The sequence below is a fragment of the Giraffa tippelskirchi genome, chromosome 3, assembly GCF_054371585.1.
Source record: "Giraffa tippelskirchi isolate mGirTip1 chromosome 3, T2T-mGirTip1v1.2.pri, whole genome shotgun sequence".
NCBI classification, from domain to species: Eukaryota; Metazoa; Chordata; class Mammalia; order Artiodactyla; family Giraffidae; genus Giraffa; species Giraffa tippelskirchi.
Window position 1 is genome coordinate 30,358,077 of NC_137277.1, and position 71,408 is coordinate 30,429,484.

At 48.4% G+C, this 71,408-nt stretch overlaps 1 protein-coding gene across 18 annotated transcripts; it reads left to right on the forward strand.

Moving 5' to 3' along the window:
• The first annotated feature begins 9,848 nt into the window (after window positions 1–9,848).
• Window positions 9,849–47,487, forward strand: CDRT4 (CMT1A duplicated region transcript 4). Of its 18 annotated transcripts, none has more exons than XR_014080533.1 (6): window positions 9,849–10,000; window positions 24,595–24,676; window positions 30,513–30,587; window positions 32,218–32,567; window positions 44,676–45,144; window positions 47,188–47,487. XR_014080533.1 is itself a non-coding variant. In XM_081583918.1 (5 exons), exons 2-5 carry the CDS (start codon window positions 24,607–24,609, stop codon window positions 44,709–44,711), a joined length of 531 nt encoding a protein of 176 aa, XP_081440044.1. In that variant the 5' UTR covers window positions 9,849–10,000; window positions 24,595–24,606; the 3' UTR covers window positions 44,712–45,202. The 18 variants fall into 18 exon arrangements, 13 of the variants coding, with proteins under 13 accessions (XP_081440044.1, XP_081440042.1, XP_081440043.1 ...); XR_014080532.1 differs by having other exon boundaries at window positions 44,676–44,866; XR_014080534.1 differs by having other exon boundaries at window positions 32,221–32,567; window positions 44,676–46,048.
• The last annotated feature ends 23,921 nt before the right edge of the window (window positions 47,488–71,408 follow it).

Consider the following 71,408-nt stretch of genomic DNA (forward strand, 5'->3'; position numbering starts at 1 on the left):
GTATGTTTCCTTGTGATGGGTTGGTGTGCATCTATAGGCTGTACAAACTGTAAGTCAGGGTAGGTCGTAAGCTCTGTGGGGGTAGACTGGGTCTGTTTTTGCTCATCATGCTGGAACACAGTGCTCAGAAAAAGCTGTTGATGAGCAAATACATAAATGAGTAAAGTGCCACTGACTGTTTGAAAGGTGGTGGATTTCCACTAAAGCTGTCGCCAGTGGCACCATTTTGCCATTGGCTTAAAGCAAACAAAGAGACTGTGTCCTTCTCTCTCAGGGAGCAGGACCTGCTTCAGTGGTTCAGAATTTCAGCAGGAGCTGCGTGTGGTGGGGCCATTATTTTAGAGTTCTGCTTTTTCTGAAAGCTCACTGACCCAGCTGCGAGTTCTCACTCCCTCCGTGATCTCATTAGGGAGGGAGTGTTTTGGATTTAAACACGTTTGGCTGTTGAAGAACCCTGATTGCAAAACAGGGTGACTTCACGCTCTTCTTTTTTCCCCTCAGAAGCACAGTTCTCTTCACACTGGGAAGGCCTGGCAAGGGTTCCCCGAAAGAACAGAAAAATAGTGTTTCAGAGGCATCCTGTTTTCACTCCGTAAAAGGACCGTTGTAACACGGCTTTTCATTGTGTGTGTGTGTGTTCGCATTTATCATGTTTCCATGTGTCTGTCACAGAATGTCACAGCACCAGGCATTGGGTTCTCCAGTTTGGGTGAAGTTAAGCATTTTCACTCACCTCTGACCTGCCTGTTTGTGGACAGACGTCCCCTCCCATTTAGCATGTGGGAACCCTATAACCCTGTCTCTGTGGACCTTCAGACATAGCCAGCATTCACTTGGCCGAGTCACTTGTCCTCATTTCCCTTCATTTATTCATTCAGCAAACACTCAGAGCCCACAGGATGGATGACTGGCTCCAAATTTGCCACAGTGATTTCCTTGGCCTTTGATGCCTTAGTCTCTCTCTTAGAGAGTGTAAGTTCCAGGAGGGCCAGGATCTTTGTCCACTTTGCTCACTTACATACCTTAAGGACCTAGAATAACGCCTTGCACTCAAGAAAGACTTGTTGACTGAATGGATGCATGTTACTGTGTGCTCCAGGGACCTCCGTGGTGTCCAGTGGTTAAGAATCCACCTTGCGATGCAGGGGCCATGGGTTCGATCCCAGGTTGTGGAACTAAGATCCCACATGCTGCAGGGCAACTAAGCCAACAGGCCAGAGCTAGAGAGAAGCCAGCACACTGCAATGAAGAGCCCAAGTGCTGCAACTAAGACCTGATGTAGCCAAAAATAAATTTAAAAAAATATGCTCTAGACACCTTCCTGTGTTTTACCTGTCTAGCACTCAGCATCTATGCCCCCCACCCACTGCCACTTGGGATGAGAACCCTAGTTTTCCATGAAGAAAAATCCGCTCACTTTCAGACTCTAGGGTGTGGAAAGAGAGTAATCTTTTTGTTGTTGTTGTTGGCTGAACCACATGTCATGTGGGATCTTAGTTTCCTAACCAGGGATTGAACCTATGCCTCTTGTGGATTCTTAAGCTCAGGGACTTAATAACTGGGCCACAAGAAAAGTCCCAAAGGAGAAGGCTAATCTTACCCCCAAGACTCAAGCTGCTAAGACTAGATCCCAGGTCTACTGTTGGATTTCCTGAGAGGAGAAGCTCTCCCCCCAGAGGACATGAAATGGGAAAGCTGTCGCTGTTGGGGCCACCATGTAGTGACCGCCTCCCTGGGAGTGGAGCCCAGACTGAGGATGGCAGAGGTTAGAGAAACTGAGAATCACTGAGTTCTGATGACATTGCTTTTTCTGCTTCTGCTAGTGTCCATCTGTATTAGTTTTCTAGAGTTGTCATAACAAAGTACCTCAAACTGGTTGGCTTAGAAATCCAGGCATTTTGGATTTGGGCCCACCCTAATGACCTAATTCTAGCTTGATTACCTCTGTAGAGACCGTATTTGCAAATGATGTCACATACACTGATACTAGGGCTTAGAACTTCAACATTTTCTAGGGGTTGGTGGGGGAGGGGACACGATTCAGCTCTTAGCTCATCTCTTGCAGCTGAGAGCTTTACACACTTAATGTTTCATGAGGCAAATCAAGTTCCATAAGGCAAATCAATAAACATATCAAGTTTGTCTTCCTACGAAAAACTACCACCTTCTGGTGTTGGTCCATCTCACGGAAGTTTGCAGTAAAGTAGCCAATGATCAGCAGTTATTTCCTTAACATCTTCTGCATGGACTTTGATGTGGGCACAAGGTCCACTGGAGGTCTGGAGAGCCACAGGCCACTTCCAGGTTCCTGGACTTATAAAAAGCAGAAATGAGAAAGCAAGTTTCTAGATTCATTGTGAGAGTGTTCATGTTTTTTTGGAAAAAGTAAAGATTTTATGCTCTGCATGGTACATCATCAGGGGGAATTACGAATTAAAACACGCACTTATTAGAATGGCCAAAATCCAGAACACCGACAACAACAGGGGCTGGAGAAGATGTGGAGCCAAGGGAACTCTCATTGGTTGCTGGTAGGGATGCAAAGTGGTGCAGCCTCTTTGGAAGACATTTGATAGTTTCTTACAGAATGGAACACTTTTGCTGTGTCATTGTTGTTCAGTTGCTAAGTTGTGTCTGATTCTTTGCGACCCCATGGACTACAGCACACCAGGCTTCCTTGTCCATCACCAACTGCCAGAGTTTGCTCAGACTCATGTCCATTGAGTCAGTGATGCCATCCAACCATCTCATCCTCCAGCAATTGTGCTCCTTGGTATTTATCTCAATGAACTTAGATCTTCATTCACACAAAAAGCTGCACATGGTCATTTACAGCACCTTTATTCATAATTGCCCAAACCTGGAAGCAACCAAGATGTCCTTCAGTAGATGGATGGGAAAACTGTGGTCCATCCAGACAATGGAATACTATTCAGTGCTAACAAGAAATGGTCTATCAAGTCGTGAAAGGATACAGAGGAACTTTAAGTGCCTATAACTAAGTGAAAGAAGCCAACATGAAAAGGCTTCATATTGTATGATTCCAACTATAGGACACTCTGGAAAAGGCAAAATTGTGGATACAATGAAAAGATCAGAGGTTTCCAAGGGCATGGGGAGTGAAGTGAATATATAGAGGATTTTTAGGGCAGTGAAAATATTCTGTGTGATACTATAATGATGGACACAGGTCCTCTATACATTTGTCCAAACCCATGGAATGTGCAGTGTCAAGAATGAACCTTAAAGGAAACTATGGACTTTGGGGATTCTGAAGTCTCAGTATGGATTCATCCTGGGCAAAGCATGTCTCACTCTGCAGGGTGATGCTGATTATAAGGAAGCTATGCATATATGGGGGCTGAGGGTGTATGGGAACTCTGTACCACCAGTGTGTTTAAATAGGAAATCATCCTAGAAAATAAAGTCCTTATACAGAGGGCCTCCAAGATGGTGCTAGTGGTAAAGAACCTGCCAGTGCAGGAGACTTAAGAGATGCAGGTTTGATCCCTGGGTGGGGAAGATTCCCTGGGGGAGGGCATGGCAACTCACTCCAGTATTCTTGCCCGGAGAATCCCATGGACAGAAGAACCTGGTGGGCTACAGTCCACAGGGTCGCAAAGAGGTGAATATGACTGAAGTGACAACACAAACACACACATACATACAGGGTGAAGTTGGTCAGAAAGAGAAAAACAAATATTGTACATTAATGCATATGTGTGGAATCTAGAAAAATGGTATAGATGATCATATTTGCAAAACAGAAATAAAGACACAGACGTAGGGAACCAACATATGAATACCAAGGGGGACAGTGGGGGTGGGATAAATTGGGAGACTGGGGTTGATGAATATACACTACTGTGTATAAAATAGTGAGAACCTACTGTATAGCACAGGGAACTCTACTCAGTGCTCTCTGGTGACCTAAACTGAGTGAAATCCAAAAAAGAGGGGGATATATGTATATGTATATGTATAGCTGATTCACTTCGCTTTATAGCAGAACCTAACATAGCAGTTTTAAGCAACTCCAATGAAATAAAAATGAAAAAATTTATTTAAAAAGGACCCACCTCCCAGAGTAATGCAAATAAAAGCAAAAATAAACAAATGGGACCTAATTAAACTTAAAAGTTTTTGCACAACGAAGGAAACTATAAGCAAGGTGAAAAGACAGCCTTCAGAATGGGAGAAAATAATAGCAAACAAAGCAACTGACGAAGAATTAATCTTAAAAATATACAAGCAGCTCCTGCAGCTCAATACCAGAGAAATAAACAACCCAATCAAAAAATGGGCCAAAGAACTGAACAGACATTTCTCCAAAGAAGACATACAGATGGCTAACAAACACATGAAAAGATGCTCAACATCACTCATTATCAGAGAAATGCAAATCAAAACCACAGTGAGGTAACATCTCACGCTGGTCAGAATGGCTGCTGTCAAAAAGTCTACAAACAATAAATGCTGGAGAGGGTGTGGAGAAAAGGGAACCCTCTTATGCTGTTGGTGGGAATGCAAACTAGTACACCCACTATGGAGAACAGTGTGGAGATTCCTTAAAAACCTGGAAATAGAACTGCCAAATGGCCCAGCAATCCCACTGCTGGGCATACACACCGAGGAAACCAGAATTGAAAGAGACATGTGTACCCCAATGTTCATCGCAGCACTGTTTACAATAGCCAGGACATGGAAGCAACCTATATGTCCATCGGCAGACAAATCGATAAGAAAGCTATGGTACACATACACAGTGGAATATTACTCAGCTGTTAAAAAGAATGCATTTGACTCAGTTCTAATGAGCTGGATGAAACTGGAGCCTATTATACAGAGTGAAGTAAGTCAGAAAGAAAAACATCAATACAGTATATTAATGCATATATATGAAATTTAGAAAGATGATAACTACGACCTTATATGCAAGACAGCAAAAGAGACAAAGATGTAAAGAACAGACTTTTGGACTCTGTGGGAGAAGGCAAAGGTGGGATGATTTGCGAGAATAGCATTGAAACATGTATATTACCATATGTGAAATAGATGACCAGTCCAAGTTCAATGTCTGAAACAGGGCACTCAATGCCTGTGCACTGGGACAACCTAGAGGGATGGGATGGGGGGTGAGAGAGGGGTTCAGAATGGGGGGACACATGTACACCCATGGCTGATTCATGTCAATGTATGGCAAAAACCACCACAATATTGTAATTAGCCTCCAATTAAAATAAATACATTAATTTAAAAAAATGGTAATGCTTTTCAATATACTTAAAGCCCAGTGCAATACAATTGTAGTATGTTAAATTAATTATAAGATTTCCAAAAAATGATCTCAGTCACCTAGTTGTATCCGACTCTTTGTGACTCCATGAATGTAGCCTGCCATGCTTTTCTGTCCATGGGATTTTCCAGGCAAGAATACTGGAGTGGGTTATCATTTCTTTCTCCAGGGTTCTAAGAAATAGTAGTTCAGTAATATACAGCAGGTGGTGTGCCAGGTACATCGCCAGCCCTTTATGGCTCAGATGCAACCTCAACTACAACATAGCTGCTACCCTCAAGAAGCCATTGACTATTTCTACCTTATAGCAAAGTGAGTCAGCCATATATACACATATGCCCCTTCTTTTTTGGATTTCTTTCCCATTTAGGTCACCACAGAGCATTGAGAAGAGTTTCCTGTGCAACATTATAAAGCAACCATACTCCAATAAAAGTTAATTAAAAAGATAAAGACAAAATTAACATCTCTGATAAATATTATTGTGTGGTAAACACTTTGATGATATTTACAATATTGTTTTCATGCCTTTATATTTTTTTGTTTATGTGTAATTTATCTTTATTTACATACTTCTGTAGTATTAGGAGGGAATTGCTCAGATCTAATATTCATGGCAAATAGATGGGGAAACAGTGGAAACAGTGGCTGACTTTATTTTTCTGGGCTCCAAAATCACTGCAGATGGTTATTGCAGCCATGAAATTAAAAGACGCTTACTCCTTGGAAGGAAAGTTATGTACAACCTAGACAGCGTGTTGAAAAGCAGAGACATTACTTTCTCAACAAAGGTCCGTCTAGTCAAGGCTATGATTTTTCCAGTGGTTATGTATGGATGTGAGAGTTGGACTATAAAGAAAGCTGAGCGCTGAAGAATTGATGCTTTTGAACTGTGGTATTGAAGACTCTTGAGAGTCCCTTGGACTGCAAGGAGATCCAACCAGTCTATCCTAAAGGAAATCAGTCCTGAATATTCATTGGAAGGACTGATGCTGAAGCAGAAACTCCAATTCTTTGGCCATCTGATGCGAAGAGCTGACTCATTTGAAAAGACCCTGATGCTGGGAAGGATTGAGGGCAGGAAGAGAAGGGGACGACAGAGGATGAGATGGTTGGATGGCAGCACCGACTCAATGGACATGGGTTTGGGTGGACTCTGGGAGTTGGTGATGGACAGGAAGGCCTGGCATGCTGCAGTTCACGGGGTCGCAGAGTCGGACATGACTGAGCGACTGAACTGAACTCTGCATATAAGTTAAATAAGCAGGGTCACAATATACAGCCTTGACATTCTCCTTTCCAGATTTGGAACCGGTCTGAAGTGAACTGAACTGAATATACCAATGCATATGTGTGTGTGTTAGTCGCTCAGTTGTGTCTGACTCTTTGTGACCCCATGGACTGTAGCTCTCCAGGCTCCTCTGTCCATGGAATTCTCCAGGCAAAAAATACTGGAGTGGGTTGCTATTTCCTTCTCCAAGACCAATGAATACATAATGGCCAAAAAAAAAAAGAGGAAGAAGCCATTGACCCACTGGGGGTAAACATGCATGTGAAGAAGTGATGCTGTTACCGTGAGACATGTATGCATGGCACGTCGGGAACCTCCAAGGGGGAATGAGGGGCTCTGCCTGGTGGGATGAGAGGCCTCATAGAGGTGAAGTGAGCCTTGAAGAATGAGCGGTTTTGCACGTAGAGAAGAGGGCTTTTTGGGTGGAGGGCCCAGCATGAACACACCTGATGGAGCTGGAAATGGGGAGCATTCTGGAGCCTCACTGGCTCAGCTCAAAGGGAAGAAAGCCCCCCAAAATTTCCACTTGGTTCCTACAGGGCAAGATTTTACTTTCATGCTCCCAACCCATCATGAGGCTTTTGAATCTCTCCTCCTGCTAGACTGTGGGGGGCTGTTGGATGGTGTGTGTCTGTAGTTGATGGGTCACTCAGGGTCCATAGCTGAGACCAGGTTGGCCAGAGTCCCTTGCTCTCAGAGCTGCAAGACTCCCACTGTGAACTTGGCTCCCTCCCCATCTCTCCTCCCGTCCCCTCCACCTGCACCCTCTGTAGCTCCAGAGTTTCAACTGAGAGCAGTGGGAGCTCCTATTAATCGTCACCAAAAGACTCTGCCCATAAAGTGGGAGACCCGGGTTTGATCCCTGGGTTGGGAAGATCTCCTGGTGAAGGGAATGGCTACCCACTCCAATATTCTTGCATGGAGAATTTCATGAACAGAAGCTACAGTCCATGGGGTCACAAAGAGTCGGATACGACTGAGTGGCTGCATACAATAAGAGGTGGAATTAGGTGAGTGGATCTCTTGTGAAATAAGTTATGTAAAGTGTTTCAAAGAGAAAAGAAATTCCTGTGGGCTGGCCTGGGTCTGGAGGACTGTATGCAACACTTTGTCTTGAGTTGAGAGTGAGGGCTGACTGGGTGAAATCCGTCTTGTGCTCCGACCTGATAGCGCGATTCCAAGCTGGGGACGGTGAGGTGCAGAGTAGCAGTCTACCCGGACCATGTAGGGTGCCGGGACTGGTCTGAAAGTGCTGTGTGTATGTGGCTTGGTGTCTAATGCACTCTCTGCTGTTTGCTATCTTCTTAATAACTTAGCGACTCTCACGATTTATTGGTGGGCCTTCCCCTTTCTCACACTGATGATCTCGAAAGGTAGGACACGAAGAAGAACATAACCAGGAAACACGTCTATCATCTACCTATCTGGGTGTCTGTCTAGGTGGCTTGCTAGCTAATCTATCATTGCCTGTTTTTTTATTAACTGTAACTTTCATTTTTTCTCCTTCTTATCTAATCTTTGGCATATACTTGGAAAGATAACTCAGAAGGTGGTTTTCTTTCTTTTTTTTTAAATAGCTTTATTGAGATATAATCCATATGCTATAGAATTCATCAATCTAAATTGTACAATTCCGTGGTTTTTTTTCAGTATAATTAGCAGAATTGTGAAACCATCTCCACAGTCAATTTTTGGGGGGCATTTTCATCACCCTAACAAGAAACCCCATAGTTTTTAGCTGTCATGTCCCCAACTTCTCCATCCTGCCCAGCCCCTGCCCAGGGCAACCCCACTTTACTTTCTGTCTTTATGGATTTATCTATTCTGGATGTTTCATATAAATGGAATCACCATATGCTATTTTTTATGACTATCATGTAGCCTTTAACCACGTATGTTCTGGAGTTGATTCTTCTTATAGACTGTGTGTCCATGGGCAACTCACTTACCATCTCTGTGCCTCACTGTGTTCACTTGTAAAATGGGGACTGAAGTAGTGAAACCTGCCTGTTAGTGCGTGGAGAAGATTTTGAACGGTGGATTGGGGAGGGCCTGGTGAGTTGAGGACGGTCCCTGGCATGGGGGTCATGTACCCAGAGCCGGCTCCTGACCCCTGGGTGTCCTAACTCATCATGCACTGGGTGAAGAGAGGGTGGGGCTGAGCACGTGCTGCAGGGGGGTCATGAGGGAGCCAGGGATGGGGCTGGACCCCCTCATGGGGGGCACTGGAAGCCTTGGGGCACCGGGAGGCCCAGGGCTTGCCCTGCACGTTCCCTTAGGGGTCCCTCTTGAGGTGACAGCAGTGGGTGGGTGAGCACAGAGGCACAGCATGCTGACTCTTGGGGAATTTTCTGCCCACAGAGGAGGGAAAAATGCACCTCTCTAGAGCCGGCAATCAGAGGCCAGGCAGGCCCAGTGGGAGGAAGAGAACTCGGGCTGTAGGTTTTCTCCATGGGGCTTGCAGCCTTGCCACGAACAACACAGACACGGCATGACTAGCATCATGGCCCCCTGTGTGCTGGCAGGTGGCAGGGCTGTGGTCACTCCCAAAAGGCTCCTTAGCTGGTTAGTTGGTCCTTAGCTCCTTAGTTGGTCCAAGGGCCTGGTCCCTGTCACCTGCAGCGCTAGGCCCGTGAAGGGCTCCAAAAGCCACCTTAAGCTGCAGAAGACTTTATGGGCTGCTTCTTTGGAAGTTCTTATGAATCTGTGCTCACCTGCCCACCCTCCACGCTGCAAACCAGCTGCTGCCCCAGGCCTTTGCACACAAGTGTCCACAGTCTCCCTAGACTCCCCAGGAGAAGGTGGAATGTTCTCAGAGCCCCCAAATGTCACACAAGTGTCCACAGTCTCTCTAGATCCCCCAGGAGAAAGGGCGGATTCTCCGAGCCCCCAAATGTCCGGAAATATGGACAGGTGAATTCCAGATCTACTGAATCAGAAACTCTGGGGTGGGATCTGGCAACCTGGGTCTCAATAGACCTTCCAGGTGACCACTGAATAGGGGTTTGTATTTGCCTCTCTGGGGCAGAGACCCCCCCTGCTACCTGGGCTAAGGCCCAGTACCCAGTGGGTGTTTATGACGGGGCCAGGGGTGGGGGGATCCTACACCAGGGTTTGAGGACAGCACCCTGCAGCTGGCTGAGCTCCGGGGGGATGAAGAGAAGAGGGCAGGAGCCTCTTCTGCTCGGGGTGGGGACCATACCACCTGCTGACATCACAATGCCATTTACTCTGGCCGCAGGCTTCTGGACTACCTGGGGCAGTGGAGAGAGGATGGCTGGCGGCCAGGAGTAGAGGACCAACGGGGGAAGTGGGGTCAAGGACACGGGGACGTTTGGGGGCAAAAATAAGCCCCAGAAGGGAGAATCACCAAGATCCTGAAGGTAGCATGGAGAACCACAGAAGCCTCTCAGGTAACTCGGGGGTAGGGTTCTGTCTCGCCTTGGAGCGCCAGGTGTGCCAGAGAGAACAGTCAGGGATGAATGTGTAGCAAGGCCAGCCCGTCACAGCAGCAGGAGCCCTTCTGCTGGACATCGGAACCTCGGTCTTCCTCCTTCCCTGCCATCCACCCCTGGACTCTAACCCTGCTGAGGTCTGGATTAACTTTGCAGGGACTTAGGCATGTCTTTTAAAAAGGTCAGGTGACTCCACAAGGCAGCCAGGGCAACAAGTCTATTTGAATGGCAAAGAAACCAAAACAAACACACGAAATACACCCGTTTCCTCCCCAGGAGTGGGGGACAGGGCTCCTATTGCGTTCCCTCTCCCCCCACCACCCAGGAGTTCAGCACCCAGGACATGCTACGCCGGGATTGGGGGAGGTCTTGACGGTTAAACACTTATAGGAACCTGGAGGGGAGAAGGTCGTGACAGCCAGAAAGACAGCAGGTTTTAGAAAAAGTGATGATGAATATTCCAGTTGCTTATTTAAGAATAATAAAGAACAGGAGGAAAAGAGGTGAGTACGTAAACACAGCAGTCCGTAAGTGTTCTGATCAGCGTGGACACAGTGTGGATGGGGGAGGGGAAGGGGGGGCTGGGCTCAAACCCAGAACCCCCATAGGCCACTGTCTGTGCCAGCAGCTGTGGTTTTGCATGTGCTGGAGGTGTGAGGAGCTGCTGTGGGAGAAGCAGGAAGGGAGGGGCCAGGATGGGGGGGCCAAAGTCCTGGGTTCAGTTCAGACTGCCCCGTGTCTGGGAGAGGGTCACTGGCCAGCCCACTTCACCCGCTGCATCTCAAGGTCACAGTCTTCCTTCAGGCCTCCAACCAGCACTTCCCTCCTGCCTTTTTGGCTGAGTTAGTTCAGGGGTGTCTTCTGAGTGCTCCCAGCTGGGACATGCGCAGGGTACAGGGATGCTTCCACCCCAGTAATGGATGGTCAGGCCCACACGGCCCGGGTAGGAATGCAGGGCAGCCATTCCGGCGTCTTCCCTTTGTCCTCCTGGTGCTGCCATGAGGGGTCTGGAGCCCTGGGATCCCTCCGCCTCCCCTAGTCAGAGCGGGGGCCTCGGTTGCTGTACTGGAATAGGTTAGTGTGTGTGTCTTTGTGTCTGTGTGGGCATGTGTGTATATGTGCTTGTGTGTGTGTTGGGGGCTTCCCAGGTGGCTCAGTGGTAAAGAATCCACCTGGCAATACAGGAGACTCAGGAGATGTGGGTTTGATCTCTGGGTTGGGAAAATTCCCTGGAAGAGGAAATGGCAACCCGCTCCAGTATTCTTGCCTGGAGAATTCCATGGACAGAGGAGCCTGGTGGACCATAGTCCACGGGGTTGCAAGAATCAAACATGACTGAGCATGCACACGTGCATGTGTGTATGTATTTGTGTCTGTGTGTGCATTTCTGTTGCCTCTATGTACTTGTGTGTGTCTGGTGGACTCCAGTCGCACATGGACATGACTGAGCATGCACACATGCATATGTGTATGTATTTGTGTCTGTGTGTGCATTTCTGTTACCTCTCTGTACTTGTGTGTGTCTGTATATGTCTGTGTTTCTGTGTGTGTGCCTGTGTGTACATGTTCATGTGCACTTGTGTATATCTGTGTTCCTATGTGTGTTTGTGTCTGTGCTTGTGTTTCTGTGTGCATCTGTGTATATGTGTGTGTGTGCACACAAGGGCCCAACCCCTGCACTTTTGAGCCCCTCCGTGGCCATGCCTCCTGTCCTTCCCCATCAGGCTGTCAGTGGGGCCATGGGGCTTGGTGGATGGGCGCCAGGCAGCTGGGCCTGGCGGAGTGAGGAAGGAGTAGCAGCCGGTACAGGCCACTCCCTGGGGAGTTTTGGCAGAAAAAGGAGGAAAATAGAAGTCAGGGAAGCTTGGGGTCAAGGGAAGAATTTTCTAGATGAGGGGAGACTTGGGAATGGTTGAAGCAAAGAGGGAGGGACATTTAGAAAATGCTGGTGATGGGGGTGAGGAGTGAGGCCAATGGGCGGGGCGGGTGGAGGGGGCTGAGCATGGACAGTGGACGTCAGCACTGCTGCAGTCTGTCCCGGGCCAGTTGCCATGCGCCCAGATTGCTCACACCCCCAGCATCCATGCTGTCGATGTCCCCAGTGAGCACTGACCTCAAAGGGCCCAGAGAGAAGATGCCAAACACTGTGCCCAGGCCAGGAGCTGGTCTCTGCCTTTAACAGGCTCAGCATCTCCTGGGACAAAGATGTATCAGCCTCCCAAGCCTGAGGGCTTGCCTGGCCCATGGGTCTTCACCCCTCTGCCACTCTTACCCTCACCCCTGCCCCACCCCCACCCCATCCTCTCTTCACTAGAGAAAAATGAGGCCAAGCGAGGTTGGTAATTTGCCCGAAATCACACAGCTGGCAAACAACAGAGCTAGGACAGGAGCTCAGCGCCCTCTGACCCCAGTGTTCGCGCTCTGGGCGAGTGTAGAGCATTGGGTTCCCAGACCCTCTGGGAACTCTGACTCCATTGCCTGCTCGACCTCCTGTCACTTTGCCCACTCTTGACACGGCCCTTCACTGTCCGGACCTCAGCCAGTCCATGAGCCAGTTCTGACTTTCCCACCAGCTACTGCCCCCTGCTTCTTCTCCAGGACCTCAGGACCTTCTTCTCCCAGTCTCTGTTTTCCTCAGGCCACCAGGTCTCTGGTGATGGAACAGACAGATGTGCAGGAAGTCAGGCTCTGAGGAGGGGGCTGATGGCAGGGCATTTCCAGTCAGATGGGTCACTGTCAGGTCTAATGACACCTGGTAAACCGCATGGTGGGCAGTCTGCTGCAGAGAGAAGATGGGAAGTTGATCCCACAGCTCACAGAGGCTGGCAATGCAGGGAAAATGCCCAGAAATCAACATAGAGGAAGGGAAGGCTTGCCAAGTTGCTGTGAGGGATGCTCATGAGAAGACTCTTGAGAGTCCCTTGGATGGCAAGGAGATCAAACAAGTCCATCCTAAAGGAAGTCAACCCTGAATAGTCTTTGGAAGGACTGATGCTGAAGCTGAAGCTCCAATACTTTGGCCACCTAATGTGAAAAGCCAACTCATTGGAAAAGACCCTGATGCTGGGAAAGATTGAGGGCAGGAGGAGAAGGGGGCAACAGAGTATGAGATGGTTGGACGGCATCACTGACTCAATGATGAATTTGAGCAAGCTCTGGGAGATTCTGAAAGACAGGGAGGCCTGACGTGCTGCAGTCCATGGGGTCGCAAAGAGTCAGGCTCGACTGAGCGACTGAATAACAACAATAAGCGGATGTCTGGTCTAGGTTAGGCATCAGGGATGTGCAGCAGGTCAGGCCAGCAGCCTGGGAAATACTTGGCCCAGTTTGATTTTCACTTTTCTTTCTTTTTTTTTTTTTTTTATAAATTTATTTATTTTAGTTGGGGGCTAATTACTTTACAATATTGTAATAGTTTTTGCCATACATTGACATAAATCATCCATGGGTTTACATGTGTTCCCCTTCCTGGACCCCCCACCCACCTCCCTCCCCATCCCATCCCTCTGGGTCATCCCATTGCCCCGGCCCTGAGCCTTTGTCTCATGCATCGAACATGGAATGGTGTTCTGTTTCACATATGATAATATACATGTTTGATTTTCACTTTTCATTGTTTATTTCTAACAAATGTTTATTTCACCTTTGTAATTCTTAAAGTTTTTAGGAACATGCCAGAGAATGACTTTGTTCTGGTTTTTAGACTCTTGACTTTCGGTCACAGAGAGACAGAAGCCAATTAGCTAATCACAGTCATGGGCTGTCAGCCAGGGCTTCTTGGAGGGGCCACCTGCAGGACATCTCCAGCCTGTATTGTTCTCCAGCCACCCTGGAACCATCATTTCACTCTCGCTCATCGAGACCCTGACCCTCCCTGACTCTGTAGCCCACTGGTTTTTCCACCACATCTGATCCTTTTTTTCTTCTTCCCAACTTCTTCATTCCAAGTCTCCTCTCTGATGCTAAAGAGAATCTCCTCCCCGTATCTAGATGCACCTCCAACTGGTGGCCCTACAGCTGTGCTATCTGACACTGGGGGATGTAAGTGTCCCCCCCCACCCCCCCGCCCCGACTCATCTCCACAGTCTCCCATTTCTCTTTTCACTTCCAAGTTTTGGTCCATTCCTGCCCACACTCTCTGCTCCCTTTTCTGGCCCCTGCCATCCTTACATTCTTAAAACATTTTACATTAATATGTGCTCTGCTGAGTTGCTTCAGTCGTATGGACTGTAACCTGCCAAGTTCCTCTGTCCATGGGATTCTCCAGACAAAAATACTGGAGTGGGTTGCCATGCCCTCTTCCACAGGATCTTCCCAATGGAGAGACTGAACCTGTGTCTCTTGAGGTTCCTGCATTTACAGGTGGGTTCTTTACCACTAGTGCCACCTGGGAAGCCCCTTTACATTAATACATTTACAATCAGCTTGTGAGTTTCTATAGATACTTTCAACTTGAGTGAGCTGACATTGAATCTACAGCCCAATGTAGGAGAAATGATATTTTAACAGTAAACATGGCATTTCTCTCCATTTATTCAGACTTCTAAACTAATATCCAAAAAAGATGTCTTTTTCATTATAGAGGACTGGAATGCAAAAGTAGGAAGTCAAGAAACACCTGGAGTAACAGGCAAATTTGACCTTGAGTACAGAATGAAGCAGGACAAAGGCTAATAGAGTTTTGCCAAGAGAACTCACTGGTCATAGCAAACACCCTCTTCCAACAACACAAGAGAAGACTCTACACATGGACATCACCAGATGGCCAACACCAAAATCAGATCAATTATATTCTTTGCAGCCAAAGATGGAGAAGCTCTATACAGTCAGCAAAAACAAGACCGGGAGCTGACTGTGGCTCAGATCATGAACTCCTTATTGCAAATTCAGACTTAAATTGAAGAAAGTAGGGAAAACCACTAGACCATTCAGGTATGACCTAAATCAAATCCCTTACAATTATACAGTGGAAATGAGAAATAGATTTAAGGGATTAGATCTGATAGAGTGCCTGATGAACTTTGGACGGAGGTTCGTGACATTGTACAGGAGACAGGGATCAAGACCATCCCCAAGAAAAAGAAATGCAAAAAAGCAAAATGGCTGTCTGAGGAGGCCTTACAAATAGCTGTGAAAAGAAGAGAAGCTAAAAGCAAAGGAGAAAAGGAAAGATATACTCGTTTGAATGCAGAATTCCAAAGAATAGCAAGGAGAGATAAGAAAGCCTTCCTCAGTGATCAATGCAAAGAAATAGAGGAAAACAACAGAATGGGAAAGACTAGAGATCTCTTCAAGAAAATTAGAGATACCAAGGGAATATTTCATGCAAAGATGGGCTCAATAAAGGACGGAAATGGTATGGAGCTAATGGAAGCAGAAGATATTGAGAAGAGGTAACAAGAATACACAGAAGAACTGTATAAAAGAGATCCTCATGACCCAGATAATCATGATGGTGTGATCACCCACCTCGAGTCAGACATCCTGGAATGTGAAGTCAAGTGGGCCTTAGGAAGCATCACTAAGAACAAAGCTAGTGGAGGTGATGGAATTCCAGTTGAGCTATTTCAAATCCTGAAAGATGATGCTGTGAAAGTGCTGCACTCAATATGTCAGCAAATTTGGAAAACTCAGCAGTGGCCACAGGACTGGAAAAGGTCAGTTTTGATTCCTATCCCAAAGAAAAGCAATGCCAAAGAATGCTCAAACTACTGCACAATTACACTCATCTCATACACTAGCAAAGTAATGCTCAAAATTCCTCAAGCCAAGTTTCAACAGTACGTGAACCGTGAACTTCCAGATGTTCAAGCTGGTTTTAGAAAAGGCAAAGGAACCAGAGATCAAATTGCCAACATCTGCTGGATCATCGAAAAAGCAAGAGAGTTCCAGAAAAACATCTATTTCTGCTTTCTTGACTATGCCAAAGCCTTTGACTGTGTGGATCACAATAAACTGGAAAATTCTTCAAGAGATGGGAATACCAGACCACCTGAGAAATCAGGTGCCTCTTGAGAAATCTGTATGCAGGTCAGGAAGCAACAGTTAGAACTGGACATGGAACAACGGACTGGTTCCAAATAGGAAAAGGAGTTCCTCAGGGCTGTATATTGTCACCTTGCTTATTTAACTTATATGCAGAGTACATCATGAGAAACGCTGGGCTGGATAAAGCAAAATCTGGAATCAAGATTGCCAAGAGAAATATCAATAACCTCACATATGCAGATGACACCACCCTTATGGCAGAAAGTGAAGAAGAACTAAAGAGCCTCTTGATGAAAGTGAAAGAGGAGAGTGAAAAAATTGGCTTAAAGCTCAACATTCAGAAAACTAAGATCATGGCATCCGGTCCCATCACTTCCTGGCAAATAGATGGGGAAACAGTGGAAACAGTGGCTGACTTTATTTTTCTGGGCTCCAAAATCACTGCTGATGGTGATTGCAGCCATGAAATTAAAAGACACTTACTTCTTGGAAGGAAAATTATGACCAACCTAGACAGCATATTAAAAAGCAGAGACATTACTTTGCCAACAAAGGTCTGTCTAGTCAAGACTATGGTTTTTCCAGTGGTCATGTATGGATGTGAGAGTTGGACTATAAAGAAAGCTGAATGCCAAAGAATTGATGCTTTTGAACTGTGGTGTTGGAGAAGACTCTCATGAGTCCCTTGGACTGCAAAGAGATCCAACCACTCCATCTTAAAGAAGATCAGTCCTGAGTGTTCATTGGAAGGACTGATGTTGAAGCTGAAACTCCAATACTTTGGCCACCTGATGTGAAGAACTGACTCATTTGAAAAAACCCTGATACTGGGGAAGATTGAAGGTGGGAGAAGGGGACAACAGAGGATGAGATAGTTGGATAGCATCATCAACTCTGTGGACATGAGTCTGGGTAAACTCCAGGAGTTGGTGATGGACATGGAGGCCTGGTGTGCTGTGGTCCATGGGGTTGCAAAGAGTTGGACATGACTGAGCGACTGAACTGAATTCAACTGAAACATGTTTTTTTAATAATGTATAATTTTCTGCAGAGAGGACTTGCACATTTTTTGGGGGATTTATTTATTGACTTTTGCATTTTTGAAGTAATTGTAAACAGTAACATTTCAGACATTTGTTTCTGGCTGGTATTTAGAAGTAGTATGTTGTCTTTGCCTTGCTAAACTCGCTAATTCTAATAGTTTATTTTTAGATTCACTTGGGTACTACAGATAGAGTCTTCCCTCTGTGTCCTTGGGGGATTGTTCCAGGACCCTTTGAGGGTATCAAAGTCCATGGATGCTCAAATCCCTTACAGTTGGCCCCATATATGCAGGCTCAGCACCCATAGCTCCAGGGGGCAACAGTCCACTAATTACAAGCACCGGTTTTAGAATCAAATTGACTTGCTTTTGAATTCTAACCTCAGCATTTGCCAACTGCAGGGCTTTGAGACAGTTGCTTCGTGTTTCTGAGGCTCATTACTCCCTTTACAGAATGGGGACACCATGTCATAGGTGGACAGCGATAAAAAATGAATGGCGTGAAGTGTGTCCCTCTGGTGGCAGTGCTGGCCCTCCCGGGTCTCCATTTACATTATTCCCATCCCTGTCCCCACGTCCACCTTCCCCATGAACTCTGTAGCTCTCCCAGTTCTGGCTTTCACCCCATCATTTTATGGAATCAACCTCATACATGCTCCTAGTGTCAATGTCAACGGATTCATTTGGTCCTTGAGTTTCTTGACACCTCTGTGGCCTTCACATGTCCATGTCCATGACATCTTTTTTCTGACATCAAATGTGTAGCTTCTGACACCAACTGATTCTCCCCTCCTCTACCACCAGCTGGGTGCCTACGCGTGGATTCAATTCAGATTCTGTCTACCCGGAGAGCGTCAGATAGAGGGCTCAGTCTCACAAGACTGCCCCTATTTCAATTCAAGTCCCAAGGGCCTCCTCTACTTCTCACTGGCTATAAATTTGGGGGTTCCCATCACCCCTTCCTCACATTTGCTCAGTTGCTAGAATAACTCACAGAACTCAAGAAATGCTTTACTGTTACTTTACAGGAAATGTTCACCAGGGTATTGTAGAGGATATAGTTCAGGAACAGCCAAATGGAGCAGATGGAGTTTGGTGACATGCAGTTGTTCAGTTGCTCAGTTGTGTCTGACTCTTTGCGACCCCATGAACTATAGCACGCCAGGCTTCCCTGTCCTTCACCATCTCCCGGCGTTTGCTCAAACTCATGTCCATTGAGTTGATGATGCCATCCAACCATCTCATCCTCTGTCACCCCTTTCCTCCTCCTGCCTTCAATCTTTCCCAGCATCAAGGTCTTTTCCAATGAGTGGGCTCTTCGCATCAGGTGGTCAAAGTATTGGAGCTTCAGCTTCAGCGTCAGTCCTTCCAATGAATATTCAGCGTCATTTGCCAAAGGGACAAATGAGATTTTACTTCCTTGGTCAGTACTTTTCTTTACAGATCAGCTGAGTCAGGGAGTCTGGCTGTATCCTTTCCTCGTCGCCCTTTGAGTACTAGGTGAGGAGGGAGCCCCGGCAACAGCAGGGCCTCCGAGCAGAGCTGTGATGCGCCCAGGGCCGGCAGCTGCTGCAAGTGCCAAGAAATCTCACTGTTTTCTTGCCCACCTCTCGGCTTCAAAGTAGAGTTTCAGAAACCACCCGTCAAGGGTGACCACACTGAGGTGGAAAAAGTGTTTCTGAAACTGGAGTCAAAAATTTCCACTGACACCAGAGTTTGGCACGGCAGGTCTTAGTCCAGGCGACATTCACACTGTTTCTGTGACTTCCTGGAAGCCAACATGAGCCTCTCAGCCTTTCTCTGCTATCCGGTGGGGAGATGGCAGAGGACAGCTCTCCTGTGCACCAGCATCACCTGGCAGGCTTGTTGAACTCAGGTTCCAGCCTCATGCCAGAGTTTCCAATGCAGCAGGCCAGGGCGGACCAGAGAAAACGCATTGCCAACAAGCTGCCAGGTGACGCTGAGGCTGGTCCCCGGACCACCTTGGTGACCTCTGGTCCGGGTCATACGCTTGCTGAGAGCAGGGAAGTGCCAGTGGGAGTCATCAGTGTGTGTGTGCTCAGTCGTGTCCAACCCTTGACTACGCTGTGGACTGTATGCCATACTCCTCTGTCTGTGGGATTTCCCAGGAAAGAATACTGGTTGCCATGCCCTCCTCCAAGGGATCTTCCCAACCCAGGGATCGAAACTGAGTCTCTTATGTCTCCTGAATTGGCAGGTGGTTTCTTTACCACTATTGCCACCTGGGAAGCCCAGTGGGAGGCATCAATAAGTCCACCTAAATACACCCTCTGTGCATCCTTTGGGGCCAAGGATGGGGTGAGAGCCGTGGTGAGGGTCAGGGCCCACAGGGTGGCTGTGCAGCTCTGTTGCTGCCCCGAAACTGCCTGGCAGCCCCACTGGAGGTCCTGAGGCAAAGCAGCCGTCCTTGGGCTCTGTCTGCATCCTCTCCTTGAAGTCTTCCTGACTTGCAGGGTTCCTCCTGAACTGTGACTGTCAGAAACTGTCCACAGTTCCGGTCAGGCCTACTTGTTGGCAGGGGCACTTTAGGCAGAGGGATGCCGTGACCCAAAGAGACCTTCCTGGGACCCCCACATAGCCCCAGGAAAAGCCAGCCCCTCGTCTCCCCGCCCCAGGGCCGGAGGACACAGGGTGGGGCTGGGCCCGTGGCTCCATCAAAGCCAGGTGGATGCTGGCGGTCACAGCGTGCCGGGCACTCACGGCTCCTGGTTGCAGGCTCTGTGTCCCCACTGCATACACAGAGCCTCCTTTCTTCCTCTAGGAGAAGCCACTCTTTCATGGGTGGTACAGTTGAAGGAAGTGGAAAGTCCCAGACAGAGCTTACGAGCCCCTTCTGGGTCCCTTTACCTCTTCTGGCCCCTCCCAAGAACAGGGAGGAGCGGCCTCTGCAGGTGGGCAGGGTCCTGCCTAGAAACAGGGTTTCTGGAGCTGAGGCTGGGATCGAGGGAGGGAAGGGGGAAGCCCCAGACCCAGGCTCTGGGCTGGACTACAGCCCTGGCCTGCCCCCCTGCCGCGGCCCAGGAGAGCCGTGCTGAGAAGCTGCCGATCTCCACCCCGCCGGCTCCACATTCCTGGATGCTGAGGGAGGGATCCCAGTGTTTACTCTGAACAATGTTTTCCTCTGTCTGAACTGACTGGGCGTTAAATTCTTCCAGATTTCTGGCTCCACGTCGTAACTCCAACAGGAGAGAAACAGGTTTACGGCAGTTGGCAAGGGTGGGAATGCAGGGTACGTCCCTGTACCTCGTGCGTCTAGAATTTCCATGGGTGGATGGAAAGACTGCTGGCTGTTTGGTGGTGGTGGGGGGGGGCTCGCCCCGGCTTTGCACCCTGCCTTTCACATTTCCCACCCTAGAGGGCAAAATGAGCTTTCTCGTCTGGACCCGGGCAGAAAGGGGGCTGAGTGCTGAAGGTCAGGGCTTACTGTGCTTTCTTGGTTGCGATCAACTCAGAAGTTGGGCTCACATGGAACTCATTTGGTGGGGTGCTGGGAAGCTGGCGTGCATCCTGGGTCCTGGGCTGCTGTGTGAAGAGGAGGTCAGAACTGGAGAGAGAGAGAGGAAAAAAAAGCAACAATCCTATTTTCACAGAGAAAACTAGTGACATGAGGGCTAGACTGTTGGGCCAGAAAGTCCCCAACATAGCTGGTTGGGTCTCAGAACCATGCCGGTCAGTGCCTGGGATGATCTGTGACTGTTACTGTCCTTTAATGGGATGTCTTTTAGCAGGATGACCACACAACGGCGCCACGGAGACCCTCTTCTCTTTATTAACGATCTAGAGACCTTTGGGAAACCAGTGGGATCAATTCAAAGATAAAGGCACCCTTCCCTTTGAACACAATAGCCTGGTTCCTGGTGTTTTCTCGGTGGTGATTTGCTCTCTGTGGGGTCCTGGGTGAAGCCTCAGCCTTGGGGGCAGGTGCCCTTCAGCCGTTTGAATAGGAACAGCCTAGATCCACATCAGGCGGGGGGCAGATAGTGGCCTTGAAATCCCTGGTTTTCTTATCCTGTGCTCTCAGACCCTGAAAACCTGCTCATGAATCCCTTTCATGGTGTGTGTGTGTGCATGCCTGTGTGAGTGCACACATGCCCTCGTGCACACACAGCAGGAGAGAAAGGTGGGTGGCCAGCCACCCAGATCCAGAGCCCAAACAGCATTTATGTAGTGGAGGGGGTGGATGGGTAAAATAATTGTGTGATAGAACTTGACTTTATAATCTGGCTGCTTTCACAAAGCCATTTTGATGCCAAAGTCATTTTTACTTGGTCTTAAACAACTAAAGCTACAGCTTTCTGAACCTCTCAAGGAACATGTGAAGAAAGCACCCTGGCATCATCTCTGAGCCCCACCTCCACCCCTTCCCACCCCTCCCTGTCCCCTCTCTGCCTTGACCCCTCCAGCCACAGCAGTGTGTCCACAGCGTCGAGATGGCCTTGTTGAAACTGGCTTTGTTAGACGATGGCCTCATTTCTGTGGTGTTTGATAGCCATGAATTCTTTATGTACACATGTTCCCTTGTAGCAGGAGTTGCATTGTTCCCCAGAGATGGGAGCAGACCGGAAGGAGGAACCGTGTAGGGGAATTACCCTCATGGTTGGCAGAGTCCCTGTCTCTGTTCAGGAGTAGGATCCTTCCTTGGCAAGTCTGATATGGGCCTTGTATCAGTTACTTCTTGCTGTGTAACAAATACCCCCAAATTTAGTTCCTTAAAACACAAATGTACCTCCCAGTCTCCATGGGTTGAGAATCTGAGTGGGACTTAACTGTGCCTCTGTCTCCAGACCTCTCTGTGGGGGACAGTTGTGGTTTTGGCTGGGGCTGTGGTCCCACTTGAGAGGCTAACTGGGGAGGGTGCCTACCCAAGCTCACTTGCTTGGTTATTGGCAAAATCAAGTTCCTCACAGGTTGTGAAACTAAGGGCCTCAGTTCCTTGCTGGCTAGAAACATCCCTAGCCATTAGCTTCCCCCTAGGGTGGCTTATAATAGGGTTTCCCGCTGATGTACAGAGACAAAGTGAGACAGACAAAGACAGAGACAGAGGGTGAGTTCAAGCAGGAAGCCAAGGTTTCTGTGTAACCTAATCGCCATGTAATGCCCCATCACTTTGATCACATTCTATCTGTTAGAAAGGAGACATTAGATGTGGGAGGGTGGGTTTCAGAGGATGTGAATTCTGGTGGGCAGAGGATCTTTGGGGGCCTTCTGGGAGGCTGCCTGCCAAGGCTTCTGGGCCCAGTTCTGTTCAGTCTGTTCAGCCTGTGGGCCCTGGCATCCCAGTGGTTCTGATAAGCCCATGGCTGGGAGAGGCAGAGATAAACTAGTTCTACGGTCACCAGAGAGTAAGACACAATGTTCTGAAGACCACCTGGGGGCTGGTGATTCTGAGCTCCTGAACTGGTTACACTTGCCCTCCATTCTCTCCCCTTGTCCCGCCTCCACCCTCTGCTCTCTCTGGAATTCATCTAGTTCTTGTCTTGGGTGCCCATGTTACGTCATCATCTTGCTACCCACATGCGCCCCAGTCACACATCAGAGAGGTATGTTCATGCCATTAGTTCAGGCTTCCTGATCTTCTCTACAAAAGCAGACAGTTAGAACTTACTGATCATGATGTCCTTCTTCCTGAATCAACTGGATCAGAGTAACATCCGTGGGACAGGGTGTTTCTCACGGAGAAACTGAAATTTGGAAGGACCGAGTAACCTGCTTAAGACTGGACCTAAGATGCAGAGCTGGATCTGAGAACTCTCCTCCAGCCCACATCCCCTTTAAGCTGCTCACATACCCAAGTCTCCAGATTGTTTCCAGCAGGAATCTGGCGAGACTTTTTGGCCCCGGTTTGCTCATGAAGTCATTGCAGGCAGGCTGGAGCTGCGGTGGCCTGAGGAGAAGAGAAATGGGGTCAGCTGGGACCAGGGGTGTTGAAGCTGAGGGTCACCCAGAGGCATGCCTGGGAACATCGGGGAGTTGCACAGGGCATGTGTGTGCATGTGTGCATGTGCACATGTGTGTGTGTAGGTCATAGACCCCCCCTTTCACCTTGGGGATCAGGGCCGTGCACATATCTGTAAATTTGGACTCGAGTGACTGCAGGTCGACTGGGATGCCTCAGACCTGCTGGGCTCGGGTCACCTCCAGAGGGTGTCCTTTCTGCAAGCAGATAATATAAGCAGGGCTGCTGGGACCTGAAGAGTGGCGTTGATGTGGGGGATGGATGAGACTTGGGGACGGAAGTGTGCCCCCCTCCCGTAGCCCATCCTGTCATCTCTCCCTGCTCCAGCCTCTTCCTGGATGTCACAGTCCTGCATGACAGTCACCCAAGGAGTGTGAGGACAGTCCAACCTGGGCTCCCACCTGTTTCACATAACGCACCTCACGACAGAGCCGTCAAGACCAGAGAAATCCTGTTACTGCCCGTGTTTACAGACGAGGTCATCGAGCCTCGGGAAGTTTAAGTATCCCACTGCAGGTCACACATCTGGGCAGCAGCTGGCCTGTCCTGCGCTCATGCTCTTAATTGTATATGCTGTGCTGTGCTTAGTCGCTCAGTCATGTCTGACTATTCGTGACTCCGTGGACTGTAGTCTAACAGGCTCCTGTCCATGGGGATTCTCCAGGAAGGAATACTGGAGTAGGTTGCCATGCCCTCCTCCAGGGGATCTTGCCAACCCAAGGATCGAACTCAGGTCTCCAGCATTGCAGGCAGATTCTTTACCATCTGAGCCACCAGGGAAGCCCACGAATACTAGAGTGGGTAGCCTATCCCTTCTCCAGAAATCTTCCCTACCCAGGGGTCGAAATGGAGTCTCCTGCATTGCAGGCAGATTCTTTACCAACTGAGCTACCAGGGAAGCCCCTTCATTGTATACTTTACTCCAAACAACTGTTTCATATGCATCTTTGTCCCGTTAGGCACATTCTCATATGTTGCCTCCTGGAGATGTTGAAATACAAACACAGTTAGATCACAGAAACACTGTGGGAGCACCGAGGAGAGAGCTGGTTCTCATGCAGGGCTGCACGAGGGGGGGTCTGCAAGGTTGGGCCTCTGTCAGGAGAGGATGTCCCCCCGACACAGACCGTGGAGGGCCCGTTCCCGGAGAGTAAAAGTGTTCCATGCACCCCTCCACTGTGCCAAGGAGAGACACATTAAAACCCTTGTTGAATTGGATTTCTGACTCAACAAAAACTCCTTTTGTCAGAATCTCAGAACTTCCTGGCACGTGACCCGCACATATTTCCTATGTGGTAATGGGTCGCTGTGGACTGTTTGTATATCTGTGCCTAGAAAAATTTGTTTAAAATGAGTAACTCAGTATTTCTCTTCAATTTCAAAGACCCCTTTCTTGACCTTTGGGTACTCGATCTTTGCTATTTTCTCTTTTAACTGCAGGCAAGTTTTCCTGCATATTCAGCTGTCCATTTCCCCTAGAGCATCCATGGTAGTTACATGAAAGTGTATTTTACCAGTTTACCTTCCTCATTCTGTGTTTTTCAGAAACCTCTTGAAATGAGCCACCCCAAAGACTTTCAGAAGCTTCCATGCTGGAGAAACAGGAACCACAGACGGTCAGAGCAAGGTGAGCAAACCTGGGGAGAGAGACCCCAATACCAAGTAATGCGCAATGGGACAAAGGGCCCTGGTAGACCAGGCACAGATAAGACTCTTGAGAGAAGAGGGCAGGGCAGGTATAAGCCCCATGGGGGCGCTGATTGGCCTCCCAAAAGAAGAGTCATTGAAACAGTCCTGGAAGGAGAGATGAAGGGGCATCTGAATTTATCATTGTTCTGAGGGAATAAAAGGCCACTCCATCTTCTAAGAGCAGATGGGTGACCCCCCAGGGCCGCATCTAGTAGCAGTGACATCCGTCACGTATGGTGGGCATGCAGGGGACGGAGCGCATGTTGGACCAGACGGGAAAGGAAATAGCTTCCGAGGAAAAGCGGGGTTGGAATTCAGTCTGTTCAGGCCCTGTGGTTTTCTGTGTGAGACAGGGTTTCAGTGAAGCCTGAATCCTAGACTTGGTGGCTTCAAGCCAGTGTCTTGGGCTCATTTCTGGGCAGGGCTTCCCAGGTGGCACTAGTGGTATATCCTCCTCCCCTCACTCTGGCGCTTTGCAGGAGACATAAGAGATGCAAGTTCGATTCCTAGGTCGGGAAGATCCCTTGGAGAAAGGCATGGCAATCCACTCCAGTATTCTTACCTGGAGAATCCCGTGGACAGAGGAGCCTGGTGGACTACGGTCTATGGGGTTGCAAAGAGTCGAACACGACTGAAGCGATTTGACACACATGCATGTATATGTATATGTATATGTATATGTATATGTATATGTATATGTATATGCTGTGTAGTTGTTCAGTCGTATACAACTCTTTGAGACCCGAGGGACTGTAACCCGTGAGGCTCCTCTATCCATGGGATTTCCCAGGCAAGAATACTGGGGTGAGCTTCCAGTTCCTTCTCCAAGGGATCTTCCTGACCCAAGGATCGAACCCCTCTCTCCTGCATTGACAGGCAGATTCTTTACCACTCTGCAACCAGGGAAGCCCATAGGTTATGTGTATGTTGGGATAACTGACCCCTAAAGAAGGTGGCCACATTAGCTCTTTGCTTCCAGGTGGAGTCTCAAATGCAATCACCTTTTTTTTTTTTTTTAAAAAAAAAGCAAGATAGGGATTTTAATATGATTAAAGCGAAGTTAAAAAAAAAATCAGGTGAAACATGGCCTTATAAAAATCTTCCAATTAAGAAAAATATACAGGTAAACAGTCAAAAAAATCAAATTAATATTGTATAAGTATACATAAATAATATTTTGCTCATCATTATTATCTAAAATATTAACTTTTGAAAAAGAAAGCATTATTTCTAGGATTTGCTTGATATTTATAATTTTTTTCTTAAAGATATTTTAAATGTAAGTAATATATGCCAGGTTGAAAATTCACAGTGTTCATTAAGGATGAAATGAAATTTGATTTCCCTCTTTCACTCTCTGGTCCCCTGGTCCCTGACTTGAAAGGTAATCAATGTTAGCTGTTAGCAAGTCACCATCTTTAAAGCAAACCCTGGCCCCGGTTCCTGGTGCTTTGAACACTGTAGAATCGGGTGGTGGGGCCCACTGATTGCGCCCGCCCTGGAGATGCCTGTCTGTCCTATTGTTCTAGTGGAGCAGGGCTTCCTCTCTCTGATTGATTACACTCTGCAAAGCCACATGTTTTCATGGTCCCTTTACTCCTGAGCCAGCTGTCAGGCAGAGAGAAGGTCTCTGGGCACACACTGCTTCACGCCTTTCATGTCTGATTTCCTGAGTACGAAAAGGCAGGGCTGGTTCCTGCTGCCTGTCTTTTCATCTTTCCTAGCCGTCTTGCCTGTCGGTGTACCCCGCCACCGAAAATGTCCACGGAAGGAAAAGGTTGAACAGTGCTCCTCTGATTGTGCCTGTTTGGCTCATTTTGGAAATTTTATTTAAAAATTTGAACCTTGATCTCTAGACAGTATGGCCATGGGTGCTGTTTGCTGAATGAGTCTTCATATTACATTTAAATTGGGAATTTTACTATTTATCATTGAACAGTCCTCAGATAAATATGAAATTTAGATTCGTAGTTTTACCCAAGGCTCAGTTCTGCTTCCTGCAGCACATCTGTCAAGTGTTTATTCTGCCAACTCAGCATCATGGTTCATAGGCAGAAACCCTGCAGCCTGTGTGAGCTGCACCCAGACAGGAAGGTGGGCCCGAGTAGAGGCGCACATCACTCGGGACTTGAACTCCTCAGGACCCACTGCCTGTCACCCAGCGGTCCATCAGGACTCAGCACAACCATCTTCTCTTCTCGAACCTGTTTCATGCTTTCCCACTCTGACCTGGGTTGAGTTGGGAAGCTTGTGGTCTGGCTTCTCAGTGGGCCGGGTGCTCCTTGAACCGAAGCTCCAGGCCTGGTGCATAGTGACAGTGGACCGCGCCCACCCCCACCCCCCACCCCCCACCCCTCCCCGCAGGCCATCTGCAGAGTGGCTGAAGGGACTGCTTCTGGTCTCTGCAGGAACTTCTCTTCTTTTATTTCTGATGACTCGGATGACATGGGCCAGTTGTGTTTGATCTGTTATGGGCATGGGAGACAAACGTGCTTTGTGGACCCTTGGCACTGCGAAGGGTAGACCCCTTCCCCCCACCCCCCGAAAGCAAGAGATGAACATGAAGAATCTACTGTGGATTCTCAGGGAGGGTGGGACCCACACCTCTTAGAAGTGCTGTGTTTGGGGCTCAGTATGGATTTGGTGAACACCTACACCCGTGCATGAACTGATGTGCGTGGCAGTGGGCACTTCAACTCTGCTTCCACTTCTGTGTCCCTCAAAGTCCGTGTATAATCATTAGAGAACATGGATGTACAGAAGCATCTTCAAGAAGCAGCGTGTCCCCCTTCTCCCTCCTGCCACTGTGATGAGTCAGTGATGCCAGGCCTGTGTCAGAAGATGGGCACTTCGATGAGGCTCCTGTCTCCTGCCCCAGGGTGGTGCCCACCCCCCTCATCTCCTGCCCTGGAAAGGGGCGTGGTTTCTATCAGGATCAGCTGACAGCTACCAAATCTGCCCATCGTGTACAAGTAGGCCTTTTAGCAGAGCTCAGTAATGGGCTTGTTTCTCCTCTCTTGGAGTAGGCGTGTGTTTGAGGTTGAGAAGGTGGCCAGCAAGTTGTCTCATAGGGAGGGGGGAGGGGAGGCCAGCTTGCTCCTCCCCACCCCTGTCCCCTCTGTCTTAGCTCTGGAATTCTCAGGGCTTCCCAGTATCATATCAGAATCTCCTGGGTGCCCCCTGGAGCCTGTCAGCTCCATAGTGTTGGGTGGGGGGATGGGGCAGCGTGAAGAGGTGGAGGGAGTCTTGGTAAGTGGGCGGTGGGCTCATGGTAAGTCTGTCGGGGGGCACAGTGTTTCCCTAGGTCTGAAGTGCGGGCTGTCAGAGAGTGTTCTCAGCCTATAAGATGAGGGTCTGCTCAGGATGAAGGTCAGTGTGGGAACACCACGCGGCACCAGGCTGGTTCAGGTCTTAGAGATAAGACTCCCAGGACACTTCTGCCCTAAGTGGAAGCTTCCTTTTCAGCCCAAAATAAATGCAGAGTAACCAGAAGGCAGACAAGGAAATGGGCAGGCCAGGGAGGAGACAGGAGGTTGAGAAGGGTAAGTGCAGAGGTGAAAAGAAACTCCGCACCAGCTTCCTGCTGGGGAAAATATGGTTCTCCATCTGTGGGGGGTGGAGTGGGGGTAGGGGGGCCGAGGAGGGTCAGATGAACTCCTCAAATGGCTCAGGGAGAAGAGGGAGATGAGATGCAAGCAAGACAAGATGCCTGCAGGCTGAAGCAGAGCAGGGGGCAGGCCAAGCAGAAGGAAGGAAGCACGGGTCTACTTTCCAGGGAGCACTGGGCCCTCCATTTGGCTTGGCCCTTCCCAGCTGGCACTAGTGGTAAAGAACCCACATGCCAATGCGGGAGACATAGAGACTTGGGTTCGATCCCTGGGTCAGGAAGATCCCCTGGAGGAGGGCATGGCAACCACTCCAGTATTCTTGCCTGGAGAAACCCTATTGTTGCCTGGGAAATCCCATGGACACAGGAGTCTGGCAGGCTACAGTCCTCGGGGTCACAAAGAATCGGACATGACTGAGTGACTAACACTTTCACTTTTTCTTTTGCATTCTGTGGGGCACAGCTTGGGAAACACTGGATTAAGACACTGTCCTGCCTATCAGGGGTGTGCATACAGCACTATTTTCACAGTGTGTGTGGAGCAAACAATCTGAGTGTTTGGGGTGGATTTGTACCCGCTGATTCATCAGTCTTGCCTGGAACCCAAAAAATCCTTTTGCAGGATGGTTTCCTGAGATAAGAATGTGGCTGGTGGCCATGGACAGAGTGTGAATTAGTTCTGTATGAAAGGACCATCCTTAGCCCCCACTTTGAGACACTGGTTCTTTAATCTTCCTAATTTCAGTATTAGCAGGTGGTGGTGGGAATGCTCCACAGCCCTTACTTTAAAAAATTTTTTAAAAAGATTTTTATTTTGATGTGAAATTTTTAAAAAGTCTTTCTTGAATTTGCTACAATATTGCTTCTGTTTTATTTTTAATTTTTTTGGCTGTGAGACATGTTATAATAAAGCTCTGACCTTGGAAATGATTTACTTTATAGCTACAGTGGGATTGATGGTGGCCCTGTCGAGAGCTCCGTTCCCTGCCTTCCCCACTGGCTCCTCAATGGGGAGGGGAAAGGGGCAGAGAGTCTTGGAACTGCTCACCTGAGAGGCATTTCCTACCTGCACAAGCCAAGCCTTGTGTATGTTGCAGCTGAAAGAAAGATTTATAATCGCCATTCAGCCTCTAACAGGGCCACTAAGAGTAGATCCTCACACTGGCAGTGGCACCTGGGCGTGACTTAGACATGCACATTCTCAGGCCCCCAGAGCAGCTGGCGGACCCTGCATCCCTGGTGCAGGACTCTGCTGCTGTGTTTTCCCACCCCCACCCCCCCAGGGTTCCCATGGAGTGGCACCGCCCTGGACCATGGTTCTCAAAGCAGGGTCTCCTGGACACAGCTCCAGACTCACCCTCACGCTTGTTCAGAGCCACTCAAATTCTTAGTCCCTGGGTGTCGACAGGAGGCAGTGGGCATGCTCCCTGGGCCTTTCCAATGCTCAAGAAATGAATCTATAAAGTCATCCATTCTCCGATGTGCATTTCTGGGGCCTGGAAGTAGAAAGGAGCTGAAAAGATCGCTAAGTGGTTAATAATAAAACCTCACCAATCTTCCTTGCTGAAGATTTGAGTTGTGGCTCTGGACCTGGGCCCAGGGATGTTTTAACAACCCTCCAGGCAGATGGACAGTCAGGTTCGAGAGTCCCCAGACTGTAGTCACCATCGGATTCCCACATGCACACGGTCATGTCCGGCAGGAAGGCAGCCTTATTGCAGCCTCTGCCTGCGGGCCTGAGGTTGACTCCAGGCCACTGCCCATCTCTGCTGCCCCTTCCCCTGATAGCAGGCCGAGGGTGCTGCCAGGGAGAGGTATTCTGCCCAATGGCAGTAACGTGCTCACTTGGGCTCTGGTGGAGAAGAAGACGTGGTTTTGAAGTGGGGACATTTCTTTCTTCACCTTTTCCCTGGTCCAGCCTCAACACAGCCCCCATGCCAGCCCCCGCACTGGGTCCTCGAAAGCTGGCAGTCAGAAGGTGGAGGCCTGGAGCTGGCCTGCCCTCCCAGCATGCCCTGGGCTCAGCCCGTCTCTCCGGCTGCCGGAGGCTCCCCCTTGTCTCTGAGCCGACAGAGGCCCTTGAGCTCAGGCTCCCAGGGAGGTTGCTCATCACTTTCTTCCAGGACTCTCTGTGGGAGTCCAGGCTTACAGCTGTTTTTCTCCAAAGGTATCCAGGCCTTCACTGTGAAGAATTTGGTAAACATGGAGAGACTCGATGCAAGAAAGATGAAGATGGAAGAAGGTAAGGCTTCGCGGTGGGCAGGGTTGGCCGAGGTTGGGGGGTGGAGGGGGGCGGGGGAGACGCCGAGGTGGCTGCTCTTGTCACACTGGTGCGAGGATCTGGTGGCTTGGAGAGACAGAAGGGGCACGTCTCTGGGTAGTTTCACCTCTGTCCTGTACAGTGGATGCCCGAACCCGCAGGACCCTGAAGTTTTGCGTCTGCTTTGGGGAGGCAAAGACGGATGGACACGTCTGTGCCTGGAAGCTTGGATGCTCTTCTTCTAGAGCGAGGTGACATCACGCATCCTGTCTCCCCCAGGCACAGTGACACCCTTGCTGGGACCCGGAACCTTCCATGATGCTCTTCCTCATAGCCCTGTCTCCGAGAAGCTCTCGTTTCCCCGCAAGGGAGCCTGGGAATCACTTGAGAATCTGCCTCTTCTCTTGAGTTATAGTGCTTTTCACCGAATTCAGGCTGGAGATGGCAAGATGAACCTTTCAAGTCCCCTGCCTCTCCGACTCATATAAAAATGACCAACGGACTATAAAATTAGGACAAGTAGGCACCACCTGAGGAAACGGCGGAGGAGAAGCTGCGGGAGGGAAATTTGGAGGCCTTTCTTCTGGACCAAGTGAAGCTGCAAAGGAAAGAAAGAAGGTCTGACCTGGAAGGACTTGGTATTCAGAGAGGGATGGGCTGCTTGGCAAACTAATGGGTGGATTTTCCAGTAACACCCAAAACTTTTGGCCAGCAGCTAAAGTGAAAAACTTATGTATGTGTGAGCCCGTGAGTCTTGAGTTCAAACCCACCACCTGCTCGTTGTGCAGGATGGACGGCCTTGGGCTTGTCCTTCTCTTAAAGGGAGATGACACTATCAGGTGTAACAAGGATTAAGTGAAAAAGGCAGAGAGACTCAGCCAAGAGGTTCATAGTTGCTGTTCACTGATTACTCTATGCCAGGCACTGTGCTAAATAAAATCTTTACATACATTGCTTCTTTTAGTCCACAAGAAAGCTCTTTGGGGTTGGTCTTTTTCTAATCCCTGCTTTACACGCAAAGCAGCTGAAGTTAAGAGGAGGTCAGAGACTTGCTCGAGATTCACAGATAAGAAGAGGGGGTGGAGAATGAATCTGAACTCAGATAGTCCAAGTGCAAAGCCCATGCTTTCAATCCCTGAGCTACACTGTTACAAGTCCTTGACTTATATTACTTTATTTCATCCTTCCTATAGCCTTATGGTAACCATTTTTACTGGTGAAATGACACAGGTTTATAGGTTAAACAGTTTGATGTATGCAAGATTTGAAACCAAGCCTGCTGGACTCCAAGTTCCCGCTCTTGACCACTCTTTTCCTTAATTAATATACTCTGTGGAGTGTCATTCTGTCTCCCAACTTTACAGATTTTCCAGTAAAGTTCCCCCTACCTCAGGCACCCAAAATTTCTGGCCAGCAACTAGAGTGAGAAGCTTATGGATGTGTGAGCCCGGTAGACTTGAGTTCAAGCCCACCATTTTATTCCCACTGAATATAGGGGGTGGAAGGGCTCTCATGCCTGATGGGGAGAAATCCAAACTCTGATTCCTCTGACCCCTAAAGAATGGAACCATTGCCGCGAGTGGCTCTAAATCACCCGTGTTTCTCTTGCCAGTAGAACTCACTGAGAACATCGGGCTCCCGGTGAATCTGCTTGAGAAACACAACCCGTGGCCGGCCTATGTCACATACACCTCCCCAATAGTGAAGAGACTCATCGAGAAGAGCAAGGCCAGAGAGCTGGAGTGCTTGCAAACGGTGGAGGAGAGTCGGCGGGTAGGCAAGCAGAGCAAGCCAGCCAGCCTTATCCAGCTGAAGAGGAGAAAGTCCTCCAAGTCCTTGGGTACCACCACCTTCAAGGACCTGAGGTCCGAGACCATGCTGTCTGTGTGGGGTCCCCTCTCCATGTCGGCCATGGGGCCCCCGGGGGTCCCAGAGCCCCTCCACCTGCACGCGGACTCCAGGGTGAGTCCCACCGCCAGCTACAACAAGATCATCTTTGCCCGGGCGCCCACTGTGAGGACGCTCCCTTACATGGCCAGACTGCCGTCGGAAATGTTTTGCCTCTAGCCAGAGTCCCCGCAGCCAACCCCTGAGCTTGAATGGCAATTAAGCGCCATTTGCCACACATTGTGTGGCAGCCCTTGCATTGGAACTCACCCCTGCTGTTGCAGAGGTTGGCTGAGATCAACCCCATGGGATGGGGGCCATGGGTGGGCGGGTGCGCCCCTTCTGGCAGTGCAGTTAAGTGGGCCTGGGAATGCCAGGCTCCAGTTCCTGGTGTAGATGCTTAGGACCCAGCTGGGGGTGAATCAGTTCTGGTCCAGGCAGCAGACAGAAGCCACACCAGAGATTCTTTCTATTAATAGAAAGAATCCCTAAGCAGGCCACTGAAAAGGCAGGAAGAGGGTTCAGAGGGTGTGGATGGAGAGGCATGTGCAGGAAGCAGTCTGGGGCATGCACCCAGGGAAGATGCAAATATATTAAGTTAGACGCTTGGTGACGGGCAGGTGGGCTGATCTCTGATTCCTGAGGTGGACTAACGAATGCTTCCCAGCAGACGCTGGTGTCCTGAGCTTGGAGGACAACCCTGTGGGGTGGCACCCCCACCTCTTGGCTTATGGATCCCCCAAGCTTGGTTCCAATAGTGTTGGGGAAGCCCAAGAGGGACTCAGATGTTTCTGGAAGGAGTTGACACCACCCAAGTGAACGAGTATTGCTGAGGACAGGAAGCCAGCAGGAACCAAATCTGGAGCGAGTCCCTTCTTCCTCCTCCAGCCTTGACGCTCCCTCTGGCTCTCCCGATAGGCAGAGCCTAACCGGGAGGGAAGTAGAAATGTGATTTACAGTAACCCAAAGCCTGCCTCTTGAAGCAAAGTGTGAAAGGATGGACTTGGAGCCAGAGAATTAAGCTTGAGTCCCTGCTCCAAGAGATCCCACCTTGCGCTTCCACTTGGTTCCTGAACCTGTATTGGGAGGTTTCTTCCTTGGGGGTGCTTACAAAGCGGCTTTGGGGGTCCAAGTGTCCACTGCTGAGAGATGGGGGATTCTGTCCCCTGAACTTCCCTGAGGCTTGTGGAGCAGAGCTGGCGGGGAGACAGCTCTGGCTGGACCCCGGCTGTGCTTTGTCAGACAGCTGGAATCGGTCCACCCATGCTCGGGCTATTCCCAGCTGGCCTCAGAGCAAAAGATGCTGTCCTCAGTCTGGAGGCAGACACACTATGTGTTTAGTCACAGAGGGGACCCAATGTGACAGGCAGACCACCCAGTCTCAGGTTTGGGGCTCTTCCACTGAGCGTGGCTTCACTGATCTCATCTCTCTTCTTTGCCTCACCCAAGTGTCTGTGCTTGAGTTTGTGAAACGGTTAATACTCACCCAGCTTCTCACAGAGACACAGAAGATGCAATGAGTTAGTTGTTGGAAAAGATGGAAGCTGCCCTGCGAATGTGCCCTCTCCACCCAGGAGCCCTGCACAAACACTTGGCTGCACTCTGGCTGCCGTGAGCTGTGTAGAGAGCTGCACAAGTTAGGAGCTCCAGATCCATTCCTGGGTCCGCAGCTCTTGGCCAGAATGAATTCTTACAAAAATAATGTGATTTACAGTGAATCTGAATGACTGTCTTTTGGGTCATTTACAGACATGCAGGCAGATGATAAATTCCTAACAAAAATTTTTCTCTTCTCTATCCCTTTATGGGAATTTATAGCTAGAGTATACTTGGGAAATGATGGATTATAGATTTTCATTGTGTCAATGTTTGCAGGGGTTTGGGCTGATTTCTTTACATTCCTTTGAAGGGAGAGTTGTTACATAGTGTTTTGTTTTGTTTTTGGTGGCTGTTGCTTTTTAAATTTCTAGGTGTTTCACAGTTTTTACAAATATATACTCTCTAAATTAATGGTTGTTTTATAGATAACATTGCTTAGATTAATTTAATTCTCAGTCTGTTATAACATACAAGCAGGAGCTAAGCACACCAGCACCTTACGCTGTGATGAGAATGGCTTGTGTCTGTGGCTGCAGTCCAGTCGCGTTGCCTTCTGGGGCTGTTTTAAGAAAGAAAAACTCTTAATTGCTTTGAAAGGGAGGAGTCTGTTCAAGGCCAAACTGGGTTCATAGGTCCAGCCACTTCAAGGACTTGACCATGTTGGCTTGAGGACCACGGGGGCTGCCGGGAAGGTGTTCTGAGGAGGCAGCTGGTGGACAGAGTAGCTGGACTGAAGAAGGAATTCATAGGGCCTGGACTCCATCTTAGGCCTGTTTGTGCTGATTATGCTCGGCCACCTCTCTAATGGACTCTGAACTCTGTGCTTAGTGCCTGTGGAAATGACAATAGAAGGATAAGACCCCCTCCGGACAGGTCATAAATTCTTATCTGTAACCTCAGGCTTATTGATTATTGACTGTTTGGAAAGTAACCTCAGGCTTATTGATTATTGACTGTTTGAACACATAACACATGAATGATGGAGTTATTGTGATTGTATTTACCTTTCTTTTGTTTATGTAAGTCACAAGGGAGTTGGGTGGTGGGTTCAGACACCTATACATGGGGTATAAAAGATTTTCACAAATGCTGGTCTGGGTCCTTGGCTAAGAGGATACTCTGCCTTGGGCCCGCTGGTGTAATAAACTGCACTTCACTATCTGCATCGTCCTTCTGAGTGAGCTTGTTTCCCGGAACGCGTGGCTATAACAGGACCAGTGATGAAGCCTCTGTCACTGGAGGAAGGAGGGTGACCCTGAGGTATCGAAGCGGCTGTTGCTTAAATTTGTCTCCAGGACCAGATGCCTGACTGCATGGAGGTGGGGACCCTGGAGGTGGACTCTTGCTAAAATCCTGGGAGGCCCTGAAGTAACAACGAAAAGTCGGGGAGAGACTTCTTGATGTCACAAGGCACCCACGTGCAGGCTCCCCGCCCTGGGCGTGGACGCGGAGCTGTGGGCCTGAAGAGCCCAGCGGATGCTTGGCGGGACTGGACTGGCTTTGTTCATGAAGCTGGGAGACTTCCCCGTGCTCCCAGGGCCAGCAAGCAGCCTTCCAGCGGCCTGGAGTCAGCCCAGCGGGCGGGGCTTGGAGCGGAATGTGGATTCTTCCGAGTGCAACCTCAGCTGCCTTTGAGTGGAGGGCCCGGGGGAGCTCAGGTTCCTCTGGATGTGCTGGACTCAGCCCTGGGAGTCCACAGCCCGTAGCCGCTGCCTCTTTATCTCCATAGCATCTGGAAAGTTCTGTTTGGCAGGGGAGCTGTTTTGTCTCCCTACTCTGGTTTGTGTGTGAAACACCAAAGAGTATCTTTTGTTAGCCCTTCTGTGCTGCTCTGTAACTAAGGACCCCTCTGCCTCTGACACGTTGAGTAGCTGTTTTTGAGCAAATTCTCTGGCTCCCATGAACGATATGGTTTTTGTCTGTTTGCAGATTCCACAGTTGATGTTTAAATAGTTGACGATTACCTTCAGCTGAGTCTGTGGTCCTTGCCATTCAGGGGTCGGGAGGGGTGGGGGTAGGGAAGGTGGGCTGTAAGGACGGACGATCTGGCAATTCCTAGAGCTGGTGTGTGCCAGCCAGATGCTTGGGGGTGACCCAGGGATCCTCCAATTGGAAAAGGAGGCTAGGGCGGGGCCTAAGGCCAGGGGCTCGGTGGAGCCATGGACTTGACTGACAGCGCGTGTTATTACAAATTCTTCTGGTCCATTAGGGGGCCTGAGGGCCTCGTGTGGGAGGCACAAATGCCTCACAGTCCCCTTAGTCTTTTTTTCAGGACAGAGATAAAATAATGGGCCCCCTGAGGTAGGGGTTTGGACCCCTGGGCTTTGGTGGGGGCCCTGGGAGGGAGAGCGGACACAGCCCAGGAATCCCAATCAAGAGCCAGCACCAGGAGACGGAAAGCCAGCAGCAGGAACCCCAGCCCTGCAGCCTCACTCCCGTGTGCCTGTCCTGCCCCTGCAGCTCTCTTCAGCTCTGTCTGAGTCAGTCACTCCTAGAAGCTTCTCGGAATCCCCACCCTTCTGGAGTGACAGGCGTGTGTGCAGCACCCGCACCTTATCAGTGGTGAGACTGAATGAGAGCTGGAGGGGCAGTAAACAAGGGCCTGGGATTTACCAGGATCCAGTGTCGCTGAGCCTCGACTGAAGCTCAGATAATCAGGAAATCTTCCCTCTTCCTTGCTCACTACCCCCTTCCCCAGCCCCGGCTCTCACCAGGAACCCAAAGCCTCAGCCACCTGCTTTTTGTTCTAAGTCGCTTCAGTCATGTCTGACTCTTTGCGACCCGTGGACTATGGCCTGCCAGGCTCCTCTGTCCGTGGGACTCTCCAGGCAAGAATACTGGAGTGGGTTGCTTGCCCTCCTCCAGGGGATCTTCCTAACCCAGGGAGTGAACCTGTGTCTCTTATGTCTCCTTCATTGGCAAGCGTGTTCTTTACCACTAGTGCCATCTGCTTAGGTACTTGGAACTCCCACTGTGCTGCCCTAAACCAGCGAGGCATGGCTGGGCATGTGCAGGGGGCTCCCTTTGGGGGATTAGGATGCGGATGGGGGGCAGGCAGGGAATGCAGGAACACCCCAGTTTTGGGTGGAGCCCACCACTGCCCCCATATTCTGTGCCTTGGTCCCGACCATGATCCAGTTGCCACACGGGACGGGCAGGATAAACAGTGACGTGGAGATGACCTTGGACTTGGTGCCGAGAGCCTCATCTCTTCTCCCAGGCTCTCTGTTCCAGGGCAAAGAATTCCCACCCTACCCAAGGCCTTTCTAGGAAGCTCCTAGTTCTGAGGGCCCAGCAAGGTTCCAGGTAACCCACTTCCCCCTCAGGTCCAGTTTCCAGCCACCTGGTAACCTCCATCACTTTTGGTAGACAAGGCAGGCAGGAATCCTCTGCATTTCAGACAAGTCAGAATGGTTTCTGTGGGTCCGCCAGTTGGCAGGGGTGTTGCAGAGAGACGAACTGGTCCCAGGGAAAGTGACCACTGGAAGGACGATTGCCCTGTGGGCCCTGAGTGCACCAGGCCCTCTGTGCCCACTTCTGTGTGTTCCAGCTCGTCCAAGTCCATTCACTGCCTGGGGGCTTCTATCTGCTGTCCTGGCTGGAAGGGAGCCCTTCTGGGACTGGACCCAAGCCCTCAGGTCCAAGTCCTGGCTACCTTCCCTGTACCCGGGTCCCCTTCCTCCCTCTTCCTTCTCTCCCTCCTTGTTTTCATCACTGGCAGTCCTGCTGGTGTGTCCTCAGGAGGGCAGGTGTGCTTGGCCTGTGGCTTTGACCCTCAGGGTCAGTGTTGGGCATCCTCTTGGAAGGCATCCACTCCTCCTTGTGAGTGGCTTTACCAGAAGCCCATCCTTTGTGGCCCATCCCCTAGGGCCAACTCACCTGCCGCCGGACCAGCCGAGCTGGGAAGGAGGCTCTGAAAGTGTCATGAGAGCCGGACAAGGTCAGCCGTGCTCACGGTCATCTTCCCAGAAACTGGGCCGTGGCCTGGCACATGATTGGCGCTCAATAACAAATCATTTACAACAGCAGTTCCCAACACCTGGAACAGAATGAATTGCAGTGTGGTGGTATCTTTCGTAATGTCCAGAGACTGAAGAAACCACTTGGCCAGGTTGTGTAGAAGGTTTGAGGCGGGGGGGGAGGGCAGCTTTGCTGGAAAGCTCCTTCTGGTCCTGATGGTGTGATTTGAATAAAGGACCCAGGTGATACCTTGGATGTGCCCTTCCCTGAAGGACATGGAGGAGCAGCAGTCCCAGTCTCTTAAAATTCAACATCTAGTTACTCTGTCCTCTTAAAACAGCCAGCCCATGCCTGTCTGATGGAGTTCCAAGTTAATTACATGTGTTTTCTCCATCTTGTATCAGAAGGGGTGTAAATTCACAGACCTAACACCATCTCCCTTTCTGACATCAGCAGCCATCCAATGGGCACCCGAAAAATATGTGCTGGGTGCTGGCTTGTGCCAGGTACCCCATGGGGGCCCGGTGTGAGTGTGGCAGACACTCGGTCTTCCGTCTGGCGGTGCAGACCCTGGTCTGTCGCCCTTGCATGTTACAGAGAAGCTTGGGGTTCTGTGGGAGCGCTCTTGCTTGAAGCACCTGGTGTGTTCTCCCCAGGCTCATGAGAAAGGGATTAAGGAAGAGGCAGGATTCGTATCAGGACAGCTGCTTATAAAAAGGGGTGAGGTCATGTTGAATTTTTGGCCAAACTGAAGTTTGGCGGCCTAGTGAGTTTTTTGAACTTTGCCAAGCTGCCTTCAGTTTACACTTACCCGGCTGCTGTGTTTGTTTCTGTAGCACCATGGAGCTGTCCCCGGGCTCGGGAGTGAGCTTCCGGGTGGGGCCTCTCTCTCCCAGCCCGGCCCCTCACAGCAGAGCAGAGGCAGCAGCCACATCTGCAGGCTGCTCGCCCTAGGACTCTTACCTCCCACTTTCCTGGCTGGAGGGCGGGGAGCCTCCAGTGTCTGTACTTTCCCCACCGGTGGCGGTCAGGTCCAAGCCCTTAGCATCTGGGCCCCCAGGCACATGAGCCTCACCTGAACTTCCCCAGGTCTCAGAGCAAAGAGACCAGGTCTGGCTTTCCATGGTTTCTTTCTGGGTTTTGGGGGACCCCTTGGTAGACCAGGGCAAGCGGTGCCCTTCAACCAAGGGATGAGTCGTGGTCCCCGGCTCCACCTCGTCGTCCTCCTGGTCATCCCTGCAGAGCCCTCCCTCTCCGCTTGCCTCTCTCTCTCCCTTTTCCTCCTTCCTTTCCATCTGATTTTCATTGTTATTTATTTTTTTGTCATTGCAAAATGAAATGATGCTTGTTGTAAGTGACTCAGTCTCCCTGCAGAAGAGGTGACTGAGATGGCCTGGGCTGCACAAATTTTGGAGAAGCAGGTCCCTTTATGCTCAGATCCTGGGTCTGAGCCTCCATCCCAAGGAGGTGAGACATGCCCAGGTGCACCCTGGGAAGCTCTGAAGACTGTGCCAACAGCCCACAAAACCATCCCTCATGGCCCCTGGTCACCCTGGCCATTCTCTCACTCCAGAGCCGTTGCTCCAAGGTCCCAGGCCACTACTGTCCCTCTTCTCCATTGGGTCCCCCTATGGTTTCCCAGGGCATGGCTCCCCCAGGTTGACACACATCAGTAAATCTGCCCTGAAGGCCTGCGGTGGCAGAAACTCAACAGAATAAGTTACAATTCTATCGAAAGTATGTACTTTGGGAGGCCAACAGCCTAATTCTAAGTGCTGTTCCCTGGTAAGGTCCAGCTCCACCTCCAACACGGACCTCAGGGCATCTCCGTTAACTCAGATTCCAGAACCAGTTCCCCCTGAATCCTTCATCTTCCCTTCCTGCATCAGTAGCTTCCCTCTTGATCACAGAATTGCTGCTGGGATACCAAGTGCCCCATTTCTAAGAGGAGGTTCAGTAGTTCTGGCCCGGAGAAGACAGTCACAAAGTTCAACAAAACACACTGCAATTAAGACCTCAGAATGGTTAGCAGGGGGCTTTTGTCTAGTCCTCTTTAGGGTCCTGCTGGCAGAATTTGGGCAAACTTTGCCTTCTGATGTGCCAGAGTGGGGAGCTTCTGGCAGAACACACACTATAGCACCACTACCACCATTTCCACCTGCAAATCCATCACCATGACCATGACCATCACCACCACTGATACCACCACCGCCATCATCATCATCATCATCACCACCACCACCATCATCTCCATCACCACTACCTTCTCTCACCTTCACCATCTCCATCTGGCCACGTCACCTCTGAACAAACTTACGAAAGTGCAGCCCTTATTTATTGAAAAATTATGAAACCAGCAAAGACACAGTCTCATTAAAAGGCCTATTTGATAAATTAGAGAGAGGAAGACAAATACTGTAGAGTGTGTGAGTGCTTAGTCACTCAGTCATATCTGAGTCTTTTGGGACCCCATGGACTAGAACCCACCAGACTCCTTTCTCCATGGACTTCTCCAGGCAAAATACTGCAGTGGGTTGCCATTCCCTTCTCCAGGAGATCTATCCAACCCAGAGATCGAACTCAGGTCTGCTGCATTGCAGGCAGATTCTTTACCATCCGAGCCACCAGGGAAGCCCTTAGGTAGAATCTAAGAAACGCTGAGAACTCAGAAACAAGAGAGCAGAGTGGTGGTTCCTGGGGGCTGGGGGTGGGGGAGGAGTAGATATTAGTCCAAGGGTAAAACTTCCAGTTATAAGATTGATGAGACCTAATGTACAGGATGCTGATTATAGCTAATAATACCATGTTAAATGTTTGAAGGAGGACTGAAGAATGCATTCTGAGAAGCCCCAGTATGGGTGGGTGGGGTGGGTTGAGGGATCCAAGTAGAGGTTGGGAAATAAGGGGGTGAGAGTGGGTCACCTCAGGACACAAAAATGAAAGACCATTTTCCCCCTAAGAATGACCAACAGCCACAGCAGGGTTTTAGGCAGGGAAATAGCAAGATCTATGAGAGGCTAAACACTGTTTGGATTCCTGGCTCCCTGGCCCGGGACCGTGCATATTAGCTCACCAACCACCTTAAATATCGAGAGGCGAGGAAAAGGGAGATATGAAGCCCGCCTCTGAGGAGTAAAAAGTATTATATATACATGAATCATGTTCTCAAGTGAGAGCTATCCCCTCCCAAGTCATCCATGTGATGCTGTGTCCTCAACCTGAGTAGTTGTGCCCTGTTCAACAAGCTGGCTCTGCTTGGAGCTTTCTGAGCTCCACTTTCATTGTCATTTTCTGATTCAGTTCAGGGGCTGTGGCAAAACTCAGCTGCTCTAGGACCACAGAATGAGGGAGGGCGTGTAAGAATGGCTCCTTTAATCTCCCCCAATCATTCTGAAGATAAGGAGACAGAAGGTCAGAGAGGCCCAGTGATTTCGTGGAGGATTTGAAAGCAGTCCATCCTGGTCTTCCTGATCCACTGCTGACGTCTGCCATGGATCAGGGAAGGGGGCCTCTTCAGATAGCCCCGAGAGCGCAGCTGGAATTTCTTTGTGGAGGGAGTGGGTGGGGGTGGGGCGGGTTCCTGCAGGACCTGGGCTTGGAGAAGGAAAGCAACATGAAGGGGCGGTGGATGAGGGGGTGGGCCATCCCAGGAATGTCCAAAAGTGGACCGCTATCTGCAATTCTTTTTCTTAAAAAAATGGCCAAATATAGTTTTCCCCAGAGATTTTGTTGAAACTTTTTTTTTCCCAGCAGAGCACCCCAGGCAAGTCGTGTTTGCATGCAAATCCTCCTTCCAAGGTGGTCTTAGTTCTTGTGCTCCAGGAGAGTTTTTCGAAACATCTCCAAACCCACCTGGTTCTCTTTTACTGATTCCATCTTCATGAAGAATGAGTTAAAGACCAGCATCCTTTACAAAAGACAGAATGAAAATACCCATGGGGCAAACCACTACCAGGAATTTTTAAAGGCAACATTCACATCCCTTCTCCTGCCCGCACTCCAGGCACCAATAACTCCCCACCTGGAGCTTTCTCTCGATGCCCTGGAGGGGACAAGGAGTTAAGGTCCCAGGAAATGCCCACCGTATGGCCAACAGAAAGGGGAGGACAAATAGCCCAGCTTCCTATCCCTCCCTCACTCCCCAGTTCAGGTGTATAAGTGAGGGAGTCCCATGCTGGTGACAGACTTGAGTATTTGAATGGCCATCTGCTCAAGGATCCCTTGTACCTCCGCCTGTGTTCCTCCTCTGCCCACTTCTCTACTCCCCTGCCCGTGTCTCCCGGGTTCACAACCCCTGGTAGGCTCCTTGTTCTCCAATCCTCATCTCAGAGTCTGCTTTGGGGGAACCAAAGCTAAGACATCAGGCAGGCAACCCCTGGATTATCCAGCCACCCAGGAATAAAGGAGTCCCTTTGCGGGGGAAGTTCTTTATTTTGTGTTTCACACAGGGCACAAGGGCTCTTTGAAACGTGAAAAAAAAAGCAAGGCGTGCATGTTTGCGGTCAAGAAACAAAAAAGACATCCACGGAATATGATGAGAAATCATTCTCTGTCCCCACCTCCCTGCCTGCCCCCTGCCATTCCGCTGCCTGGAGGTGACCACCACTAACGGGTGGATGTACATTCCTTGGGGGATTTTTTCTGTGCGCTCTTAAACCCTGAAGTCAGGTCACGTCACATCTCCTCTCAGTAGGAGACCAGAGTCCTTTGTACAACCAGCAAGCTCTTCTGGCCTCCTTTCTGTGCTTCTTCTCCACATTCTCCTTCCAACTGGCAGCTCCAGCCTGCCTGAACCATCAGGCTTCCTTCTCAGCACCCTCTTGGTTGAAAGGCTCCCACCCCGTCCACATGCCTCACTCTTTCTCTCTCGCATCGTAGGAGTCTTGGCTCAAATATCCCCTTCTTGGCAAAGCTCCAGCCTGTCCCCTGCATCCCTGTCCCCTGTGCCTGTCCCCTGCATCTCTCATATCTCTTCATTTTTTTCTGCATCACTTTCTACCTGGTGGCCACCCCCACCACCTGCTTACTGCTTGTCATTCTCCCAGGAGGATACATGCTCAGGAGAGCAGAGCGTCTGTGTTGTGGTCACTGCTGGGTCCCTAGCTCTTGGAACAGTTGCCACATGAGGAAGCTGCTTGGCAAAGCTTTGCTGAATGAATGTACATGTGCGTGCAGGTGCACACTCCCCCACCCCCACACGTTGTACGATATAGTGTCCTGCTGGATGCTTTTCCCACTGAGCCATCTTGGAGGTGGTTTCTCTGGGCACATAGAATCACTGCATCCTTTCAAGCAGCTGCAGAGTGTAATGTTGTTGTATGTGTCCACCCTGAATATAGCTCTTTAGCCGGCCTCTCCATAGTGGACATTCGATGCTTCCTGGACACAGAGCTGCTGTGTCTCTGCTCACACGAGGGGAACATCAGCAAGGTGAATTCCTGGAGTGCAGCTACCCTGGTTCATTCTTATCTGTACAGAAACTATTACCAAATTGACCTCAGAAAAGGTCACACCTATTCACACTCCCCCTACAGTTTTGAGAAGCCCTGTTTCCCCACTTCCTAATTGGCACATGTGTTAATAAGTTTTTGGTCTTTACTAAAAGCCTTCCCTGATGGCTCAGATAGTAAAGGATACACCTGCGATGCAGAGACCAAGGTTTGATCCCTGGGTTGGGAGGATCCCCTGGAGAAGGGAATGGCTACTCCAATATTCTTGCCTGGAGAATTCCGTGGACAGAGGAGCCTGGAGGGCTACAGTCGATGGGATCACAAAGAGTAGGACACAGCTGAGTGACTAACACTTTCACTTTCAACCTAGTTAGTAAAAATTTAACAGATTTTAATGTGATTTTTCTTTCTTTGCATTTGTTTGTTCGCCATTTCTAATGCTCTCTCTCTGAACCATTTTTAAAATATGGTTTACTGATTTAAAAAAATTGACTTGGCCTTTTACTTGTGGCTCTCAAGTCCTCTTTTTGTATTAAGCTCTTCAGTCCTTTGTTCATAATCTATCTTTCCAATATTTCCCAACCTTTCCTGTGTATTTTGATTCCATTTTAGTACTTCTGGTATGCATAAACTTTAAAATATTTATACAGTCAGCCTCATCAATATTTGTCTAATTCAGACAAAAAAAATTGTGTTAATTATAAAAGCCTTTTCCTCTCCTAATTGGATATGAAAAAATTACCTCATGTCCTTTTCTAGTACTTTTACAGTTTTTCTGTTTTTTCAAATATATATTTTTCCCTGTAATTAATTTTAGTATAAAGGCAGGAAGGAGGATTTAGTTGAACTTTCACTCTCTGGTCAGCCAGTTTTCCCAACAACATTTATTGAACAATCCATCTTTCCCTCAATGACTGGAAACTTGCCTTTCTTATACCTTAAATTATTCTACGTTTTCCAGTCTCTTTGGGGACTTTTTATTTCAGTTCATTGATCTGCCTTCTGTTTGCCAGAGTCAGATTTTTTCCATTATGACAGCTTTAACATCTCTTTTACTGTCTGATAAGAGTAAGCCCAGAGAACCTTTCTGAAATTTTTTTTCCTGATGACCACTGAGCCTCTTGGTGAGAATGAAAGTGATTTTCAGGTAGTAAAATTGCTCTCTTTCTCTTAGGTAATGAGACTGGCGACTAGAAGACAGGCTCCTTGACCCTTGTAACTGACAATCCTATTGTTCCTGCTAAAAGGCTGAACTCCATAACAAGGTGACAGCAAGGTACCTGTATTCCCTCGCCTCCAGGCAGTGATGACCTGCCTGCCACCTGAGGCGCTGAAGGTGTGCTGGTGCTGGCTCACCTCCAGCAGGTGAGATGGGAACATCAGAACTTGAATTCGCCAACTCACGCAGCGGTCTGAAGGCCTGCCCTTTCCACTTCGGAAAGTGATACCAAAATAGAAGGAAATTCCTCCTTCGTCACCCTTGGAAAAGGACGGGTGCAGATGATGCTGACAAATATTTAAGGAAACGGAAAGCACAGGGCACGGGGCCGAGGCCTCGGGGCCGCCGTGGACCTAGAAGTGGTGCAGAGCGGCCGCCCCCACCCTGACAGCTCCAGTCCCTGGTCCCCAGCAGTGGGAGCTTGGTATGAAGTTCATGTTCGCAGTGGGTGAGGCGTGGGAAGCAAAACAGATACGAAGACATTTTTCCTTCTCTGCTTCTTTCTCTTAGACTATTCCTGGGTCCTCAGGAACAGGCTTCCATTGTGCGTGCCCGCCCTGGGCAGCTTGGCCAGGGTGCCATAGCCCGCCCCAGGAGACAGTGTGCCTGGCCCTGGGGGGCAGAGCTTGGCTCCAGAGTTGCAGCTACAAGACCGCTCAGACCTCCCCTCCCAGCGTGCCCCTTCCCCACCAGTATCTGTCCTGCAGAATCACTCAAAACTCAGGAAGAGTCCAGAGCTTGACACTCAGAGATGAGCCCACTAGTGGGGCCTCACACCCGGCCGATGAGCATTACGTACAACTGGGCTTACCCGTTTCTCGAGGACCACGCTGGTGTGTGTCTGAGATGGAGAAGGGCGGATGAGGATAATGGAGAGGAGGAGTGAAGAAGCTGCGTTGTTGTTCAGTGGCTCAGTTGTGTCCGACTCTTTGCGACCCCATGGACTGCAGCATGCCAGGCTTCACCATCTCTTGGAGTTTGCTCAAACTCATGTCCATCAAGTCGGTGATGCCATCCAACCATCTTGTCCTCTATCATCCCCTTCTCCTCCTGCCTTCAATCTTTCCCAGCATCAGGGTCTTATCTAACGTTGCTGCTGCTGCGAAGTCGCTTCAGTCATGTCTGACTCTGTGCGACCCCATAGACGGCAGCCCACCAGGCTCCGCTGTCCCTGGGATTCTCCAGGCAAGAACACTGAAGTGGGTTGCCATTTCCTTCTCCAGTACATGAAAGGGAAAAGTGAAAGTGAAGTCGCTTAGTCGTGTCCGACTCTTAGTGACCCCATGGACTGTAGCCTACCAGGATCCTCCGTCCAAGGGATTTTCCAGGCAAGAGTACTGGAGTGGGGTGCCATTGCCTTCTCCGCTTATCTAATGAGTCAGCTCTTAATATTAGGTGTCCAAAGTATTGAAGCTTCAGCTTCAGCATCAGTCCTTCCAATAAATATTCAGGATTGATTTCCTTTAGGATTGACTAGTTGGATCTCCTTGCAGTCCCAAGGACTCTCAAGAGTCTTCTCTAACACCACAGTTCAAAAGTATCAATTCTTCAGTGCTCAGCCTTCTTTATAGTCCAACTCTCACATCTGTACATAACAACTGGAAAAACCATAGCTTTGACTATACGGACCTTTGTCAGTAAAGTGATGTCTCTGCTTTTTAATAAGCTTTGAGTACAGGTCAAGTGAGGGAAGGGCCCCTGCCTCTAGCCCAATGCCCAGTAAAGCCCCACCCCCCTGCACTTCTGTGAGTGTTCAGCTCAACCAACAGGTGCTAGAGACTTTTGATTTTAGAATTACATTTGTACAAAACAATTTAAAAAATTTTAAAGAAGTGTGAACATAATATGTAAAGAAATAATTACAAAACATTTTAACATAAATAGTACAAGTTGTAGAAAAATTGTAAACCTGCCATCTAAAACTGATTACCCTTAAGAGAATTTCATGCTGTTCGACAGCTCTAGAGTGACTTGTTATAGGCCTTGGCTCATGCAGTGATGGAGGCCGAGAAGGCACATGGTCTGCCCTCTGCAAGCTGAAGAATCAGGAAAGCCTGTGGTCTAACTGTTGTTACTTAATCGCTCAGTCACATCTGACTCTTTGTGGACTGCAGCACGCCAGGCTTTCCTGTCCTTCACTGTCTCCTTTTTCCCTCTCTATTTGCCATGAAGTGATGGGACTGGATGCCATGATCTTAGTTTTTTGAATGTTGAGATTGAAGCCAGCTTTTTCACTCTCCTCTTTCATCCTCGTTAAGGGGCTCTTTAGTTCCTCTTCACTTTCTGAGCGGTGTAACTGAGTCTGAGTTAAAGGTCTGTGAATTCGGGCACCGATGGTATAAGAGCTGTTCTGCATTCCAAAGCCCAAGAACCAGGAGCATCAGTGCTAGAGGGCAGGGGAAGAGGAGTGTTTCAGCTCCAGCAGAGAGAGAGATTTTGCCTTTCTCTATCTTCTTATTCTATTCAGGCCCTCAGCAGGTTGGATGAGGCCCACCTACACAGGTGGGGGCGATCTTTACTCCGTCCACGGATTCAAAGGCTAATCTCCTCCAGAGACACCTTCGCCACTGACACTCAGAAATAACATTTTACCAGCTCTCTGGGCATCCCTTAGCCCAGCCCAGCTGACATTGTCACAGTTTATCCCCAAGGAGGTCTGTCACAAGGGGAATTGTGGCATCGTCTTCCTCGTGCCTGACAGACAGACATCGGCTGCACTCAGCTACTGAAAAGAGTAAATAAAATGATGTATGGAGTAATAAGGACAGTTATGGTTGTGTTTGTTTACTGAGAGCTTCCCATGAGCTGGGCAGGGCTTAGTCACCTTGTATGACTTCAGTCTTTACAAAACCAGAGAGGTAAGTATTCTTAATTGTTCCTATTGTCATAGATAAATCACAGTTTAAGTGCTAGGATTCAGTGAACCTAAAGAAATGCCTAGCTCCTAGACAAATCTCGGTAAATGTGGCTGGAACAGCCACTCGTAGGGGCTCATAAGAGCTAACTGTATGAATGCTTCCAATGCCAAGAACAGCTGGCCCCTTGCCGACTCCGCGACATTATGTTGGCAGCTTGAAATGGACCAGGGTGGGAGTGTTCACACCACAGAAATCAGCAGATACTACAAATCATGTTTTTTTTTTTTTTTTTTCCTAAAGAGCCTGCTTCAGCACCATGACTACTTACTAAGATTATACCCCTGTGACCTAGAAATCTTCTTAGAATTGACCTCTACTAAAATCAGTATGGGCTTCTTCCCTGGCTCAGATGGTAAAGAATCTGCCTGTAATGCAGGAGACCTGGGTTTGAACCCTGGGTCGGGAAGATCCCCTGGAGAAAATCAATACACTGAAAGAGGGGACCGGCCCAAATGGCTTAAGCGGTGGCAACATCTTTATCATACTGATGATAAAGTTCAATCAGGAAAGAGTTTTACTCCTGTGGTCTTCAGCCTCAGGGGCATGAGAACCTTCGAGGGGTCTGTGCTCAGGGGCAAATGGCTTGGGAACCTCCAGGTACAGGTGTGATGTCAGGGACAGGTAAGTGGGTGTCACAGTGCCCTGCCACACGTTTTTCTGAACAGGTCCTTGAAAGCAAACATGATGCCCGGGAGCCCACGTCCCTGCAGGAACCCAGGAAAGCCACTTGGAATGTCTGTTCTTTTCCGTAAAGTAAGGGGATTTGATCTAGAAGAAGCTCCAGAAGCACCCAGCCCATCACTGCCCCATGCAGACTCTCTGTTCACAGAAAGTTCTGAAGACTGTGACTCATCGCCCAAGTGCAATCACCACGATTTTCATGATAACAGGTCTCCTTATTTTAGCATAAACCCAAGTGTGTGTTGTAAGGAATAAAGCTGACTGGAGATTTGGATGCAATGATTCAAGCGAAGAAAGAGACAGACTGTGTGCACATCTTATCAAGCAACCGAACTTTCGCGAAGCATCTGGGGTGATCGCAACCTGCTGCCCCCACTTCTGCTGCTTTGCAGTCCTTTGTTATCATTTCCCCTCCCCACCCCCAGATTATGAGGTTCTTCAAGGGCAGGACCCAAATTGTATTCATGTCTTCATTCAACAAGCATTCTTAAAAGCCTATTACGTGCTTCAAAGGGGATTAAAAGAAGATGACACGAAATTCTTCTGTTAGGAGCTTACCGGGAGGAGGAGTCAGAGAGAAACCGATGGCAAGTAGCAGGAGCAGGATGCGATGAGACCCTGGCTGGGCAGGTGGAGCATGAAGGTGCTGAAGATGCTGAGAAAGGGTGAGGTTTGTAGGGGGTGGTGATGGACAGGGCTAGAAGAAACTCTGAGGTGGGGGACTTGGGACTGAAAGTGGCAGCCACGTGGGTGATGAGAGTTTACAAAAGAGACAGCCCCTGTGCTCACAGGGAACTTGATGCACCTGAAATAGTGAAAAGGGACCCCTGAGCCATGGCAGAAACAAAAGGCAGGAAGTTAGAACCCTCCAGGGACTTCCCTGGTGGTCCGGTGGTTAAGAATCTGCCTTCCAATGCAGGGGATGCAGGTTCAATCTCCTGTAGGGGAACTGAGATCCCACATGCCGCATAGCAATGAAGACCCGATGCAGCCAAATAAAATAAATGGAAAAAAAAAAAACAAACCCCAAACAAACCCCACTTTCTTGCTTTAAAAAAAAACTCTCCAAAGCTAAGATTGAGCTTGACATATACATACCACTCCCTGGAGAAGGAAATGACAACCCACTCCAATATTCTTGCCTGGAGAATTCCATGGACAGAGGAGCCTGTCCATAGGGTGGCACAGAGTTGGACCCGACTGAGCGACTGAACGTGCAAACATAGGTAATACAACCTACTGTATACCACAGGGAACCCAATCCAACACTCTGTAATGACCTACGTGGGAAAAGAATCTAAAAAAGAGTGGATATATGTGTATGCATAACTGATTCACTTTGTTGTACACTTTAAATGAACACAACATTGTAAATCAACTATATCCCCATTAAAAAACAAAAGAACTCTTGAAAGCCAGGAAGGCAACACATCCTAGTGGAGCCCAGGGCACTGCAAACTGAACTGAGCTGGCCGCCAGGCTGGGTGGAGCCCTGAAGGCTTAGGTCACCATAGGCCCCATGGATGAGCAGGGGTACAGATAGGGGGGCATCAAGTACTGTGCTCCCGACCTCTGGCCAGGCCAACTGCCTTGAGAGGCACATACCATACCTGGAGAAGGAGCTGTGAGCCTCCAGAGGGACTGTGGGCAGCTGGCTGCCCCACTTGAGATGTAACCCAAGGCCGGGCATCCCTGAGCTTGAGGCTCTGGGCGTACCCGAGCAAGCCAGACACCCAGGGAACAGCATTCCTCAGCCTTGCACACCTCAGAATGGACGCTGGCTCTACGGAGTAGGTGCCTCTGAGTGGATGCCAGCTAGTCCAGCCCCTGACAGGTGGGAGTGAGCACCCCGTCCTGAGGGCAATCAAACATGCCAATCCGTGGAGGGTGTCCTGGAGGGGCTTCCTGCCTCAGACCAGTATGTGGGTTCATGGCGATGGGGGTTGCTTCTAAGGCTGAAATTCTATCTCTCTGAGCATGTGCATTCACTGTGACGGGAGATATTTATAGACCCTAAGTCCATAAAGACAGTCCTGTAATGAGAGTGCTGGCGAGGTTGCCCGGAGCTCAGAAAGCCTCTCTGGGTTTCCCGTCAGGCCCGGCCTCAACCTGGGGCCCTGGAGCAGAGACTTCTCACACAGGACATTCCATCACCTGTATGTAGGGCCCCTCCCCCAACCTCACAACAAGGACCCTCCTCCCCACCTCGGTCCCCTCAGCGTGGAGCTCGATGCTTCCCAGAGAGAAGTCACCACTAAGGACTGGGGACAGAAAGAGAGTGGGCCCAGTACAGGCTTCCCAGGTGGCTCAGTGGTAAAGGAATCCGATTGCCAAAGCAGGGGACACGGGTTTGATCCCTGGGTTGGGAAGATCCCCTGAAGGAGGAAATGGCAACCCACTCCAGTATTCTGCCTGGGAAATCCCATGGACGGTCGCCCATCAGGTTCCTCTGTCCGTGGGCTTGCAGAGAGTCGGATGAGACTGAGTGACTGAGCCCACAGTGCAGGCAGCACCCATGTCTGTCCTGGAGCTGCTCTGCTCACTGCACCCCACGCCCACCCGTGAGGACCTTAAGTCAGGATGATGGCTCAGGGCCTGCTTCTTGCACAGCACACCTCTGAGGCCGGACCCTGCAGCTGCCCGGCGAGTTCAGTCCTTCCTTTCCCAGGAGGGGCTTCCACAGAGGCAGCCACACCTGCACAACATCTCGGTGCTCACGGCCTCTTTGGGGAGGAAGAGCCGGTCCTCTTGGCTGGCTTGACTTCGAAGCGTTAATTCGGGACACACAAGACCCGCCAAGGGCATTCCTGCCAGAGACCATCTCCATCCAAACAGTCCTCGTTTTTGACGTCTGAGCGTCTTCCCTGGGGACAGATCTCCTCCAGAGTTAGTTTCCTGTTGGCCTGAAGACGCTCTTTCTCATTAGGAATGAATTGTAGACACACGTGTTGAATCCATGTGATTCAGAAAAGGCATCATAGGCAAGCAGAATATTTATATTTAAAAAAATTAAAACACATTTATTGATGTATAGTTGATTGACAATATTATGTTAACTTCTGCTGCACAGTGAAGTGACTCAGTTATACACACATATATTCTTTTCCATGATGGTTTATCACAGGATATTGAATGTAGTTCCCTGTATTTTACCATAGAAACTTTTTGTTGGACATTTGTATTTTGAGTAATTTTATATGCATGTCGAAATCAGCTAAATCAGTGGCATATATACATATTTATAAATATAAATATAATTGGTATATTATGCTATATATAATATATTACAGTGTAATACTATATAATACATACATACATTGTTTATAATATGTGTGCTCGGTTGCTCAGTCGTGTCTGACTCTGACTCTTTGTGACCCCATGGACTATAACCCACCAGGCTCCTCTGGCCATGGCATTTTTCAGGCAAGAATACTGGAGCGGGTTGCCATTTCCTCCTCCAGGGTTACAGTATTATCCTATGTTATATATGTGGTGGTGGTCAATGGCTCAGTCGTGTCTGACTCTCTGCAGCCCGATGGACAGCAGCCCACCAGGTTCCTCTGTCCATGGGGTTTTTCAGGCAAGAATACTGGAGTGCTTTGCCATTTCCTCCACCAGGGGATCTTTCTGACCCAGGGATCAAACCCCCATCTCCAGTGGCTCCTGCACTGGCATGCAGATTCTTTATGACTAGCGCCAACTGAGAAGCCCCCATACTACATATAATATTATACTAATTATATACCATTATATATAATATAGTATGTTATAAATAATATATATTGATATTATATATAGAATATTTACTCTTTGTAATCATTACTCATTGTAATCATTTCTTCCCATGAAATGATGTTGGGGTGAAATCAAGCAGGTGAAAGCTGGGTGGTCTGCTTGGAGGCAGGGAGGAGGCTGGGGGTGAGAGGGAGGGAGGGGCTCTGGAGCTGGTCAGGCTCACCCCCTTCCCTGGAGGAGGTTGAGTACATGCTGGGAGCTCAGTAGGCAAACCACCAGTTCTAAGAAGCCCTACAATTACGATCCTCTAACACATGATTTGAAACCTTTCCCAAATGTAAATTGCTATTGTCAGGAGCCACACTACCCCCCATCACCCCCTTCCCCCATATCCACACCAGGAATTTGGTTTAAAAAATTGTTATTTTAAACTTTATATTGCTTTTTTTTTTAACTATGAGAGAACAAATAGACTATTTTTATTTTTTAAAAATTATTTTATTTTGACCTTGATGGGTTTTTGTTGCTGCACGTGGGCTTTTTTAGTTGTGAGTGGCAGCTACTCTCTAGTTACAGGGTGCGGGCTTCTCACTGCGGTGGCTTCTGTTGTTGTGGAGCTCGGGCTGTAGAGCATGCAGGCTCAGTAGTTGTGGCTCCTGGGCCAAGTGGCTCTGTGACAAGAAGGATCTTCCCTGAACCCGTGTCCCCTGCATTGACAGGCAGATTCTTAACCACTGGGCCACTAGAGAAGTCCAGGCCTATTTTATTTTGTTTTGGCAACACTGTGCAGAATGTGGGCTCTTATTTCCCCAACCAGGGATCAAACCTGTGCCCCTTGCTTTGGAAGCTCAGAGTGTTAACCACTGGACCGCCAGGGAAGTCCCAGGAATTTGGGTTTTCATGTCAACTGTTTGCTTCTCCTGCAGAACAGAGGAGCCTGTTGGGCTACAGTCCATGGGGTCGCAGAGAGTTGGACACGACTGAACACAGCACAATAGCATTGATGTTTTTTACAGAGGAAGCACTGACTGAGGGCTACCTTGTCAGCCCCCATCTCTCTGTGTCAATGCACTGTTGGCTGCTTTGGACATTGAGGGGGCATCTTAGCGGAGTTATCTTCTGGGTGGGGAGGAGGTGGGGCGGGGAGGGCAGGAGAAGGAATTGGGTTGGGTGGGCTTCCCACAGTCCCACACACAGGTGATGGATTGAGTGAAACAACAAACACAAGTTTTTCTCAGCCATTAAAAAGAATACATTTGAAGCAGTTCTATTGAGATGGATGAAACTGGAGCCCATTATACAGAGTGAAGTAAGCCAGAAAGAAAAACACCGATACAGTATACTAATGCATATATATGGAATTTGAAAGATGGTAACGACAACCCTATATGCGAGACAGAATAAGAGACACAGATGCATAGAACAGCCTTATGGACTCTGAGGGAGAAGATGAGGGTGGGACGTTCTGAGAGAATAGCATTGAAACATGTATATTATCATATGTGAAACAGAACACCATTCCAGGTTCGATGCATGAGACAAATGCTCAGGGCTGGGGCAATGGGATGACCCAGAGGGATGGGATAGGGAGGGAGGTGGGAGGGGGATTCAGGATGGGGAACACATGTAAACCCATGGCTGATTCATGTCAATGTATGGCAAAAACCACTACAATATTGTAAAGTAATTAGCCCCCAACTAAAATAAATAAATTCATTAAAAAAAAAAAAGACAAGTTTTTCAAGGGAAACAGCTAACTTATTTGGGACTAATTATGATGCCTTTATTAGAGGAATTTTGGATCTTGGGAGGGTTATCCTTAACTGAGCTCAAACGATAGTCTCTGCTGACTCTGTTAATTCAGGCTTGTAGAGTCATTCTAACTTCAAGTTTAAAAGTCCTGCATGCAACCGCCAGCTGCCAAAACTCACTAATGAGGATCCCAGGGGCCTCTGGAGGAGTGTTGAGGTGAAAGTTTCAGGCTTGATTTATGGATGCAGGGTAGTCAATAAATCTGGGCAAACTTGAGGAACCACCCACATTTGAGGGAACTTTTAAAAGCCAAACTTTCTGGGGTTTTGCATCACCACACAAAAATTTCCTGTGACTTACACGACCAAGAGGGAAAACAATACTATTTTTCATAAACAGTTGAATCTTTTGCTCGGGGAGCAGAATCATGCATATATGCCCACCTGCCTTTGCCAAGGTCAGGTGCAAGACCACCAAAACTGCTGCCTGGCACTGTGTGTGACCATTGGCCGTGATGGAGGCAGACAGTCTTAATGCCCCAGTGGCTGAAAAGGAGCAACACTAAGACATCTGTCACCCTGGATAAACATTCCAGGCCATCCAGGGGCTCACGGGCAGCCTGGGTGAATTTCAGAGGGAAGAAATATCCACCTTCTGGGACACCCCCATTCCCAAAAATGGCCCCTTGATATCTGTGCATGTTGATGATTGGATAAAGAAGATATTCCCAGCCCGGCAGCTCCCTCCTCCTCCTCAATGACACTGAAGTCAGCCCTGGGTGACCACTTTCTTGGGATGCAGGGACCCTCTGCCCTGCCCTGCCTGACTCAGCAGGTTGGATTATATGTGCCCTGTCCCAGGAAGCGCATGGCTGCTTCAACTGGACAGTTGGGCTCAAAAGGTCAAGCTCCTTTCTTAGTTTGTACAGGACAAACCTGGCACCTTTATGAGCTGGTATGAAGAACTACACCCCCAAATGCCAATCCCACCGCCCCCCCCCCACGTTAAAGTAGATCTTTTGCCAGTTCAGGTTTCAGCCCCCACCTTCCCAGCCCCATCCAACTCCAGGCATGCATATTTCCACCTAGATGTTCAGCTCCCTGCCCCCAACAGTTATAAACATTTTTGATCGTAGCCACCTCTGTAATAACAGGTTGAGTTCCACCTTTAGGGGGCACACAAGATCCATCTGGGGATGGGACGTGCCTAAGGTGAGGCCTGGCATGAGCTGGGCCCCACCTGCCCCAACGCTCAGCCCACTTGCTGAGTGCACGCCCTGCTTCTGCTTCTCTCGAAGGCTGATCACCCCAAAGCTGGCCGCCTGGTTCCTGCTCACATGCCCAACAGCTTGTTGGTCCTGTCTCCTTGAATAGGGTAACTAATGAAAGAAAGACATTGATCTTTAGGCCAAAGGCCCTGATTTTCAACTTTTTAAACACTGTGGCAAAAGACATGTACATGAAGTTTACTATCTTAACCATTTTTGGGGGGGCTTCCCAGGTGGTGCTTCCCTGGTGGCTCAAACAGTAAAGAGTCTGCCTGCAATGCTGGAGACCTGAGTTCGATCCCTGGGTTGGGAAGATCCCCCGGAGAAGGAAACGACAATCCACTCTGGTATTCTTGCCTGGAAAATTCCATGGATGGAGGAGCCTGGCAGGCTACAGTACATGGGGTCACAAAGAGTCGGACATGACTGAGTGACTTTTGCCAGGTGGCGCTAGTGGTAAAGAACCTGCCTGCCAATGCAGGAGGACTTAAAGAGACATGGGTTTGATCCCTGGGTCAGGAAGATTCCCTGGAGGAGGGCATGGCAACACTTTCCAGTATTCTTGCCTGGACAATCCCATGGACAGAGGAGCCTGGTGGGCTACAGTCCATGGGGTCTCACAGAGTTGGACACGACTGAAATGACTTAGCAGGCACGCATGTACATTGTACTTAATCTAATAGATGCAAAATATGCTCATTTCAGCATGGCAGCAACATAAACGTTTTCAATTTGGTCTTTCACACAATTTCTGCACACTAAGCTCTTGACGCATGTGTGTATTTTGCACTTACAGCATCTCAGCTTGGACGAGCCATGTCGCTCAGTGGCCACGTGTATTGGTCAGTTCAGACCTAAATCAAACCTTACAGCTCACCTCTGCGAAAACCTATTGTCTGAGGAACTGGCTAATTCCACCTCCTTCGGTGCTCAGGTGGGCCACGCCTGGGCTGGCTGAGGGTGGGGGATATATATACCAGCCTTGATATCAGGGTTCTGTGACCTTGGGAACCAGTCCTTTCGGCAGCTGCCCCCACTGCCCCCCAAACCCGTTCAGTGGCTCCCACATCATAGTTTGTCTAGAGGCTCAGTGAAGAAGCATGTGCCCTGAAATGCACGTGGACCGCTTTGGACAAGCAGAGCCAGCAGCAGCAGCTTTTAAAGGACCTGAAATGGACTCCGGGAGGTAGGAAGGGAGGGGAGCTCTGGAAGCTGGTCCAGTGGCCTGGACTGGAGGGACTGGGGATTCTGCACTAGTCCTCTGGGCTGAACTGCGGGCCTCCAGCATCGGGGCCAGCCTGAGCATTCCTCCCAGGACTTGGCAGTGCCGCCCCCATGCAGCCACCTCTGGAGATGGCTGGAATGCCAGCAGCCCACAGGCCTCCTGTGTCAGCAAAAAGAGCTCTGGAGATGGGTGGCTGGATAAAAAGTCCTCTGTGTGCCGTGGGTGGGGACAATGTCCACCACGGCCCACGCTTCCATTATGGGGACATTTCTCGCTCTGCTCTAGGCTCCTGAGAGAAGTGCAGATTTTTTGCAGAATTTGTGGCTTAGTGGGCTTCCACGTCTACTGTTTCCTTGGAGAGGCCGATCTTCAGAGCCTGGCCCCCCACTCCCCGCCGCATCCCCCACAAGTCCTGGCAGGTGCAGAGTGTGTTTTGAGCTGGTGGAAGGAGAGGTGTGTGTAGAAGAGTCCATATATTTTGCATCGACCGGATGAAGTATATTATGATTCATTTCACTTTTTATTTATTTTTATTTAAAATATTTTTGGCCATGTGGCCTATGGGATTTTAATTCTCTGACCGAGGACTGAACCTGTGCCCTCTTCAGTGGAAGATCATAGTCTTAACCACTGGACCACCAGGGAAATCCCCATTTCACTTTTTAAAATGTTTCAGTTTATTTTTATTTTTTAGAGGTATAATTTTTTAAATTGAAGTACAGTTGATTACAATGTTGTGTTAATTTCTGCTGTACAGCAAATTGATTCAGTTATACGTATATGTGTTCTTTTCCATTATGGTTTATCATAGGATATTGAATATAGGTCCCAGTGCTATACAGTAGCACCTTATTGTTTACCCATCCTATATGTAATATGTAATAGTTCGCCTCTGCTAATATGTTTGGGTATAATTTTATTACACAGTCTCAACAACTCAGTACAGACTTCAATCACAGAAAAGAAAAAGCTTGTGTTTAGGTTGGTTTCACATCTTCAAAATTTTTTTAACTTGGCATAATTCACTTTTTTGATCTAGATGCCCATTTCACTTTTTAAATGGGGCTGCTTGAAAGTTAAAAAGCACAACTGGGGCTCACATCTTCTTTTTGTCAGGCAGCGTGTCCCTGATGGGTGCTGGGTGTTATGACATCATGATATCTGAGTTCCAGTATCACCTATCAGTTCAGTTCAGTCGCTCAGTAGTGTCTGACTCTTTGCGACCCCATGGACTGCAGCACTCCAGGCCTCCCTGTCCATCACCAACTCCTGGAATTTACTCAAACTCATATATCACCTGTGGGCCCTCACAAAACAAAAGACTTCGAGCAAATCCTTTCTCTGGGCCTCCATTTCCTCTTTTGTGAAATAGGGGAGTTGAATTAGCTAACATCTGAGCTGCCTACAATTCTTTTCCACTTCTCTGCTACCCACTCCAGTATTGTTGCCTGGGAAATCTCATGGACAGAGGAAACTGGCAGGCTATAGTCCACAGGGTTGCAAAAGAGTCAGACGTGACTGAGCAACTAACACTTTCTGCTACCCAGATAATGTGGATGAACTGGGAAACAGTGCTGGTTGGCCCAGCCCGTCTCAGTTCCTGCAGGAGGTTAGGGGTCATGCTCACCTCTCAGATCAAAGATTAAATAGCACAGTGTTGGTGAATGGATGTCAGGGGCATCTCAGGAGCTTTTATTTATTCATTAGCCAAAGCCCGCTGAATTCCGCAAGGATGGTTCTTTCTTTGGAAACCTGACCTCCCCGAGTCCCATCGAAAACCCACCCGGGAGAGGGGATGTATCTGAGAAACCCTATTGCGGTCAGCCTGTGAACATCCAGACTGCTTCTCAGAAATGCATTTCAGGGCCGGGAGCAGAGGCATTAACCACCTCTTCCAGAAACACTCCTCCAGCAGTCTTTTAAGAGCTGGAGGTGGAGGTGGCTGCCTCTGGGCTCTTGCTTATGCATACAGACATTGAAATAAATATTTAAGATGAGCAGAAAGAAGGGCCAGAAGAAGCCCATGTCTGTCTGTACATGTTTCTCAGTCCTCTCTGCTGACCCCTAGTCCACTGGCCAGTCATCACTTCCTTCCCTGCTGGTCGCTTCCTTGCCTTACATACCTGGACCTGTTTCTCCTTCTCCAGAGCAGAGTCTGGTCTGGTGTTGGGTATTCCCTTACTCTGGCCCCTCCCCCATCCCAGGCTCCCCTCCCCTACACCCCCCAGATCCATCCAGCCCAGCCCTGCATCCTGGCCCAGGATCCCCTCTGCTGGAAAGGCCTTTTCCTCCAATTTCAAGCCCTGGAATCCCACCCATCTCTGTGTCCTTAGCTTTTATGGCCTGGAATTCCCCCACAGTCATGACCCTTTAATGTGGGCTTAGTCTGTGCTTCTTTGTTTTCCTTTATCCTACAGACAACCACACCCAGTGGGACTGTCCCCCAGGGAGGGTAGGTGAGGGAGTTTGAACCTAGTTAGTTGGCTCTGGAACCCACACGAGTGGCCCCTGGTGGACCACTTTTCCGTCTGCCATCTTCTTGGTCTGCTGGCTTTCCGAATAAAGTCGCTATTCCTTGCCTCAACGCCTTCTCCCCCCTCCTCTCTCAGTAAGTAGAGTGACTTTGGTCTTGGTAATACACACAGTGTCCCCTCGCCCCCGCCTCACCCCGTACACGTCTTTGTCCTGCTCTCCTCTTGTCAGAAGAACACTGGTCAGATTGGATGAGGGCCCATCCCTGTGACCTCATTTTATCTCTACCCCCTCTTGGCTTCATCTCCAGATGCATCACATGCGTAGGTGGCAGGAGGAGGACATCCAGACGAGAATCTGGGGACACGACTCAGCCCACAGCAGCAGGATCGGGGTCAACTCTAGACTGCAGTGGTGTAGGTGATACCTGCCCTGATTCAGCCCTGAGTCCCTCCCGGTGCTAAATCCCGCTCAGCACTTGCAAGGAGACGCTTGAGATTTTGAGCAAGTCTGGACCTTGAGCCACGACAGCCTGAGGGCCACTGTGCATGGCAGGAGCATGAGTGACGTCATTTACTTTTACCTGAATGTTTCGTGTGTCATCAATCAGAGCATCACTGTCACCCACTCTGCTTTCAGCTAGAAGAGAGTCTCAGAAGGCCTGGGGGTCCTCTGGGCTTTGCAGGAGGTCCCGGGGTTAGGGAGAGAGGTTCAGGCAGAGCAGACGGCCTGCATGCAGGTCTCAGAAGTGAGGGGGTGTGGTCGGACGCCCTCGTGTGTGAGCACAGGGCAGTGAAGGCGGGAGAGTGACAGCTGACATCCCCAGGTGTAGCTGCCGCTTGGCTTTGGGACATTATGGACTTTGGCCCAAGGGGCTGGGTCTTTTGGCTCCTCATTGTATAGAAAGTCCAATCAGAGGTTAAGATGCAGAGCTGGGCTGTGAAAGGGCAGAGGGCGGTGATGATAAAGTGCTGATGAGCTCAGGGTAGACCCGGCCCCTTCCTCAGGTCTGTTGAGTGGAGTATCTGGAGAGGTTCATCTAGGGTCCTGACTGACGCTTTTTTTTTTTTTTTTTGTATAATAACAGCTAATATTTATTGAATGTTTATTAAGTGTGGGTAACTATTATAAAACTTTTATTGGGATTATCTTAATTAATGCTCAAAACAAGTAGTTGTCAAAGTAAGGCCTAAGGGCCAAATCTAGCCCTTCATCTGTTTTTTTTTTGGTTGGGGGGTAAAGTTGTTTTACAATGTTGTGTCAGTCTCTGCTGTACAATGAAGTGAATCAGCCATATGTATACATATACCCCTTCCCTCTTAGACCTCCCTCCCATTCCCACATCCCACCCCTCCAGGTCATCACGGAGCACCAAGCTGAGCTCCCTGTGCTATACAGCAGGTTCCCACTAGCTATCTGTTTTATACATAGTAGTGTATATATGTCCATGCTGCTGTCCCAATTCATCCCACCCTTCTCCCATTACCCACATGTCCATTTTCTAAGTCTGCGTCTCTACTCCTGCCCTGTAAATAGGTACATTTGTACCATTTTCTAGATTCCACATATATGCTTTTTTTTTTTTTTTAAAGTAAGAAAGATACAGCACACCTGGCTGAACTGTCCCCAGGGCTCCCTGTCTTGGTAAATGTCACCACACAGATGCCTGGTTGGAAACGGAACCACTGCCCAGACTCCTGAACTGTTTTCTCTGGAGCGAATGCATCCCCAGATCCCAATGAGTTCACCTGCTTCGGGCCTCATGGTCCCTGCAGGACCACACACAAGCCTCCAGCCTCTCCCTGGGGACCTGTGGGGGCTGGGTTCCCTGCCGGCCCGAGACCCCTCCCCTGGGATTCCTCTTGCCCTCATGATCATCTTTCCAGAATGTAAATCCCTCCCCTGCCTGGGAGTTTCCCGGGGCTCTCTACAGTTCTTCAAGGTTAGTCCAGACTGTTAGGTGACCTCCAAGCCTGTATGAGCCCAGGGCTATGTGGGCTGTGGTTTGAGTTGTACCCTCGACTTGGCCCTCATCTGCCCCCTTTGTTTCTCTAAACCTCACTCACCATCTTCAAGGACTGCTTGACCCCTTGTCTGGGGTCACACACAGCTCTCTACACCCCTCAGCAAAGTCCCTTTGGGACTTCTGGTGCAAGAAGGCAGGTGGGACCCATGTTCACAAAACTCCGTGAACATCACTGAGGAAGGGTTGGGGAAAAAAAAGGCTCACATCTGTAAGGGTAAAGAAGATGAGAGAGGAGTCAACTGCAGTGACATTTTGGAAGCTAGAAGATAGGGACACACAGCAAGTGATTTAGCAGATGTGGGAGGCTCACTGCTAACCCTGGGTGAGAAAGATGGAGCCCAGTTTCCAGCCCAGAATTCCCCAAAGCTTCAAGAATGGCAGCCCCCATGTGCCTTTAGAAGTGGACATCAAAGTACATCATTCCTTGGAAAGCTGTTTAAGAAGAAGTGAGATATTCCTTCCCCACCTCCCCTTTCCTCCTTTGCTCTGCTCAGCAGGTGACCGCCTGGCCCACAGGCTGATACAAAACCAGATGTTTTTCCCTCTGGAAATGCTTCAGCTGCAGGTGTCTGGACAGGAGGACACTAAACACAATGACCCAAAACGCAAATGGATGTTTTGGAACTCTTCCTGCAGGCGTTGAGCTGGATCCCGCAGAAGCTGGTGGCTCTGAATTGATGGAGGTACTTAGCACAAAGGCCAGGGAAGGCCAGTTGTGGAGGAGATGCTCTTGGCTGGAGCCAAAGAGGGATGGTAGGGGGCAGACAGGAATGGGAAGTTGAAGTGGGCTCCCAGGGCAGTGATACTGTCAGACTGGGGACTCCGATTCAATGAGAAAGATCCTTGCTGGCTTCGCAAGCAAGACATGGAATGATGGACATGGGATTTCAGAAAGACTTTTCTGAAGCTGAAGGTCTAGGCTGGGACCTGAGGAAGGAGGGAACCCAGGAAAATGCCTTTGACAGTAACTAAGGTGTAGGAGGGTGTGGGTGAGGACAGGGGTGGGATGGGAGTGAGAAAAAACCCCACAAACCAGAAGGCAAAGGCTTGTCTATTCCCGTGACCCTGCTCATCAGCTCTCCTAAGACACTACTGAGCTTCATAAATGCAAAGATTTTTTTGGCAGGGAAGAACACTAGATTTGTGAAAGCAAAACCCCAGCTCTTTGAATTGTTTGAAGGAATCCTAGCCAAAAAAATAAATGAACTCGACTTTAGACAGAAAAGAAAATTCTCAAGAGATTTTTCAATCCATTAGCAACCTTTGTCCACCCCCAGAGCACTGGATGTACTGTCCACACAGGGGAACATCCAGGAAAGCAGTGAAGTCCCACTTGCTGTCATGAGGCCTGAAGCTTCCACGAGGTCTTCTGGGCCCCATTCTTTCCCACCGTCCTTCCTTCTGGGCCCACCTCTCTCTTCTCTACCGCTGACTCTGTAAGTGGGGCACAATACACCTTGCAGGTAGGAAGCGCTCAGTAAAGCCAGTTGGTATTTTTGATCATTACAATTAAACCTCAGTGACCCTCTTGACACCGCTGATGGTTCAACCTCTGACCTGCAAGGGAGACAGGACTTGGAGTTGCCGGACATCACATGGCCTGTTCCATGAGAACAGTGGGTGGGCAGCACTGCTCCAAGTACCCAAGACATGAAAGCAACCTAAATGCCCATCGACAGAGAAATGGATAAAGAAGATGTGGTACCTATATGCAATGGAATATTAATATTACTCAGCCATTAAAAAGGATGAAATAATGCCACTTGTAGCAACAGGGATGTACCTAGAGACTGTCATATCTAATGGAGTAAGTCAGGCAGACAAGGAGAAATATCATATGACATTCTTTATATGTGGAATCTAAAAAGAAATGATACAAATGAACTCATGAAAACAGAGACAGACTCACTGACTTAATGAATTTGTGGTTGCCAGGGGAAAAGATGGGGGAATGGATAGTTAGGGAGTTTGGGATGGACATGTACACACTGCTGTATTTAAAATGGATAACCAACAAAGACATACTGTATAGCACAGGGAACTCTGCTCAATGTTAGGTGGCAGCCTGGATGGGAGGGGAGTTTGGGGGAGAATGGATACATGTTTATGTATGGCAGGGTCCCTTTGCTATTCACCTGAAACTATCACAATGTTGTTAATTGGCTATTCAGTTCAGTTCAGTTCAGTTGCTCAGTCATGTCTGACTCTTTGGGACCCCATGGAGTGCAGCACGCCAGGCCTCCCTGTCCATCACCAACTCCCGGAGTTTACTCAAACTCATGTCCATTGAGTCAGTGATGCCATTCAACCATCTCATCCTCTGTCATCCCCTTCTCCTCCTGCCTTCAATCTTTCCCAGCATCAGGCTCTTTTCCAATGAGTCAGGTCTTCGCATCAGGTAGCCAAAGTATTGGAGTTTCAGCTTCAACATCAGTCCTTTCAATGAATATTCAGGACTGATTTCTTTTAGGATGGACTGGTGGGATCTCCTTGCCATCCAAGGGACTCTCAAGAGTCTTCTCCAACACCACAGTTCAAAAGCATCGGTTCTTCAGCACTCAGCTTTCTTTATAGTCCAACTCTCACATCCATACATGACTACTGGAAAAACCATAGCCTTGACTAGATGGACGTTTGTTGGCAAAGTAATGTCTCTGCTTTTTAATATACTGTCTAGGTTGGTTATAGCTTTTCTTCCAAGGAGTAAGCATCTTTTAGTTTCATGGTTGCAGTCACCATCTGCAGTGATTTTGGAACCCATAAAAATAAAGTCTGCCACTGTTTCCCCAACTATTTGCCATGAAGTGATGGGGCTGGATGCCATGATCTTAGTTTTCTGAATGTTGAGCTTTAAGCCAACTTTTTTACTCTCCTCTTTCACTATCATCAAGAGGCTCTTTAGTTCTTCTTCACTTTCTGCCATGAGGGTGGTGCCATCTGCATATCTGAGGTTATTGATATTTCTCCTATACTTCAATACAAAATGAAAAGCTTTTAAAAAAGAATGCTATTGACTAATTTTTTGGTCATCCCTCTTTATTAAAATTCCAAGATATGGCCAGTCTAGCGGGGGGCCCATGACATCTACAGTAACATTGAAACCTTCTGTGTTTGAGCCTGTTTTCAGTCTAGTTGTGGATCTGTCACTTTTCCCCCCTTTTACTGACTTTGATATTGTGTAAAATACACACAGTGTAAAATTTACCATTTTAACCATTTTGAATGTACAGTTCAGCAGCGTTAAGTGCATTCACATTGCTGTGCAACCTTCTTCATGCATTTTAAGCCTCATCTCATGCCCACATTCTTTATGAGCAGCCAACTCTCTCTGCCCTGATAGAGAACTCTCATTCTAGCTGCAGTCTTGAACTTGGTAGAGCTTTAGAAATCAAGTTTCAACCTCCAACCGGAGCCATCCTTCTTTGTAGCTTTCTGACATCTGGTCTCAAGACCTCTGCTCTGGCCCACCTTGATGGAAATTCATCACTTAGGAAGCTCAACCATTTCCCTCCTGGGCCACCCCTGTGCCTGTGAGCCTGGCTGGCCTCTCTGTACTGTTGCCCACAGACCCCTGCTCTGCTGATTTAAGCACATTCCAGGAGTTTCTTCCCTGTTCTACAGGAGAGTTTGTCAAATATCTAAAAAGGTGCACAGTAGCAGAAACCCCACTGGCTCTGTGGCCAGATGGATCTGAGTTTCAATCTAAAAATCTATTGACGGGCCCCAGGGCAAATTAGTTCTTTTCTCTGAGCCTCAGTTTTTCCTTCTGTAAAATAGGGATCATACCCTTAAGTTGTTGTGAGGCTAAGAAATGATGCACAGAAAATCTCCAACATCATTCATGAGACATGAGAGGCTCTAGACATCATTTTTGTTTAAAGACAGAAAAGACTTCCCTGCATTCACATTCCCGGGGCTTCCTTCTTTCCCTCAGGTGACAAAATGTTTATTTATCTACAACTAGAGAAGAGGGTGACAGAAGATGAGATGGTTAGATAGTATCGAAGACTCAATGGACATGAATCTGAGCAAACTCTGGGAGATAGTGAAGGACAGGGAAAGAAACCTGGCATGCCGCAGTCCATGGGGTCACAAGGAGTAGGACACAATTGAACAACAACAACAAAATCTACAACTGGCCCCTTCCACCATCACTAGATTTACATCCAATTGAGAGTCTATGGTTATCCATCTGCATTTCAAAAATAGTTCTGCGCTTAAGCTGGACTAAATGATTCAGAGAGTCAGTAAATTGGAAGCAATACTCATCCACCCATCGAATGTTCATAACACTGTGTTTTTGCACAGAATTAGAGGGTCTGGGTATTGTTTACATAAACGACTATGATTATTTATGTAACAGCTTATGATTATGTAACAGCTTAGGAGCCTGAGATGGAATCCAGACCAGTCTGTGGAAGGGGGATGGGGTGGGCCCTGGAGTCTGCATGTTCACAAGAGGGTGAAGGGCATGCTGGGAGGTGCCCCTCCCCTGGCAGGAGCAGCCAAGTGTGATAAGGATCTCTCTAGTCATTTCAAGGGTGTGTGGGTGTCACTCAAAGCCACCCCCAGAACACAACAGTATTTGAACACACTTCTGGGTTCAAGGAAAAGTGAGGATCTGAAAGCAAAAACGGAAAAAAATGTGGCATTAAAAATACTGATGGAAGGAAGGAAATAAAAAAGTTCTGAGTGGAAATGAATGAAACAGAAACCAAAAAGAAAAGAAAAGATCAAAGAAATTTAAAGCTGGTTTTTTGAAAAGAAAAGCAAAATCAACAAACTTTTAACTAGACTAACCAAAAACAGAAAGAGAACTCAAATGAAGCAGAAGTGAAAGAGAAGATGTTACAGCTGATACCACAGAAATCATAAGAGACTACTATGAACAATTATAAGCCAACAAATTAAACAACCTAGAAGAAATGGATAAATTCCTAGAAACATACAATTTTCTAAGATCGAATCATGAAGAAATAGAAAATAGGCTGATTACTAGTAAGAGATTGACAGAGTAATAAAAAAACAAAACAAAACAAGACTCCCAACAAGCAATAGCCAGCACAGAGAGTTTCACTGGCCAATTCTATGAACATTCAAAAAAGATTTACTACCTTTCCTGCTCAAACTCTTCCAAAAAGTAGAAGAGGAGGGAAAACTTCCAAATACTTTATGAAGCTAGCATCACCCTGTTACCAAAGCCAGACACTACGAAAAAGAAAATCTCACACCAATATCCTTGATGAACATAAATGCAAAAATTGTCAACAAAATACTAGCAAACAGAATTCAACAATACATTAAAATGATCATGTAACATGTTTAAGTGGGATTTATTCCAGAGATGAAAGGAGAGTTCAGTATATGCAAATCAGTCATTGTGGTTCACAAAAAGAAGGGTAAAAATGACATGATCATCTCAATAGAAGCAGAAAAAGCATTTTACAAAATTCAACATCAATTTATAATAAAAATTCTGAACATTGTGGGTATAGAGAGAATATATTTCAGCATAATGAGGACTGCATATGACAAACCCACAGCTAACATTATAGTCAATGGTGAAAAGCTTTTTTCCTCTAAAACCAGGAATAAGACAAGGACGCCCACTGTCACTACTTTCATTCAACACAAATCTTAGCCACAGCAATTAGGCAAAAAAAAAAAAAAGGTATCAAAAGTAGAAAGAAAGAAGGAAAACTGTCACTATTTGCAGATGACATGATACTATATAAAAAACCCTAAAGACTACCAAAAAAGCTGTTAGACTAATAAATAAATTCAGCAAAGTGGTAGGATATAAAATAAATACACAGAAATCCATGGTGTTTCTATACACTAATAATGAACTATCAGAAAAAGAAACAACCCATATGGACCCAGCTATTCCACTCATGGGTGTTTATCTGAACAACAGGAAAACACTAATTCAAAAAGACAGCTATAGCTCTGTATTCATTGCAGCATTATTTATAATAACCAAGGTATTGAAACAACCTAAGTACTTATTGATGGATAAGTGAATTAAGAAGATATGGGGCGCACACACACACACACACACACACACACACACACTGGAATATTAGTCAGCCATGGAAAGAATGAAATCCTGCTATTTGTGACAACATGGATGGACCTTGAAGGTCTAAGTGAATATAAGTCAGATGGAGAAAAACAAATATTGTATGATTTCATCCATATGTGGGATAAAAAAAAAAACCAAGACAAACTGACAAAACAGAAACAAAGTCATAGGGGAAGAGGGTTGGGGGCAGGAGAAATAGGTGAAGAGGTCAACCGTATGGTGGTGGATGGTGAGCAGACGGGAGGTGACCACTTTAGTGTGCACTAATGTTGAATCACCGTGATATACACCTGAAACAACATCATCACCGTCATCATCATAGAAGCTGCTCATAGACCCTGGGTCAAAGTTAAGAGGCTGGCCAAGAGTCAGGGGACCACAGATTATTGTGATAAACATTGCCCTAGCTGTACCCACTGCTGGTGTGGACAGGAGAAATTCCAGTGAGTTCAACATGGAATACGGCCCTAAGGGTGACCAAAGTTCATCAGGGATATAATAAAAGAACACAAATGGCTATAAGGGGGTAGGAAGAGCCGTGTGCTGGAGGGAGGGCCAGGTAAACTACTCTAGGAATTCAGGAAATGGGGAGATGGCTTGTGGAGGAGGTGACCTCCTGCTGTACCACCATCTGCCTCATTCCTCGCGAGTGTCCGTCCTTCTAGAATATTTCTCACTCAACTCACATTTGCACAAAATACTTGCCCCCTCTGCTCTTCTGCTGACCTCCTGCTTATCATTCAAGGATCTCCCAACCACTATGGTGTCCAGCTTCTCCCAACTGTCCTGGGAAAACTGACTAGGTCATTCCTCAAGGCTTACCGCTGTGTCTGGCACCTCATCACAGCGATTGCCAAGTTGCGGCTTGTTGTCTACACCTGATTGAGAAGCCCAACTTGCAGTCACATCTGTCTTCATCTCCCCAGAACCTTGCACAGTGTTCAGTATTTACGGATGCCCAATGAATATTTTTATAAATATTTTATTTTATCTATTTATTCTGGCTGTGCCAGGTCTTAGTTGCAGCACGCAGGATCTTCCATCTTCCTTGCGGCATGTGGGATCTAGTTCCCCGACCAGGGATTGGACCCGGGCCCCCTGCATTGGGAGTGTGGAGCCAGCCACTGGACCACAGAGAAATCCCAGATATATTTTCTTAACTCATTTACAGAAAAAAAGGGGAGTAATAAATAAAGAGCCAAAAATGTTGAATGTACCACTGATAGAAGAGTAGGTGGGTGGAGTTCAATAACTGGGTAGAAATCTGAGACAGAGAAAAATATACTAAAACAGTGTTTGAATATTTTAAATAAATGTTGGCTTGGATATACAAGGACTATTGGTAAAATTGTTTTCTTCTCCATTCCTGAAGTTTTGGGGTCTGAGAGGTCAGAAATGTAACACTGTACTTTGCCTAAACAAAGCCTTGGTTTTGTCATCCACGAGTGAGGGGGAGGATGCTGGGGGAGGAGGAGGGGAGCCGACAATGGCTTTTTTTACACCCATATTCTGGTCTGCAGGGAGTGGAGTGTGCCAGGGAGGAAAGCCCTGGGGCCAGACAGTGTGAGTCATCTGTAGAGGAGCTGGAGTTACCCAGGGGTGAAGATTACAGAGCTTTCCAGCTCTAGGTGTCTTTTGAATCTTATCTTGGACATTCATTCCTTCAGAAAGATTCCCCAGGTACCTGCCTTGTGCTCCATAAGGAGGTACCAGGCACCCAGAGGGGCTTCCCAGGTGGCTCAGTGGGTAAAGAATCTACCTGCAATGCAAGAGACATAAGAGACATGGGTTCAATCCCTGCATCAGGAAGATCCCCTGGAGGAAGGCACAGCAACCCACTCTAGTACTCTTGCCTAGAGAATCCCATGGACAGAGGAGCCTGGCGGGCTACAGTCCATAGCGTCGCAAAGTGTGGGACATGACTAAGTGACTAGTACACACACAGGCATCTGGAGACGAGCTCTTACCAAAGTCAGAGTCTAGTGGAGAAATGTTACTACAGAGTGATCATCCCAGTAGAATTCAGTAAGTCACCAAGTGCTGTAGGCACATAGAGAGAAGACAAACTACATCGGTTAGCTCAAGGTCCAATGCTGAGAACAGAAACCCTCAAAATACCAGTGGCCTACACTGGTTAGAAGTGAATTTCTCCTGCACATAAAACATGTCCAGAAGTGGGTAATTTAGAGCTGGTGTGAAGGCTCTGGGGCATCAGGAACCCAGGCCCTTGTCTCGTGCTCCACCATCATCAACCTGCGGCTTCCTCATCCTCTGGTCCTTTGGGGATGCCCTCCTGGTAGAACCCCTCCCACCCCAGCAGCTCTTGTAGGCAGCCTTCCTTCCGGGAAGTCCCACATGGCATTCCTGCTCCTGTCTCCTGGCGGTACCTAACTGTGAGGGTGGCTGGACATTTGGTTGTATTTCTTTTCCAATCAGCACTGTCTCCAGCTACTAGCTAGGTGTCCTCTACCAAGGAGGGAAGGGGGAATGGATGGTAATGTGATCAACCTGCTTTTTTTTGCCACACTAGGGAAAGATTGGAGGCAAAAGGAGAAGGGGGTGGCAGATGATGAGATTGGTTAGATAGCATCACCTACTCAATGGACATGAATCTGAGCAAATTCCGGGAGATAGTGGAGGACAGAGGAGCCTGGTGTGCTGCAGTCCACGGGGTCGCATAGAATCAGACATGACATAGTGACTGAACGACATAATCTCTTTTCATGGGGAGTCCATTTGTATTGTAAAATTATCACTGCTTAAGATTCCATGTGCCTGCCCCATAAAGGCAGGAATGCGTGAGCTGAGAGTGTCAAGACAGGGCTTTTGGAGGAAGTGGGGGCGGTCAGAGTAGTGGAGATTGTAGTCAGGCCTCTGCAAACTGGTTTTGGTGCTTGAATTCTGATGCATGCCTGTCTCCCCTCTGAGACAGAGTGAAACACGCAGGGACGTGGCAGCTATGCCCCCATCCCAGGGCAGAGTTCTCTGGGGAAGCTGAAAGGGTGGGTGTACCTTTGGTCAGGAGGCCACACTGACTCTAGAAGTCTAAGGTGGTCCATGCAGACCACCAGACTGGTCCACGCCAGACTGGACGTACTCATCCAGCCAGAGAACTGGGAACAGGGAGAGCCCAGAGCATGGATGCATTTCCACCACCCTCATTGAACTTGACCCAGTGAACCTCTCAGACTCTCCCTCATGAGACCGTCAACTCTTCCTCCCCTGGGGATCATCAGGTCTAAGCTGGAGGTTCCAATGATTCTTTGACCTCTGGGCTGAGACTGAAGTGTAAGGACAAAGGGGAAAGTATTTTCCTTTATTGCCAGCATTTAAGTAAGAGTGTGGGTGGTGTGCCATGTTACAGAAATGGCACTTCATCAGGATCTTACTTGGATGATCAAATTGCTCTGAACTTGAGTCTCCTTCTCCAGGATGGCTGAGAGTCCTGTCCGCTCTCCTCACGTTTCCAGTGTTGTGATGATCTTACTGTTATTTCCAGGTTTTTTTTTTCCTTGGTTCAAATTCCTAAGAGATAGAAGCTGATGGGAAAATACAGAAACACGAAGAAAATCCATGCAGTGAATATTTAAATATTCAAACAACAAATAAAGAAGTGCAAACAACTGCAAAAAAAAAAAGGAAGCCCCAAGAATGAGAGGAGGAGAAACTAGAAATCACAGAAGAGCATGAAGTAGGTCAGTATACCAGAGAGAACATCAAGGCGAGTTACCATGTCATTTAAGAGCTAACCTTTGTTTAATGGAGGTATGATTAATATAAACAAATTTAAACTTTTTAATTGTACAGTGTTTGATTTTACAATTAATTTACAATATCATGCCAATTTCTGCTGTATGGCAAAGTGACTCAGTTATACACATATAAACACTCTTTTTTTCATATTCTTTTCCAACATGGTTTATCACAGGATATTGAATACAGTTCCCTATGCTATACAGTAGGACCTTGTTGTTTAATCCATTCTGTATATAGGAGTTTCTATCTGCTAATCTCATACTCTCAGTCTTTCCCTCCCCAACTTCTCTCTCCTTTGGCAACCACAAGTCTGTTCTCTATGTCTATGAGTCTGTTTCTGTTCATAGATAAGCTCATTTGTGCCATAATATGGTATTTGTCTTTCTCATTCTGACTTACTTTCAGTTCAGTTCAGTCACTCAGTCACGTCCGACTCTTTGCACCATGGACTGCAGCATGCCAGGCCTCCCTGTCCATCACCAGCTCCCAGAGTTGCTCAAACTCATGTCCATTGAGTTGATGATGCCATCCAACCATCTCATCCTCTGTCGTCTCCTCCTCCTCCTGCCTTCAGTCTTTCCCAGAATCAGGGTCTTTTCCAATGAGTCAGTTCTTCACAATAGGTGGACAACATATTGGAGTTTTAGCTTCAGCATCGATCCTTCCAATGAATATTGAGGATTGATTTCCTTTAGGATTGACTGGTTTGATCTCCTTGCCATCCAAGGGACTCTCAAGAGTCTTCTCCAACACCACAGTTCAAAAGCATCA

Coding starts and splice junctions, on each gene's coding strand:
- CDRT4 (XM_081583910.1), top strand. CDS start 24,607: ATGAGCCACCCCAAAGACTTTCAGAAGCTTCCATGCTGGAGAAACAGG. Junction 24,677..30,512: donor CCACAGACGGTCAGAGCAAG/GTGAGCAAACCT, acceptor TTTTCTCCAAAG/GTATCCAGGCCTTCACTGTG. Junction 30,588..32,217: donor AAAGATGAAGATGGAAGAAG/GTAAGGCTTCGC, acceptor TTCTCTTGCCAG/TAGAACTCACTGAGAACATC.